The sequence below is a fragment of the Cupressus sempervirens genome, chromosome 2, assembly GCF_028749045.1.
Source record: "Cupressus sempervirens isolate cs-2001-9-10 chromosome 2, ASM2874904v1, whole genome shotgun sequence".
NCBI lineage: Eukaryota > Viridiplantae > Streptophyta > Pinopsida > Cupressales > Cupressaceae > Cupressus > Cupressus sempervirens.
The window spans coordinates 419,386,676-419,458,764 of NC_143119.1; the positions used below are offsets into that span (position 1 = coordinate 419,386,676).

Below are 72,089 nucleotides of genomic sequence, written 5' to 3' on the forward strand. Positions count from 1 at the left end.
CATATAAATCTCTCTCAATTCTAACTTGCAAACCTTATGTTCAATGTTCTTCCCCTTTCTCAGTATTCCTCTTCTATTATTTACTAATATTTTGTACATGTCCAAGAATGGTCGTGATATTCATAAGCATATTAGTTTTGTTTATATTAAAATGTTTGATTAGTATATATATTTATTTATTTTTGTTATAATGTGTCTTTAAGATAAACTAATTAGATTTATTGGTAAATGTACATATCATATATTACATTATAATCCTTATATTAAAAGTATGATTATATTATAATAACATATTTATATAAGAAGGCAGGAGTATACATATAGTCTTATATTAAAAGTATGATTATATTATAATAACATATTTATATAAGAAGGCAAGAGCATATATATAGTCTTATCAATAGAGTTAGTTACATTATACTATTTTCATAATACCGGTATATAGTAATGGAAAAAATATTATATTACATCAATTTGCTAATATATTTAATAATAAATTATGTAATAAATTATGTTATAATATTTTTCTGTTTATTAATTATTTTATTACTTTATTTATTACATTCAACGTAGATATGGGACATTACTAAAAACACTTATTCACGGGTCAAAAGGGTTTGTGGTGACCAAGTTAGATGCAAAGCGGAGTTTACGGGTAACACTACGCCCCACCACAACTCACCTTTGCACTCACTCACTTTTCCCACTCATATTATTGTAGGTGTTGGAGCTTGCACCTCATGAGGAGAAGCGTCATCTAGACCTTGTGCCCCATAATTTGCCATTGGCTAAATTTGATTTTTAATACTTTGTAATTTATCTATATGTTAAACTTCATACAAAGTCACAAACTATATTGTACTTAACATTTTTTTCATCTATCTCCATCGATAATACCATTGTATGTTTAGTGCAATGTAATCAACAATACAAGTAAAAATAAAATAAACTACCTAAAATATCAATGTATGTATGTTTTGTTTTGCACTATATAATCAATGATATGAATATAAACAATTATGATCTATTTTCTAATATTAACAGATTGGACTCTTCATTTTATTTGCTCTCAATATGTCTGCCTTACAATATATTAAAAACATTAGTTTTTCTTATTCTTTTTTTTTTTAATCTGAATTATTTTTTCTTATACTCTGTTTTGCCGATTTATTCCCCAAACAATTTGTAGTACTAAGATTATTACGGTTGAAAAAAATATTTTTTTGGTAAAATGTTTTTTGGTATTAATGATTGATTGATAGTTTTATTTGCATCTAACAATTAGTGAAATTTCAAGACTAAGTACAAAATTTAGTGTCATCTTTCACGTCAATGACAGCTTGATGTTCCACCAAATTGGTAGCAATTCCAATGATAACTCCTCTACTTATCTTGTGATTTGAAAGTAGAAACTCGTGAAAAAATTTAGTTTAAATTGCATTTTGGCAAAATCCAATAACCGAGTTGACAGATAATAAATTGTAACAACTAATCTGGTTGAAGTCCAAAGGTTTTCCAATCACATCTGCGGTCCAACATTATAATATCATCCGCAAAATCTAGCCAAACCCAAAAGCTTCAACACATTAGAAGCCAAGGCCTCGTATGTGCCGACTTCGAAAAACTCTCAGGCTTCCCAGTCTTGGGTATACTTTTCATTTATTTCAACCTTTTCTCTAAAGGAAAGATGGAAATTATATCACAAATACATCATACAATACTTCGTCTCAGCTCTGGTGAGCAGAAGCCATCTTAGTTATCTCTGCTTTCAAAGAAAGGCATTTTAGATACACTTAAATCGGCTAATTAAACGAGGCTAAAGTAATAGGTGCAAGTTAGCTCTTATACCTAGGCAATCACCATTTGTGAAAAGAAATTCAGATCGGGGCTTGGAAAGCTATAGAATTAAATTGACTAGCCTTCAGACCAACCTTACCATAACCAAATGAGTCCCCAATTAAAATTTATACAAAATTGAGTATCCTTAAATTCCTCCGAACCATAGCCAAATGAGGCCTAATAAAATTTACACAAATTATCCTTCAACCCCACCTAACCATACTCAAATGAGACCCCAGTTTGATTGCCGGCATACTGGCATCCTGGAAAAATTCTTTACCAATTTGAATACATCATCTCTAAGTTAAGAGTAGTTCTTAAAGCAGAAAACTTACTTAGACCTAAGGCTGTGGACTCTTATGTCCTGCACTGCTACCAACAATTCTGGACTTGAGACAGATTTCACTTCAGTGAGCGCAATTTAAGTGCCAAGATTCAACCTGCTGCCATGTTTAATTGCTAACAACTTTAGAAGGTCCATGTACTGCAAAAATACACCCCCTTCATGAGAGAGAAATCAACGTGTAACACAAAGATATGTTATGGTTAGTTAATGCAGCAAGAAATTGAGCCATTTCAGAGAGTACCTAATATATCCGTGCTTGTGTTATCAGTGTTTGTTTTCATACGTTTTACAGGCGGGGATGACGATTGATCTTCAGACTCAAGAACTGACTCACAAGGTACCCTTTTGGTGTCATCTTCCAAAACTTTCATATTCGTGTCAATAACTGGAAGTGCTTCGTGCTTCGAACTTGAATCTAGAAGCTTTTTATCACTTTTCTCTTGCTGTACTTTCTCCACATTCCCAGCAGAAACAGTGCCGGTATCAACTGCAACATCAGAAGACTCTAACAAACCTGTAGAAGCAGAGGGGTTTTCGCTCTTAACTGAGTCACTTGTTTTCTGTTGCTCTTCAAACATCTTCTGCAGATATCTTCCATGTTCTTCTATACGCAACTGCAGTGACCTTTGAATCTGCACCAGCATATAAGCCTCGGTTAAGAACTTAATCTGACAAAACTTCTATGAGGCATATGCATTACAATATTTAAACTATTTAAGCCTTCAGTAAGTACCTCAAGCTGCTCATGTAGCTTCTTTTGGACCTCCATCTGTAACCGCAATGCCTCTGTAATTTGCATACCTCTGCCCAAAAAATTAAGAAAAGATCAAAAACTGCTATTAAGACATTTTTGTCTGGAGATAGCCCTACAAGTTAATAAAACACACGGCAGAATATCATGTCTACATACTACTTAAGTATATGGCAATAACTGCACTTCTTATAAACTGCATAATGGAAAAATATTTTTATATGCACAAGATGGTTACGGGCATTATATGTAATTTACAATCCCAACATAAAGCAATAGTCAGAATTTAACTGTACAATATTTATTAATAATTCCCTGATTAAGTACATTTCACAATCAGTAGCTGTCAAAATATTTCACTCGTTCTGAAAATATTAGCACTTCAGCAGATGTCTGCTATTTATCTACAGTTTTAGTATTCACGTCCATAATTATGAGCCAGAGTTTTGTTTGCAGGTTCTCCACCATTATTCAAATGTTATCTAAGAAAGAACAATGCAAAATAAAGGGTATGAGAGTGCCTCCTACTACAGATGTATGGGGATGAGCTCATTTTTTGCTTCGCACACTCTCAAGAGGTTAAATCAAATTCAGTGCATAAAAAATAGAAGTGAAAATTAAGGCCACAAGAGAAACTTTGCTGTGACAGTATCCCCTTCATAGGATTTTCAATGAGAATAGTGAAACTAATCAATCGTGTGGTCAAAAGGCCTCAGGGAGACAACCATGGGGTGCCCTCCTACTTTGGCCAAGCAAATTCGAATAACTAATCAAGATGAGTTTGATGCTTGAACACATGAACCCAAACCACCCTCAATAAGCATGTGTCAACGTGATATCCATCTTCACAAGAAAGAGAACCTCAACACTACTCTTTAGAAAGAAGAGAGAGTTGAAGAACAAATGAAGCAATAAAACCATCATTATAAATAAGAAAAATGTTGGTAATGGCATAGTGTGATGGTCAAACCCCTAATGGGTCGATTTTGTTGAGGATGAGGTCCCCAATATTTGGCCTAAACAGTTCACAGTTCCAGTCAAAGTGTTTAGACCCAATTTTTAAAAACAGAAAAGATAGAAATACCGCTCAAATTTCTAGCAAATAACTGCTGTGCTGCACATACTTATTAGCTGAACTAAACAGCTGACAGTTGCCATTTTTACTGGATATCTATGTCAAATAACTACAAAGATTTTAGCAGTCAAGAGGGCCTCAGGGGAAGGACCATGGAGTGCCCCTCTACAATAGCCAAGCACATTCAAATAACTAATTAAGATGAGGCTGATGCTCCAACACATGAACCCAAGCCATTCCAAACACGCTTATGCCGACATATTTGGTAATTTCTATCTTTGTAATAAAGGAAGAGAACCTCAACCCTGCTCTTTGAAAGAAAAAATTGTTGAAGAAAGCAGCAGTACAACCACTATCAAAATAGAGAAAAAATGTCACACGAATTTGCAGCAAATTATTGCCAGGTTGTAGGTACTTACAAGCTGATCTAAACAGCTGATGATTGCAATTTTTAGCAGTCTGTATGGTAGAAATTTTCTTATTCCACCACATTTGTTATGCTGTCTGTGACTTGAAAATGGCAACAATTCAATGAAATCTTCTCTCGTTTTTTAAGCAGAAATGCATTGTAACAGAAGAAATTCTTTACATGATTTCTTTCAGAGATTCTGTTTCCAATAATTACATAGTGTGGAAGCTTGAGATCTCTAACTTAATAAACCCTTCCATGGCAGATTATCAATCTCTGGGATACTGTTGATATTCTAGTTGTCAGTCCTCTCTTTTTACCACTGTTAAAGCTTAATTGTCTGTCTCAGAGTAAATGTGTAAACAATGCGGTGAATTTTCATTTTTGGAAACCTATGATAGCAGATTTTACACTCAAAAACTAGTTTACCTTTTTTCCTGATCTTTTCATCAGAATTCAACAGCATATTTTTTAAAATCAAATTCATTGTCAATAAATTTACCTGTTTCTGACTTCAAAAAAAGAGTTATCTCCTTTTCAAGCCAGTACCGGTTCAACATAAAATGTAATTAATGCAAATAGGTGACTAAGGAAAAAACTAGATTCAGCAATGACACCAATCTACCTAAAGGCACGATGGAGTCTTAATTAAAGATGTGAATAGTCAGGAACCATTCACATATGTATTATCTATTTCCATGATAATAAAGTTAGTTAGGAAGCAACAAATAAACCAGGTATGATGTAGAGGTCCTATAAAGGCCTGTACACCAACAAAATATATGTTTCACTCAACAGTGCCACCTTATTATACAATCAAACCTTTGAATGATATAGTGGCATGAGATGTTTGTGAAACCTACTAAAACAAACTTTCCTAAGCTCCATTAAGGTCTTTAGATATCGAAACCTAGCAACTTTATCTAAGCAGCATAGTAGAAGCAGATCGATCAAATGTGTGCATATAATAATGTCATTTCTGAGCCACCAACAACAGTGTCACTTTCTTGTGTAATGTCCCCTTTCTGAAATGGAACTTGATGATAAATAACAACGTGAAAAGGAAAAAATGACAATAAACTAAAATAGAGGAAAAAGATAATTAATAAATATAATAACTAAACTTTAATTAAGTTTAATGGATGGTTAAAAATAAAACTATTAGGCATGTAACGAAGAGTTGCAACTCCCTCAAAAATGAAATAACAAAGGGAGATCATTTCATTTGGTAAAGACATACATCAATCAACTAATAATCAATCAAAGAAGGAAGGAAGCAGTGAATCTGGAAATATTTTATTATTCTCAAAAGGCAACAGTTTGCGGGTGGTGACTTTATATGAAGGTGATAACCCTTTCACCAATAAAGGGGAAATCATTCCAAGCACTCAAGGATCACTTTACCAATCATCACTCACTAATACATCAAATCAGCACTTCTTAAATCATCAATTATCAAATCAAGCAAAACAATTGAAAATCCATCAGCAAATCATAATCATCGATTATAAAGGTATTCAATCATCGAACTAACAAACAGAAAATCTTAATCAATTCTTCCATTGATTCAAATTTCATACAGTCTAATATCAATCATTTGAATATCAACTATTCAAGCCTCAACCATTCAAAATCAAATCAGTTGACAATTATTAATCAAGCAAATCAGCACTCATTAAATCATCACCCACGAATCGATCAAAACAATCATCAATTATAAAATCATGCTAACAATCCAGAAGCAAATCATCGTCATAAATTATCAAGTCAATCAATCGTCAAACCAGCGAGCAGCAACGATTAATCAATTCTTCTATCGATTCAAACAGTCTAATATCAATCATTAAAACATCAACCATTCTAAATCAAATCATTCAAGCATCAATTACTCACCAACAATCTATCAATTAGCATTAATCAAGAAAATTCATCAAACAATCAGTTTGAATTTGTGGAAGCATCTTGTAGGGGTTGGAAGGACATAACCCTGTCATGCTCTGCAGCTAGGAGTTGGAAGGTGTGGAACCTTTCATGCTCCAGGCAAGTCAATTTCAAAGTCTCACAATTTGATTGATTTTGAAGATTGCGTTTTGATATGTTGATCTGATCATTACCTTGAAGTTTTTCTGTTTGATAAATTTTATTATCATTTTGAAATTAGAATTACTAGCTAAAGAAATCAGGAAATTCCAAAAGGAGACATTACGTATTGCCAAGTAAAAAACTAAATAAATCTCATTCAAAGGCTCCTTTACCCACTGCCCCTCCATATCAATGCTCTATTCTAAGGAATGGCGAAATAAAGTGCCAAATTTATGAGTTCTATAGAAAAACACATCTTCTCTAATTTAAAATACCTTATGGATAGCACATGGCAACAATGTATATTATTTTAGCTTTATAAAAGATAGCCTGTAAAGAGCTACTATTGTTTTCTTAGGACAGAGACTGATTGGACCAGACCTGCATGTAAACACTAAGGACCCTAACAAATCTCTGCAAGGCTTAGCCAACTACCATGATGTCTAAGAAATTATTCTCAAATATCAGTTCTATGAACAAAGGAAAAAATGTGGCAATAACGTAACAGTTTTTATTCTTTGCATTCTAGAGCCAAACCACAAATCTGAAGGTGGGCATCCCAGCATAGCCGAGGAGTAGCGCCCCTTGCACAATCCCTATGGGTTGAAGAGTGGAGTCCCCACCACCAAGATCAAACTAAGGCATTTGAGGTCCACAATGACCTTCACAGTGCGAGCCACTTTTCATTATTTTATCACTTCTAAATTTATAACCAACCATCAGAAAACCTTCCAATTACCCTATAACAATCAATTGTCATAACTGAGATCCAACTTACAAAAGAAAAGCATGATGACAATCAAGGATTTTATGTAGTCCACATGTTTTTGCAGTCGTTGAATTCTCATGGTAGTCTTCCTGAGCCCACGCGTCAGCAGAGACTTGTCAAATAACTTGTGAAATAACTATTAGCTTGTGCAGCAGTCTCATCTCACAAGTTATGGACAAAGCATTCATCTGCTACAGAAAACAATGAGTTGGGAGCAATTTACTCCTCTTCTGTAGATACTGACGATTCTGAGTGAATTGCTCCCTAAGTTTAAAAAGACTGATATATATCCATACTGGTCATTAACTTATTCAGTTCCTCCACAAACTCAGATTGCAACGCATCAATAATAAATGATCAACATCTCTTGAATATTTTGACCTAAATATCAATGACAGAGGAAAAAGCAATCTAGTATACTACATGAGTAGGCATCGCAAATACTGTCTCTGATATATTAGATTGTGTGCAATTCATTAGATAAGTAGTTAATGTAAGAGTATCAAAACAATTGTTAGTCCAGTTTTTGCAGCTTCTGGTTATACTTAGTTGTTGTGGATATCAAATTTCATCCTGGTTACAACTGCATTAAGTGAATGCAGTTGCTGAAACATAACTTCACAAACCTGGTAAAAAATATTCCTGATTTTACTTGCTAAGCAGCCTAATCTACCACCTTCAAAACCTGTGTACCAAATAGTGAAAACATGTGTTATAAATTGGTTGGGAATACATTTTGATGGTTATCAGAAGTTTGGGAGTAAATTTCACATTGGGCGAACCAAAGAACTATTTCTAAAAGCCACATCTCACGACAGATGTTGCAGGATGCATCTATCTAGTACAAAGTGCATCACAGTCAGGCCTGAAATAAGAAACATGGATTATACACTCCTCAACTTTGCGAAAACTTCAGAACTGATATCTAGAAAATTCCTTTGGCTCACCCATAACTAAGCATAGCAATGATTATGTTCTTGTTGTAGGCAGAATTTCAATGATGGGTATCTTAGCCCTTGTCAAATGTAATTTCAACATAGATGCTACAATAAGGATCCATTTTAGTTTACAAGCTACAATTGCCTGAACCTAATACACCACATGCCACGTTTCCTCCCTTTGAATTGATGACCACATAAAAAATTTAAATTGGTGAGCAAAACGATAGTACTACATCTGATGCTCATAGAATTTAAGCCGACCTCTCATTCAAAACAGACATAACAAAGCTCTGCACTACTCAACATAACACCACAATCATCATTTTCATTTAGAATTTTAATCTCTGAAGCATGTTGGTGTAGCTTAACATTTTTACCAAAAACAGAATCTCAATCAACACAAAAGGAATATCAGAAATCAAGAAACTTCAATAATTAGCAGCTCCAGCATTCAGCAAGTATGTATTTTATAATAGAAAGTCATCAAATCAAGCAGTGCATAATATCAAACATTGCACCAATTCTACGTAGGAGAAGAGTCTGATTCACCTGTGAAAAGTAAAGACTAGGTCCTCACAGGGAAACAGCTCTTTATTGTGTTATATATGCATTGCTATTCAGGTGGCACATATAGCGTTCAGGCTTCTTTTTAGTGATGGTACATCCCTTCTCATGGTCATATGTAATAACTAATATCTGTTGTCTGACTTTATCATTTTAACAATTTATGGTTTATCCACATCAAGTTCACCCCACTTGTTGGCTAGGATCTTTTAATAGTGTTTCTCCTAAAAAATTATCCTGAGGTTTTCCTTGAGTCTTGTTTTCGATCCTCCATGCTGTTTGTGTTGGCTATCCTTTCGAGTCTAATTGATCTACTATGATCATCTGTAAACAGTGAAAATTATAATATATTTTCTCTAATTACATAAAAGTTCACCTTTCGTATTGGACATTTATAGTCATTGCATCAACATTTTTCAGCACATGGTTCTCATCAATGGAAACCTCCTGTGTGTTCGTTAGTTAAAGGTTTCAGTCCACCTGCTACTTCTTTATTTTTCTTTTCAGATCAGTGAATTTGATATATTTTTAATGATAATATTTAATAAAGGAAATACATAACTGCATAGACCAGCAGATTTTGTCCAACTTCCATATCCTACTGCAAACTACTATCCATAGCTTCCATATTATCTGTTACAGTCCCAGGATAAACACTTTAGTATTACAAGCCAAAATGATGCTAAAGTACTATACTCAGACTCAAAATGCATCCCTATAATGGTACACCTAATTCCATAAACAGCACATCCAACTAGAAAATTAAGCGTTTTACAATTGTGACAGACAAAAAAGGGTTTTCTTTTTAAAACAGGGTAGCTTAACCTACCCATATCTTCATTGTCTCTTCTCTGGAAAAATTTGGAATCACCATCCCTCCATGAGTCTCAACCTTGGGTGTCTTTCTTTTCTTCAGCTGCCTCACTGGACCTGTGTCACCATCCTCTGGTTTCAGTTTCATACCAGATTTCTTTAGAGTATGCTTCATCTTTTGTCACCTCTCAGTCTCCAAATTTTCCTGGTCTGATTCAGCTTCCTTCATATACAACAAAAGCTCAAACCAAGCCTTTGTAGCATTCTCAATCTATTTTGGCTTAGACGAGCTCTACACAATAAACAGCTAATGATCTCGACTGGCACCATCCACCATCCGCCATGGACCTGCCCCAGTTTCCAAATCTGCCCTCGGTTCAGCCCTACCAATGACAGGAACCATACCACCGGCCCATGCTGATTTCACACACATCCTTGCCGCTTTCTTTGCTTCTTCACCAAGCTGCAGAGCCCATGCCAAGAACATGGATGAGATGTCTAGGTTAGTTCTTGGCCGAAGATCAGTCTTCAAGTATTCTACATGCAGCAGCTTCACAATGCACCCCTAAAATTTGTCATTGTCGAATTTGAACACGCTCCTCAATCGCCTGATCGTAATCTACTGTAAAACCTGGCAGTTGATTAGGGAAGGTGAAGGATAAGTTGGCTTCCATCTCTAACTTGTTTTCCTTAATGCCAACTCCCAATGTCACTTTCCAATAACAGTCCCCAAAATTTTAGCCTTGTATCACCAACACCTTTCCAGATTATTCCAGAAAAGGCTAGATTGCAGCCACACAATCTGCTCTCGCCTGTGACATCATCACGCTGACGTGGGCGGCATTCATGATTAAAGGTCGTGCTGCCTTACCAAACCCACATCATAATGCTGATGAAATAAAAACTTTGTCTTAGCTTTATAATGCAAGGCAACATTTTTGAAAAAAAAAAACAATCCCCAACATAGCTTAACCCTACTATTCCTTACTCTAAAATATACCCCTAAAATCATCAATAAACTCTTCCCCATCCTGATCACTTAAACACACCCCAAATTTAGATAATTTGTTCGCCACCTCGTTCACTTCTCTCAGCATGTGTTAATAATTTGAACTCCTCAAAATCCTGAAAAAAACATTTTGATTCTACAAATATGTTTATTCAAATGTCATGCTCCCAATTCTCCTTTGATGATAGTGTTGACAATTATTTGCAAACCACCTTCTAAGTGTAGCTTCCTCACCCCAATCTCTTAGCCATTTGGATTCTCTGTAATACAGTCAGTATCTCCATCTGATAGATGCTTGGCCCCAATCATCAATATATTCCCCTTCTCATCGCTGGCCACTTAATCCACTCCTGATCTACCTGGACTGCCTTGAAACACGCCATCAAACTTATTCTAGTCCAACATTTATGTGGAGGTTTCCTCTTAGTAGGCTATAAAGGATTAACCCTCAAAGGCCCACTAACGGGCCACCTGCTACTCCTTTCTTATTTAAATGTTGAGCAATCCATAAATAATATCTAGTATCTCCTCCCTATTTTTATAGAGGTTTCATTTTATTTTTTCTAATACTTAACGCTCACACCATTGTCCACTCACACTACTATCCACTTAAGCTAAGTCACAAGGTTTGAATTCGAATTCAAGTTCATCAATCTTAAAATTGGGATGAGATTCAACAAGGGTAAAAATTCGGAAAAATATTGACATTAAATTTAACTTATATAAATTTCTTTATTTTTAAATATATGTAATATATCCACAAAATTGTCAAAATAGTTTGACATTGCTAAATAATCAAACTAAATAACTCAATTTTATTTTAGAATAAAATAATACTAGCAATCGCATGCTTTTGTACACGCAACGAGTGTGTCGATAGGAGATAAGATTTAAGAAAAAAATGTAGAATGAACATTAAATAATGTAAATATAAGTTTTTTTTAAAATGAAAGTACAAAAATAAAAAAGTTGAAGATTAAAACATAGATATAAAATTTACAATATTTAGGAAATTTGAATATTACTTAAGAATAATTTCAATATTTTACAATTAAATTCAATTTATCAAATATGAAAAAAATAATCATTTAAAAAAAAACATCAAAAAAATGAAAAATAACGACATCTCTAACAAATATTTTATTGACTAAATAAATTATAGAAATTGAAAAATAATATTTAAAGAAAAAACTAAACTAATATAAAAAATAATTTAAAGTAATTTAAAAACTAAAACCTAAATCAATTTAAAAAATCAAAAGTTTAATAAATAGAGATCGCAACACAATCTAATGTGGAGATCAAAAATAATTATTTTTTAAATAAACAAGAAAAGAAAAACAATAGTTAAAAGTGGATATTTAAATTACAATCTTATGTGAACAAATTAGATTATTAATAATTTTTAATTTAAATAACATAATATTTACTAAAATATTTTAAATAGATTAATAAATATTATTTATTTAAATTAAATTTATCAAATATGAAAATAATAATCATTTAAAAAAATCCATCAAAAACTCTATTATGAAAAATTAATACGAGAAATACAAAAAAATAATGTCTAATAAATATTCTATTGACTAAATAAATTATAGAAACTAAAAAATAATATTTAAAGGAAAAAAACTAATATAAACAAATAAATTAAAATAATTTAAAAACTAAAATCTAAATCAATTTTAAAAATCAAAAGTTAAATGAATAGATACAACAATGAGTGGAGTGGAGATCACAACTAATAAATAAAAAAAGAAAAACAATAGTTAAAAGTGGAGATAACAACTAATAAATATCAAAACAAGAGTTGAAAGTGGAGGGAGATAGAAACTGGCCGATAAATAATTAACGGGAAAGATTTTTAATTTTCCGGTCTAACTCTTGCAAATTTTCCGTCAAAAATTTAATTTCTGGAAACAAAATTCCCACAAATAGCCCTATCGGCTAAATTATTATAAAGAACAATATTATATTAAATATCATAAAATTCAGATAAGTTCAAAAAGGATCCAAGTTCGCTCAAATTCGAACCTCATGGATGAAATTCAGCATATCCTCTAACTTAGCACTTAAGTACAAGCTTGAAGCAACTAACCATGTGGCTTTGTGCAATTCACTATGTTCAAACCAAACAGAACTAACAAAATCTACAAAATCTGAAAACTTAACGAAGAAATTGCAAAAGCAAATGTGAAAGTGACTTCAATATAAGAGCGTACAATATAATTTAGCATTCATTTCACACTACAACTTCAAATAAATGAATCAATTCAATTATATAGCACATGGGATAAGGTGAAAGATCAAATAATGAGCAGAACAACTATGCTTACGTTTTCAGGTCCAAAACTGGTAATTTGTCACAAGAATTGCTTTCCTCCTGTCCAACACTGCCAGAACTTTTGACTAGTACCAAAAAATATTGTATAGTTTAGCATCCTCAGTAGAATCAGCAAAGTTGCTATTTCTAAGGTATGTCTTAAAATCTTAAATCAATGAAAGTCAATCAGAATTGAGAAATAAGACAAGTGGTTAAAAATAAATTTAAAATACAAAAGTTTATCTAGCTACTGTAAAACTTAACCAGACACTGAGAAACAACAAAGCTTAATAAATTTAAAAGTAAAACCTAAACAAAAGACAACTGTTTGACATTTATTCTCATATGTAATGGACAATCAAATTAAGTTGCCTTCTACAATCGCTTTCATTGCTCCTAACAATCTCAAAATTAACAAAACAATAACTGTTCATTTCCAGGTCCAAAAATTGGAACATATTGCATAAATAATCAAAAAGTACTATAATTGGATACTGAGAAAACTACTAAATATCAACTGCTCAAAAAGATATAAAATTCTGACAGCTATTTCAAAGCATCTCACAAGTTTGTTCTTGCCAGGAAAAAGGATATACTTGTCGTCAAAATAAACCTAACTAATTATTATAATGATGATATCTCAGTAGATTACTGGGCTTTGACTTCTCAGTTACTAGAATCCTTATTAGTCTGCTAGAGTAATTAGCCAGCTGTCGCCAGCAGATCACAATATTCAAGAATAATTAGTTCATGTCAATCGGCAGTCACATGAAACTGTCAATGGTGTGATGTATCTCAGTCCAATAACTGCTCTACCTGTATAATTGATCAGTAGCATGCATACATGCCAAATTGGTGAAATACAGTTTGCAAAATCAGCTATACCAAATGCCTTGGTTTTTCACAACCCTCCCACACTACTAACATCATCCCCTGCATATTTTTGATAAATTATTTTGTAATTTGATTACAGCAGCAACCCAAAAATGACGAGGCTGGGCCCATTGATTGAATTCACATTTCCATTGTTTCCTAAATTGATTCACATACTTTTGGTCATATACCATTTTCCAGTTAACATTTCTTTTGTTCATAACTGAAAAGAATGAGTGGTGAAATGTTGCTCTTTTCCTCATGGAAGCAACACAAGCCAATGATTTCTCTTGTTAAACTAGTTTGATGTCTTTTCCCTCAAAGTGATGTATCAGAAATTGATCATGGTTGTTCCATCTATAGTAGGTTTGTGAGGAATAACAATGTTAATGGACTACAAATGTTCGTAAAACACAAATTTATCTGCCTTCAATGCCAGGAGAAGGAATTGATGATCATATAATTTAATTTCACTTTAGCTTCCTTTATGATTTGCATTAGGTCCACAACTTTTTGGCCATTTATAGTAAGTTACCACGGTTTGCCCCTGGACCAGCCCAGGTTCGAACTGGTCTGTGTTTTGGGACCAGTTCACTGGGTGATTCGGGCAGGGTCCAATTTTTTCCCTGCTGGTTCAAACTTCTTGCAACCCAGTTTGAACCTGGGAAGACCATGTCGAAAACTGGCAAACCGAGTTCGAACCGTATGAATTTTGGGGCCCCCGGACAGCAAAAAGTGGTTTTTTTGAAAAGTTTTAATAACATTTTGGCATCCACAACCCTAAATGATTGTTATGAAATGCTTTTAATGACCTCTCATTGTCATTTTTTTGTTTCCAAACAGGTTATTTTGTCTTAAGCAAGAGAAAATAAGTGATTGAGCAGGAGTTTGATTGTGCAAGGAGGAGTTTGAAGATTGATTTGTGGGTGTTCTTCAAATGTTTGTGCCTCATTCCTACACATTTGCAAGCTTACAATGGCTGGAAAAGGTAAGTTCTAGTTCTACTTGCTTTTGTTTTTGTTGCACTATTTTTATTTTTCCATTTCTCTTTCATTCTTCATAAGATCTTTCCATCATTTTCAGAATTTTTCATTTTCTTGCATATAAATTTTAAAATGAACATGTATACAAATTCTTGCCATAGGGAAAGGAAACGCAATGGCATCTACCTCTTCATTAGTAGGTAATACCGAACAAAGATTAGAACCTCACTCTGATTCTCCTCTATGGAAGTATGTAGATATTATAAAACCCCTTCCAAGAGGTGGTGCAATCCATTGGAGATGTCGGGGTTGTGGTTTAGAAATAGATATTTCCCATTATCGTGCAGTAGGTCATTTGTGTGGATACACTGGAAGAGGAGTCAAGAAATGCCCTAGCAAAAAAGGTGTCCCTATACCAAATGTCCGTGTTAAAATATATTGAAGACCATGAGGCAGCACAAGAGAGAGGAGAACATAGGGCAACCTAACTCAGTAGCAATAAAAGTAAGAAAAGAGCAAAGGGAATGCACCCCACCCCTAGATGTTATGGTACAAGACCACCCCTTTTTTAGTACCTCAGCAAAACACTAAGGGTGAAATTGTACCCCTTACACAAAGAAAGGGACCACTAGAAACTGCCTTTCAAAATAGGAGTCAGGAAATTGCTGACATTAAGGTTGGAAGATGCTTGTATGCAAATGGGCTGTCATTTAATGTTGTTCGCTCTCCATTTTGGACGGACATGTTGAGGGCTGCCAATAAAGCTCTAAGAGGGTATTGTGGCCCCGGGTTTGAGAGAGTACGCACCACCTTGTTGGATCAAAAGGTCCAGCTGATTGAAGATCAATTCAAGCCCATAAAGGACTCGTGGTTTGAGACAGGGGTGACAATTGTTTCAAATGGGTGGAAGGGTTCCAGGAACCATCCCTTGATCAATGTCCTTGTGGTGTCCCAAAAGGAGCAATGTTTTTGAAAACAATGAATTGTGAGGGGCGAGTAAAAGATGGGTCATTTATTGTTGATATCCTAAGTGAGGCCACTGAACAAGTGAGTGCTAGAAATATTGTTCAAGTCATGACGGACAACACAAAGAATTGTAAAGTTACTGGATTGTTGGTTCAAGAGCGGTGTTAACATATCTTTTGGACACCTTGTACGGTCCATTCACTCAATCTTATACTACAAAAGATTGGGAACCAAATTGAGTGGATCAAAACAGTGTATGAAGAGGGTGAGGATATCCAAATGTTTGTCACAAGCCACCACATGACTCAATCCCTTTTCAGAAACTACTCAAAATTGGAGCTACTAAGGGTAAATGAACTTGAACTCAAGTTAGTAATTTAATTTTTAAAATTCGACAATTTCTGATTTTTCATATTTTGCTTGTGCAATGGATATGCTTTTCTAAAATATGTATCTAACAGATGTTTTTTTTGCTCTAATTTATGTCGTAGGTTGTTGAGGGTCGCTTCGCATCAAATACAATTGTCTTGAGATGACTTGTGTAAGTGAAAGAGGCATTGCAGAGTATGGTAATCAACTGCAATTGGGGTGTATGCAAGCAAAGGAACACTGATAGGGTAAAGAAAATAAAGCAAAGGGTATTGCATAACACATGGTGAGAACGTTTGAAATATCTCCTATTATAAGCATGCTTAGGTACACTGACATGGATAGGCCTTGCGTTGGAGAGCTCTATAAGGGCATAGACTCCATGCTTGAGAAGATAGAGCAAATCATAAATGACAAGGAGCGAGATCTGCAAGAGACATTCTTCAAACAATTGCAAGTAATTATCGTCAAAAGATAGAAAAAAATGACCATTCCACTACCATTTGCTTGCCTATTCCTTGACGCCCAAATATTATAGCTCTCAATATTGTAATCTACCAGGAAGTTTGCCACCCTATACAAATATAGAAGTGCCTAACGGGTTAGAAGACTCTTTTCTGATGACGATATGAGAGATGTAATCACAAACGAGTTCATAGAGTTTGTGAATGTTAGAGGTCTAAGCAACGATGCTCTTCATCATATCGGTTCAAGAAGAATGCTTATAGTTGGTGGTACCCCCATGGCCAAAAATTCCAAACATTGCAGCCCCTTGCAATCAAAGTTATAGCACAAGTTTTATTTTAAAAAAATTAGCTCACTTTTATCTTCAAAACAATCATGATTAGAAAGTAATTTTAAAAATTTTATAAGATTGAATTAATTGTTTACCATGTGTTATCTTCATAGATTGCTACTTCTTCTGCATCAGAAAGAAATTAGAGCACCTATTCTTTCATCCACTTGGTGAAGCACAACAGGTTGCAATCAAAAAAAGAAAAAAATCTGGTATTTGTGCATTACAACTTGCGTCTTCTTTCGCACAAGAGTAAAGAATACAAAGAAGGGGAGACAAAGAAGTGGGATGTAGGTGTAGAAGTTGCGGACTTGGATGCTTCCACTGCTCGGCTTACACTAGATGATTTTGAAGAATTTGATGCCAATACCAATGTTGCTACTGCTGATCCCAATGGCCTTAGCTCTATTACTGAGTCAACTAATGTTAGAGAAGATGAAGATTCAAGAACTTTGAATATTAATAGATTTTTATTCCATTAGCTGAACAATGAACATGAAAAAAATGATACTTGAACTTGATGCTATGAGTTATTTTTAATGTTTTGAATCTTTGATGTTGAACTTGTTACTTGAACTAGATGATGGTATAATCACTATGATTACAAGTTTATGGTGTTTTTGTTGTTTAAATGTGATTATGTTACTATGATACATTCTAATTTTAACTCATGCTTCATAAATATGTATTTATATATTATTTTTACATGTTTTTGTACTAACACACCCAAACAAACCCAAACCCCTTTCCAAAATTTTTACAAACTTCAGAACCAGTTCTCAAACTTCGAAGTTGGAACCGAACTCTAACCAGTAACTTAGACTTTTACCTTTACTATTACTGCTACATTTTGCAGTGCAATAGGGACTCCGAATATCTAGTTTAGCATTCCATGATACTAGCAAGATAATTTGTAGGCATTATTAGATTAAACTAAGTTGCTGACTCAAGAATGAGTATGCGAACGGGTATGTGGGTATGAAACACTAGTAAGACCAAAAATTTTGTAGGGGGGTGATTACGTTTTTGGTACATTCATATGTATATATATATAGTGGCAGCCTAAAAATAGAGTTAGGTTTAGAATGTCATATACCTATACATATGTTAAAAAGTCAATTTTTGAAACATATCATTCTGATTTATATTTGGGTTTTTGTTTCAAAAAAATTAAGCTAGAATCTCATGATAAGGTGCACAGCCCCAGTGGTTTAGGAACATCTATATTTGAGTATTTCTAGTGCATTACAGATTCTATCAAGACTAAATTTCTTGATTTCTGTGTAAGAGAGGTAATTTACAGCTTAATGTATTTGTGAAAGTGTTCCTATCAAATAGCAAGCCTGCAAATTTCAGATTTAGAAATCTTATTTCAGAATCGAAGCGCATAACTTTGTTATTGGGAAACATGTCTCAACATTGCATTCTAATGTTTGTAACTTGTATGTATTTGTTATTTGTCGTCATACGTGAAAAGAGTAAGTTTACGGCCATTGAAGTTGAAGAGACAAAAGATGGGGAATATGCCTCTTAGGATTTAGGCACTATCAAACTTGTAAGACCTTTAACAAATTGTTTCCTAATGTCATTTGTAATTTACCCATAAAAGATTGGTGGTGTAAACAAGTTCTTGCAATGCAAAGGTTTTCCCTCTAGGAAAAGAACAAACTAGCTAGGCATCCCATTTAGAATTTCCTATTTTGAGGTGTTTGGACGCTTGTTAGAAATTGTAAGTGCATGTAATTTTTAATGACAGTCGTTACGGGTTCCTATAACATGCATTTATGATGAAAACTATATATTGATCCAGGGGTGCCCAAATTAGCTAGATGTCATAAAAAGCTATGATGAGATGGTGGTGTGAGTTATTCGATTACTTTGGCTATGCAAAGTAACACAGTGCTGCCAGATTATATAGGGGAGTGCATTGCTGTTGTAATTTTCACTGGACCAATAAGATTCTTGCCTATGTGGAGATTTTTTCAAAAAGTTTCCCCACACAAATCCAGTGTTTCATGTCTTATACTTTACTCCTCTTGCTTTGTTCTGCAATCACTTTACTAAGGGTTAATCTTTACTTCCAGATTTCAACAATATTGCAAGCTTCTTTCACCTTATTTTACAACAGTGCTTATAGACAAAGATCTATGAGTTCTAATATCCAGAACCAAACTCACTACAATGCAATAAGCCAACATGAACATATTTGACAAAAAATGTGAAGGGCCTTATTAGGCTCCAGTAGGGAAATTTTGTGTTATCAAATGTACATGAAGAATATTAAGTAAAGTAATTGGTAAAATATTTGATGTATTGACAAATGAACGAAGAGATCATTATAAAGAGTTTTACAAATGTACAAAATATAAAGTTTCTAATAAGAAACTCAAGAAGATTGTAAAGACTATCTTATCTACAAATAATTAAATATAATACATAAAACAAAATAATAATATTCTAATACCCTCCCTTAATGGTCAATCTGTCCACAACACCAAGTTGTCCACTAAATTGAGCAAACTCATCTAGACCAAGAGGCTCAATGAGAATGTTTGTAGTCTGATCCACTATTGGAACATACTGCAAGTGAACAATCTCGTCTTCAACCAACAGTTGAGTATAATGACAATGAATGTACACATGTTTAGTTCATGGAAGACTGGGTTCTTGGAAAGTTTGAGCACTCCCTAGTTATCAAAGAGCAAGGGAGCCAGACCTACTTGACATAAATGCATATCAGCAAGCGTTCGAAAAATCCAAACCACCTCACAAGCTCCCTTAACAGCTCCTGAATAGTCTGTTTCTGTGGAGGAGAGTGAAAGTGCACATTACTTCTTACTACTCCAAGTGACTGCACGAAATGCCAAACTGAACACATCCAAAAATTGATGTCTTATCATCAACCTAACCTACCCAATCTAAAGTTGTGAATCCATTGAGTTTGGAATCATAACTCCTAGTGTAAAGAAGTCCATAAGAAAAGGTGTCCTTCACATAATGCAGCACACGCTTCACTGCTACCCAATGATCAACCTTGAGGTTGTCATAATGTGTGAAATGTAGCTCATTGCAAAACTAAGACTAAGTCTAGTGGCAGTTCAATTAGATGAGATTGCCCACTAGTTGCTTGTAAGTGGTTTCATCAACAAGAGGAGAATCATTACTTGGCCGTAAACTTTAACCCTTTCTCTGTAGGTGTGGAAGCAAATTTACAATCCTACATATGAATCATGTCAAGCAAGTTCTCGGCATACTTACACTAAGAGATAAAGAGGCTACCATTAGTCTGCCAAACATCAACACCTAAACAATAATAGAGAACCCCAAATCTGTAATATCAGGACACTTGCATAGATCTAGTTTGAATTTTGCAATCAAATGTGTTGACTTGCCAATAATGACCAAGTCATCCACATTATATGACCGTCAGAGCGTTTGATATACAAATTATTGTCAAAAGGGCAACGTTGAAGACCATGAGTCACTAAGTACTGATCAATCTTGATGGACAATGCTTTAGGGGCTTGTTTGAGTCCATAGAGTGCTTTCTTGAGTCTACAAACTTGGTGCTCTTTGTCGGCAACCTTGAAACTAAGATGTTGCATGATGCAGTCTTCTCTTGCAACTCACCTCACCATTGAGGAAGGCACTCTTAACCTCCATTTGATGGACTTTCCATCCAAACTGAGTTGCAATGGCAAGAAGAAAATAAATTGTACTCATCTTGGGAGTAGGAGCAAAGGTCTCCTTAGAATCAATGCTCTCCTGCTAAGTGAATCTTTGAGCAACTAAACTAGCCTTGTATTTATCTAAGGTATCATCGGCATGACACTTGACCTTATAGGACCATTTGCAGCTAAATGGGTTTCTTCCTTGTAGGAAGATCAGAGAAAACCCATGTGTGATCCTTCAAAAGACTCATATTCTACATCAATAGCATGTTCCCACTCTAGAATCCCTTTTGCCACTTTAAATATTTGAGGCTCATAAATACTATGAAGGTTGGCCATGAGAGCAAAGTCAATTGTATCTAGCTACTTGCCCTTATTTATAGAAGATCTACCCTTAATGATCTCGCCAAGACTTGATCACTAATAGTCTTAGCCCACCAATTAGGTCGAAGAGTAGATGTGCCAACATCAGGAGGAGGAAATCCTGGAGTTATGGGTGGAATAGGATCTACAAAAAGTGGAAGATTAGCATCATCCAGAGGAAAGTCAAGTAGTGCATCATCAAATTCAAATTTTGCATCATCCCTCCCATCAAGTGGACCTAACAAATGACAGACACCCAAATCGAAGGCTTTCAGAGGTTAATCCTCAGAATTTCGCTCAAACACATGAGAGAAATGGTCCTCGTTATTCATCAGAGACAACATCATGATTGAAGATAGACGATTAGTGTCTACATCAATCAGTCGGTACACCTTATGGTTGTCACTATATCTTATAACCATAAGCTTATGACTCTTGGTTTCCAACTTGGAATGCTAGGGATTTGGAATCCAAACATATGCCTAAGAGCCAAAAAAATTCAGATGCTTAATCCTAGGTTTGCAACTAGTCTAAGTTTACTCAGGAGTCTTCCCCTTGATAGCACATGTGGGAGACCAATTAAGGAGATAGACAAGAGTAAACATTGCTTTTGACCAATATTTCTTAGGAACATTTATGTGTCCCATCACAGACCTAGCCATTTCTATAATGGTGCGGTTGCAATGCTCTACAACTTTGTTTTGTTGAGGGGTGTATGGTGTGGTTCATTGACATTTTATGCCATGTGTATCACAAAAAGTGGAGAAAGCAATAGAATAAAACTACCCCCCCCGAGCGTATGGTGTGGTTCACTAATGTTTTATGCCATGTGTATCACAAAAAGTGGAGAAAGCAATAGAATAAAACTACACCCCCCCTCCCAATTATCAGACCTAAGAAATATAATAGAACAACTAGACACTTTTTCCACTAAAGCCATAAATTTTTTAAATGCTATAAACACTTCTAATTTTTATTTTTATTTTAATAAAGTACAACCACAATTTTCTACTAAAATCATCAACAAGAAGTAAGAAAGACCTGCACCCAATAACAGGAGGAGTATTCACTGGACCACATACATCAACATGGACCAATTGTAGTACCTTAGAAGCCTGTCATGACTCACCATCCTTGAACGGCGTCTTGTGCTACTTTCCAACCTAACAAGCTCCACAAACTCACTGATTTTGAGTTTGAATTTCAAGTAGGCCAAGTACTAAATCATCTTGAACATGCTAAGAAAGATAGTGAGTGTTCAGGTGATTGTTGATAGCTGCTAATTTTGTTGTAAAAGCATGCTCAAGAGAATCATTAGTATCCACAAATCTATATAGACCATGTTCCTCAATGCCAACAACAATAGTAGTGCATGTTGTGCGATCAACGATCAAGCAATTGTGTGTACTAAATACCACATCAAGTTGAGGAGAATGTCACATGATCTAAGTCACTGAGAGTAGGTTTAATTCCATGCCAGGAACCTAGTATACATTAAGGAAAATGATATTCCTCCCACCAGACTATATCTATGAATTGCCCTTGTCAACATTAATATACTCTTTGACTCCTCCATATAAAATTGAATGAATGAAGGGAGAAACATCTATAAACCAATCACGCCTATGAGTGAAAGACCACGAAGCACCAGAATCTATATGCCAAGCAAAAGATTTCACATGGAAGGCGTAAAAGGCAAACTCTTTCTACTTTGTGTGCTCAGCAACATTGGTTTTAGGTTGAGACCTTCCCTGCTTCTGTTGTTCATAAGCCAACCGATTGTGACAATCCTTAATCAAATGGCCATATTTGTGACAATTGTTACACTGCACCTCCTCCTTTGTAGCATCAAGAGACTGATTAGAGCCCTTCTTTTGAGATGGATGAGAGCATTAAGCTTTGCCTTTATCCTTGTGAAAAGATTTGGCTGAAAAGGCATGCTTTGAGGAGGACAAGGTGGCACTTCTACCAAAATGTTGTTTCCAACAATCCTACTACAGAAGTTTGGTGCACAACTCTAGAAATTTCAAATCAACATTAAAGGAAGTAATGTTTAGAGTCTCTATAGAGTGCTCATGAGATTTTGGTAAACTCTTTAGAGTGATGACTAAAGTATCTTCTTCCTGCATTTTCCAACCAATGGCTTCGAGCTGATCTCAGATGTGCCTAATCTTCATGAGACTCCAATAAGGACATGAATTCATCCAGCATGGTGGAGAACAATTGGTTCTTCAAAAAAAATGCTTGATTTTGTTTGATGTCTCATGCAACTCAAAGGGTTGCTAGGAGTCTGCGGCTGTAAAGTTTCTGCAAAATATCCTTGGACTGAATATAGATTGGAATTTGCCTTCTTTATCTCCTTATATTTTGCTGAGAATAACTTCAGATGATGGCCTTTAATTGAATTAGAGATATAACTCAGAATTTTGTCTTCTATTTCTGCAATTCGAATGAGGTCAGTAATGACTAATGAGCAGACTCGTTATTTTTCTTGTGTGCTCTTAGACTTCATGCTTACGCTCTATAAGTATAGGAGTCAAGAGACATGTCCTTATAAGGGACATGTCTCTTCAACAAATCTCTTGCCTAACCTCTAGAAGTCGGCGACTTTCTAAGGTTAATTAATATTAATTAAAAAACACAAACAAATGTGGTTAGATTAATACTAAATAACCTCTCAAGGATAGACGCCGATCTTGAAGTAGGAATAATGCAAAGACTTGTTCCTCTACTTATCATGTTATATCAGATTTGATCGATCTGTTATCAGATCAGAATGATTAACAAGTTACAGATTTAACACTCCCTCTTAACTTGATAATCATACTAAGAGATCACATCTAGCAACATCAATAAAGATAAACAAGCAAGAATTGATATTCTATATCTATCTGAATCTCCTTAGCATGTGGTATCATACAACACATGATACAATGTCATATTACTAAACCTGTAGTATGACAAATCACTGCTACTAGTGATAATAGTATTGCAAAGAACACAATGTATAGGATAAATCTGAAGAGTAATATAATTTCTTCATTTATCCAAGTTGTGACTCATAGATACTAGTATATCACAACATGATCCTGAGTTTAAGACCTACCAGAATATAGGATAAACCTCGAGAATAATAAAATTCTTCCTTTATCCAAATTGTGATTCATTGACATAGCAATGTCAACATCACAATATGATCTTAAACTCATCTAAATCTTACAGTAGGACTCTATTGTTTAACACATTATCTAAGAAATCGCCATCTCTTATAATGTCTTTTATACAAATTTTCATTATCTCAAAGATCGTCACCTCTTAAATAATGAATACAAATGGTGGAGCCCATAATAGTCAATAGCCTGACAAAATAAAATTATTTTATTAATAATTTAAAGAGTACAAATGGATTACAACTCAACAATACCAAGTCTCCTCCTGAAGTGTTCTATCTTCACTCTAGATAGAGGTTTGGTGAGTATGTCTACTATCTGATCTGCAAAGCAAATGTATTCTAATTTTACAAAATTCCTGTCTACCATATCTCTTATATAATGGTAAGGAATTTCAATATGCTTGGACCTGTCATGAAAAACTGGATTCACTGAAAGCTTGATGGAACTCTGATTATCACAATGAATAATCGTAGGATTCATGGCTTGCCAAATAATCCCACAAGTAACTTCCATAGCCAAATTGTTTCTTGAGAGGCCATCATTGCTGCAATGTATTTGGCTTCTGTGGAGCTCTGAGCTACTGAAGACTGCTTTCTGCATATCCAAAATATCATTGTTGATCCTAAACTGAAACAACATCCTGAAGTACTTTTTCTGTCTTTAACACTTCCACCCCAATCTGAGTCAGTGAATCCATGCAAATCTAGATCAACTTTCTCATATTTGAGTCCAAAATTAAGAGTGCCTTGTAAGTATCTCATAATGTGTTTAATTGCAACTAGGTGAATCTCCTTTGGCTCACACATAAACTGGCTTAAGGAACAGCATAGCAAATATCCGGTCTTGTATTTACTAAGTACATAAGGGATCCAATCATCTGTATGTAGAGAGTAGAATCCATGGAAGGTGATTCTATTGCTGCTTCTTTAAGTTTATATAGATTAGTCTCCATTGGAGAAGACATAGCCTTGCAATTCCACATTCCAAATCTTTTCAAAATGTCTGATGTATACTTCCCTTGATTAAGTATGATATTGTCAGAATTCTGCCGTACTTCCAGTCCTAGGAAGTAATGAAGGAGTCCCAAATCTTTCATCTCGAATTCTCTAGTTAGATCTTTCTTGTACTGATCTATAATATGATCATCACCTGTTATTAGTAAATCATCAACATACAATATCAAAATTACCATATCATCTTTATCTCTTTTATATTATAAATTTGGATCGGCTTCATTCTTGGAGAATCCTAAGCCAGTGAGATACTTATCAATTCTTTCATACCAGGCCCTGGGAGCCTATTTAAGCCTATAGAAAGCTTTCTTGAGCCTACAAACAAAAACGTTAGGATCATTAGTTTCAAATCCTTCAAGTTGCTCCAGATATACTTCTTCTCTAATCTTTCTATTTAGGAATGTTGTTTTTACATCCATCAGATGTACTTTTCATCCCTTCGATGCTACAACTGCTAAGACTGTTCTTATAGAGGTATATCTAACAACAGGAGCAGAGGTTTCTTCATAATCAATCCCTTTCTTCTGAGAAAATCCTCTGCCTACAAATCTAGCTTTATACTCTTCAATGCTGCCGTCAGCAACATGCTTTATTTTAAATATCCACTTGGAAGAAACAACAAATTTTCCTTTAGGTCTTGGAACAATTTCCCAAACATCATTCTTCATAATAGATTGATATTCTTCTGTCATAGCTTCTTTCCAAGCTGTATGTTTAATAGCATCATAAGGATTGGTTGGTTTTGTTTTGGATAAATCACTCATGTTTGCTGTATAACTAGAGAACCTTTTAGGTTTTTTGTTTTCTCTAACTATTCCAGAAGGTGCAACAAAATCTTGTGCTTTTTCTACTGTTTTAATGGCCCAAAGTGGTCTTTTCTTTGAATTTTGAGTTTCTGCAAGATTTAGATTTTGAATTTCATCTTCAATTTCTTCTAAGTTCTCCCTCTGAGACCTAGATTCACTATTTCTTTCAGAACTAGGTAAAGGAGAAGGTTCTTCAGAACTTAGGGCTCTTTTGAATGCTAGATCTTCTTTAAAAATTACATCCCTACTAAGTTGAATACTTTTCTGTCCAGGTATAAAAATCCTATATGCCTTGGATGTTTCGCTATACCCTACAAAAATACCTTTCCTCCCAAAGGGTTCTAACTTGGTTCTCTTTTCTTTTGGAACACTAATATATAGAGGGCACCAAAAAATCCTAAGATGACTTATATTAGGTTTGACCTTAGTAAATACCTCTTCAGGAGTTTTATCTCTGAGCTAAGAATGCAGGCTTCTGTTTTGAATATAAACAGCAATACAAGAGGCTTTTGCCCAAAGGTAATACTCTAGATTTTGATCAAAAATCATAGCTCTAGCAGCTTCTATAATTGTTCTATTCTTTCTTTCTACTACCCCATTTTGTTCTAGATTATAAGGAATGGTGTTCTCCCTCTTAACCCTAATTCTTTGCAAAACCTTTTAAACAAGTCTGAGGTATATTCCCCTCCATTATCAGTTCTAAAGGTTTTAATTTTGTGTCCTAAAAGGTTTTCAGTTAATGTTTTAAATTCTTTAAATCTCTTTAGGATTTCTTCTGATTCTTTGCATTTTAAGAAGTAAATCCATCTTTTCCTAGAGAAGTCATCTATGAACAAAATATAATACCAGAATCCTCCAAGAGAAGGAACAGACATAGGTCCACATAAATCTGAATTAATTAATTCCAAAACATTATTTGTTTTCCTAGTGTTATCATGAAATGGACTTCTAGTGTTCTTACCCAGAGCGCAACCTTTGCATATGCTTGAGTGATCTTTATTTAGTTTAGGTAATCCAGTAACCATCTTCTCCATAATTGATAAAGTTCTGAAATTTAGATGCCCCAATCTTTTGTGCCATATTTCATTTATGTTTGCAGCTTCATGAACTAAGGCTTGAATAGGTCGACTAGATTTTGTATTCAATTCATACAAATATCCTTTTCTCTGACCAATCAACTTCACTTTCTTGATTGAGGAGTTCTTTTCCCAGGTTAATACTTTGCCATCCACGAATGCAACATTATGCCCATCATCTTCAAGCGCTGTAATTGAGATTAGATTTCTTTTAATTCCTGGTACGTAGAGTACACCTTTGAGAAGAAGAGTATTTCCTGATTCTAGTTTCAAGGTGCAATTTCCAATTCCTTCAACAGAGTGTGCTGAATTAATACCAATGGTAACTTCACCGTTAACCTTTTCTAATAAAGAGTCTAGTGTTTCTTTGTATCTCATTATATGTCTAGAAGATCCACTATCGATTACCCATGCTTTATTTGAAATTTCATTTGATAGTGAGGAGTACAATACACGATTCTCAGGATCATAGGTATCTTCTTCCCTAGTAACATTTGTACAGTTTGCTTCTTGTTTAGAATTTTCAAGACAATTAGATCTGTAGTGTCCAAATTTTTCACATTTGAAACATTTTATTTTAGATAGTTCTTTCTTGGGTTTCCCATTCTTTTGATTTCACTTTTTCTTCTCAAAATGCTTCTTTTTGCCCTTATAAGAGTTTGTATTAAGAATTTGAAGTTCTTCATCTTCTATTTTCAATTTCCCTCCTTTCTTTAGATTTTTGGATTCTTCTTGAAGACAATCATTCTTAAGTTTGTTGAAGTCAGGAAGATTATCTCTAGCACTTATTCCTTGTGCAAAAGTCTCTCATGAATCTGGTAATCCATCTATAGCCATTAGTGTTAATTTTGTGTCACTAATAATGGTTTCTATACTTGACAATTCATCTCTAATGTCGGCAACCCTTAGGAAGTAAAAATTCATTGATTCTCCTTTCTTTATCGGAATGTGATTTAGTTGACTTTTCAATGCTAGAACCCTAGTTGCATCGTTGACCTCATATGCATTTTGTAATGCATTCATCATTTAAAATGATGTCTGTCTGATATTTTGTAAGCATGGATACGATATCATTTTTTACTCCATCTAATATGATTTGAATTACTTTCCTATTTCTTTTGCTCCAAATGAATTTATGAGGTTCAACTAGCTGTTGTTTGGATGCTTTATCAACAAATTGTTTTCATCATTCTTTTCAAGAATCATCATGATTCTGAATTTCCAGACATCAGAGTGTTCTTTCCCATCAAACCTGTCCTCGGGTCTGATTGTGTATGCCATTGAAGATAGGAGATAGTTGCTAGATATATATAAAGCCTGATTACTAAATTTTGTAGAGCCTAGGTTCGACTACCAGAGCTCTGATACCATGTGAAGTTTCTACAAAATATCCTTGGACTAAATATCGACTAGAATCTGCCTTCTTTATCTCCTTATATTTTGCTGAGAATAACTTCAGATGATGGCCTTTAATTGAATTAGAGATATAACTCAGAATTTTGTCTTCTATTTCTGCAATTCGAATGAGGGCAGTAATGACTAATGAGCAGACTTGTAATTTTTCTTGTGTGCTCTTAGACTTCATGCTTACCCTCTATAAGTATAGGAGTCAAAGGACAATTCCTTATAAAGGACATGTCTCTTCAACGAATCTTTTGCCTAAACTCTATAAGTCGGCGACTTTCAAAGGTTAATTAATATTAATTAAAAAACACAAGCAAATGTGGTTAGATTAATACTAAATAACCTCTCAAGGATAGACGCCGATCTTGAAGAAGGAATAATGCAAAGACTTGTCCATCTACTTATCATGCTATATTAGATTTGATCGATCTGTTATCAAATCAAAATGATTAACAACTTACAAACTGATCATCTAAGGCAAAAAGCTTGAAAAGCATGCCAACTACTCGATTAAGAGCATCCAACTTTTCTATATCTGCCTATATTGTGGTAGGACGAGTCTCTGTGCCCAAAACAACCATCTCAAAGCGACAATATTCAAAGATTGTCAGCATGTGTTGCTTTCAGGTGTTATAATTCTTGTCGTTGATATTTGATTGCCCTCCAACATAAAATTGATCAATGACACCATCTAGCACATTTCCTAATGCACAGACACAGATTCAAAACCACGAATCCCAATGCAAAAAAATGAAGGCAAATGTAGGCATAGACTTCAAGAAATAATGAACTAGTTGGCATACATTTCAAGAATTTTCCAGTTGACCAAGAAAATTTTGAAGATAACCTCGAACAAAATTGAAGTTGAAATTTAAATCCACTGGCAAAAAAATTGAGGCAGCTAGAAAATTTTGAAATTGACCCAATTGAGATCTTGAAGAACCCACAAGGAATTTGCAGTCAAAATAATTATGACTTGAATTGAAGGGTCAAACCCGAGTCAAAAAAGTAGAAAACCTAGGCAATCATGGATGAACCAGAAAACTTTGTACAGAGAATAAAACAAGCCATCTAAAAAATGGCCAATAGTTTTGCCACAGGCAAAAGAAGAGAGGCATGTGTGCCCTAGACACAAAATGGCGATTGAAGGCTGCAAAAAAACATTTGCACGTTGGCAAAAGAAAAGTTCCAAGAAAGAAATTGCCACCATTTGTAGACCGTAGAGCTTTTTGCAGAGAAATGGCATCGAAAGAAGGAACAAGAGGTTGTCGTATTTGGTAGACATCGTCGACACAAGACATCGTTCGAAAAGAAAAAGAAAAACTATGCTAAAAAAAGACAACCTAGAAAACACATTTTGCAAATAAAAGGATTTTAATTTATATTTTTTTGTGAACAAGAAATTACATCCTAGCTATTACGAAGTAATTGTAAAATACTTGCTTGTTATTAAGAAAGATCAAGAGGTCTATATATACAAAAGAATAAAGCGATGTTTCCTTAGGACATGATTGTAAAGAATAGAAATATTTTATTCTGGCTAAAGGAAAGCTTATAGATAACTACATCTTACTAAATATTAGAAACATTCTAATATTTACAATGGATTACAAACAAATAACCATTAACTAATAATAGAAGCTTGTCTATTATCGTAATACCCTCCCTTAATGGTTAATCTATCCACAACACCAAGTTGTTCTCTGAATTTGACAAACTTATCAAGACCAAGAGGCTTGGTGAGATTTGTTGTCTAATTTGTGATAGGAACATACAAGACTATCGTCCCATCTTTAACTAGCTGTCGTATGTAGTGACAGTAAACATCTGCATGCTTGATTCGTTCATGGAAGACTGGATTTCGTGCTAACTTGATAATGCCTTCTTTATCAACAAAGTAAGTGGTCGGTCCTACTAGTGACATCTACATATCCCCAAGCATCCAACAAAACCAAACAGCTTCACAACCTGCCTTGACTATCCCTTTGTATTCGGCCTCTGTAGAGGAGAGAGACACTGCTTGCTACTTCTTATCGGTCCATGTGATGGCACCTGATCCCAGACTAGACACATTCAGAAGTTGACTTTTTATCGTCAACAAAGCTTGCCCAATCTGAATCTATGAACCCACCGAGTCTAGGATTAGAACTTCGAGAGTAAAAAAGTCCATAATCTTAATACCCTTCACATAACGAAGCACACGCCCTATTGCCATCCAATGATCAGCCTCGGGAGCAATCATAAAGCATAAGATGTAGCTAACTGCGAAGCTGATATCAAGCCTAGTAGTAGAGAGGTAGCTGAGGCTGTAGGTACTAGTTGCCTGTATGTAGTATCATCAACAGGAGGAGAATTAGACTTGGCTAATAAATTGAGACATTTCTCCATGGGTGTAGATGCAAGCTTGCAATCCTGCAAATGGCATTTGTCTAACAGAGCCCTGGCATATTTGGACTGAGAGATATATATATCAGAAGACTATTATTAAACCTCAACACATAGGCAATAATGCATGAGCCCAAGCTCTATCATATCAAAAGACTGGCATAAATTCTATTTGATTTCCTGAATCAAAGATGTCAAATAGCCAGTGATGATCAAATTATCCACATAAATAACCAAAAGGATGATGTCACTGTCAATAGTCTTGATGTACAAATTTGAGTCTGAAAAACTCCTCTTGAAGCCTTCATCACTAAGGTACTTATCTATTTTTATGTACCATGCCTTAGGGGCCTACTTCAAGCCACAGAGAGCTTTCACCAATCAGAGAACTTGATGATCTTTACCGACAACCTTGAAACCGGGAGGTTGCGTCATGTAAACCTCTTCGTGGAGATCACCATTTCAAAAAGCACTCTTGACATCCATCTGATGGACCTTCCAACAAAACTCTGTTGCCATGGCTAGGAATAATCCGATTGTGCTCATCTTTGCAATAGGAGCAAAGGTCTCATAATCAATGCCATGATGCTGAGAAAAGCCCTTCACAACTAAACAAGCTTTGTACTTATCCAAACTACCATCAAATTTGTATTTGACTTTGTCAGCCGATTTGCAGCCAATGGGTTTCTTCCCTGGTAGAAGATCAAAAAGGACCCATGTGTTATTCTTCAATAGGCTTTGATGTTCAAATGTCATGGCTTGTTCCCACTCTAGAATTCCTTTAGCCTCTAAATATGTTTGAGGTAACCTCAAACACACTATGAATGTTGGTCATGAGAGCAAAGTTAGCAGACTCTGTAGGTTTTCTCTTTTTCCGAGCAGTTCTCCCATCAATGAGCTCATCATCATGAAGATCAGCAAGTCTCTTAGCCCACCACTTAGGCCGGAGAGGAGAACGACCAACACTAGTATCAAGAGATGCTTGGTGATCAGGTTCCTCATCAGAAGAATTTGGATCAAACTCAGGTGAAGCATCTACAAATCAAGGTGATTCTACAAGAGAAGTTGGAGGTGTCTGTACAGGGATCATTGGTAGAGTTTGAGCTACAGGAGAAGCTAGAGCCCTCCCATCAGGTGGACCTAATGGAAGCATAACTCCGAAATCATTAACCTTCATACTCTAGTCTATTGGATCAGGAACAAGAAAAACAAGCATGAATGGTCCTCGTTGCTCATCAAAGACTACATCACGACTGTACAGGAGACGAGATGTCTTAGTGTCGATCAAGCGGTAGGCTTTGTGAAGACTACTATATCCAACAAGCATGAGATTTTGACTCTTGGAATCCAACTTGGTGCGTGACACATCAGGGATCCAAACAAAAGCAAGGGAGCCAAAAACCTTCAGATGACTAATTTTGGGCATGCAACCTGACCAGGCCTCTTCCGAAGTCTTACCTTTGACCGCCACTATGGGTGACCAATTCAAAAGATAAGCTACAAGGTTAGCTACTTATGCCCATAACTTCTTTGAAACATGTCTGTGTTCGAGCATGAATTGAGCCATCTCAGTGATTGTTTTGTTTTGACATTCAACGACACTGTTTTGTTGTGGGGTGTGGGCTCTAGTTAACTGGCATTTGATGCCATGAGTATCTAAGAAGCTAGAGAATTCATTAGAACAAAATTCCCCCCATTGTCTAACCTAAGAATAATAATAGATTTCCCAGAATCTTTTTCAACTAAAGGTTTGAACTTCTAAAATACAAGAAATGCATCTGATTTCTTTTTAAGAAAATACACCCAATTTTTTCTACTAAAATCATCAACAAACAACAAAAAATACCTGAACCCACTTACAAAAGGAGTGGCCATAGGACCGCAGATTTCAGCATGAACAAGCTGAAGTACTTGAGAAGCTTGACATGAATCACCATTGAAGAAAGGTGCAATGTTGCTTCCCAGCCTAGCATGCATCACAAAATCCAAGCTGTTGAGTCTGAATCTCTAGCAAACTAAGAACAAGCTCTTTTCGAGCAAGCTGGGAGAGAATGCACATTTAAGTGCCCATACCGTTGATGCCAAAGCGTGCTAACAGAAGACCACCGAACAGCCATAGCTAAGTCCCAAGAATCAAAAGAATCAGTACGGGGGAAAAGACCATGATCCTAAAGACCCACTGCAACAATTGACTGAGTTGACATCCAACTGTGGAGAACGTCGCGGTAACTAACTGAAAGTAGATTTAGTTCCATCCCTGGAACATAGTGCACATTAAGGAAAATGAGATTCCTCCTAGTAGACTAAATCTAAATGTTGCCTTTACCAACAAAGGTGTACTCTTCTCCACCATCAAAAATAACAGAATCTAAGTAAGGCTAGTAGTCAATGAACTAGTCTCTGCGATGGGTGAAATGACGAGAGACACCTGAATCAATGTACCAGACAAACGACTTTACATGATTTGCAAGTCTTTCAGCCATGAACGTGTAAAAGGTAGATTTTGTCCGCTCAGTGTGCTCTACACTGTTCGCTTTAGGCTACAAACCTGATTGCTTAGATTGGGGAGCTAAGCTTTTCTGACATTCAACCTTCATGTGACCAAACCCGTGGCACTAGTTGCATTGAATGTTCTTTTATCGGGAGCCTTCTGAATCTAGAGCTGAAGAATTTCTGCTGAGGAGACTGCTAAGACTTGCCTTTATCCTTCTGAAAGAATTTAGCAGCAAAGGCTTGGTTTGTGGAGGTAGAGCTGGAACTGCTACCAAACTGTTGTTTCCACTAATCTTGCTGAAGCAGAAGTGTGCAGAGATCAGTAATGTTGAGAGTCTCAATTAAATGCCCGTAGGACTTTGGTAAACTCCAGAGAGTGATAACCACAATGTCCTCTTCCTCCATCTTGTGACCAATGGAAAGCAACTCATCACAAATTTCCTGAATCCTATTCAAGTGAGCCTAGGGCGAGCATTCTCTCATCCATGATAATAAAAAACAAAGTGTTCTTCAAGAAGAAAGCTCTACTTTTGTTAAAGTCTCATGAAGATTTTTGAGATGTGCCCATATTTCGGCACTTGTCTTGCCAGATGGAATCTGAAAGATTTGATCATCAACTACGGATAATTTGAGAAGCATCACCACCCCCCGATTATTCAGATCCTGTGTATCCTGATCAATACCAAGGGCAGCCGAGCGTTGTATAACACCTAGAACAATCTGATCAGTATTCCGATATTCAAAAATTGCTATTATTAACTGCTTCAAAGTGTTATAATTTCGACCATTGAATTTTGAATTGCTCTAGAGCAGAATATTAGTCAATGATGTCATAGCACGTTTTCCAATAAAAAATCATGAAAATTTGTAAAGGCACATTCTTCGAGGCAAAAAAACAAGACTTCGAAAATTTGAAGGGGTACCCAGAAAGAAAGCTTGAAAAACTCAAAAAAAATATGTTGTCAATTTTTAGATCCATTGGCTCGAAAATTGAGGCACAAAAATCGAGACACCCAAAATCAGACAACCACCTAGTTGAGCTCTCGAAAAACCCACCAAAAATTAGCCTTTTGAACAAAAATGGCTTTGCTGCAAAAAAAAACCACAAAAAATGGCAGAAGTGTGTAGAAAAACAAACGGCAATTGCAGAAAAAATGGTCGTAAGAAGCAGATTTCACAAAAAATAATTTCAAAAAATATTGCTCTAATAATTTCGAACAAGAATTTATAATATTTTTCAAAATAATTCGAAGAAGTGGCTCTGATACCGTATTACGAAGTAAATGGTAAAATACTTGCTTGTTATTAACAAAGACCGAGAGGTTTATATATACAAAAGAATAAAACGATGTTTCCTTAAGAAACAATTGTAAAGATTAGAAATATTCTATTCTAGCTAAAAGAAAGTTAAAGATTAGAAATATATATAGTTAATAGATAACTATGACTAACTAAATATTAGAAACATTCTAATATTTACAATAGATTACAAACACATAACCATTAACTAAAAATAGAAGCTTATCTATTATTGTAATACTTATAGCATCAATCTTGACACAAAGAACCCTAGCCAAGCTCTTAAAAATCTTGCAAACAAATCTCATAACTATTTTCAAAAAAAAATTAGACAAAAAATTCATTTAAGAGTTTATAAATTTTTCAAAAAAAGAGAAGCTCTAATACCATTTTATGCAAAAATATTGGTCCGTAAAATATTTGATGTATTAACAAATATTGAAGAGATCATTAAAAGAAATTTACAAATGTTAAAAATAGAAAGTTTCTAATAAGAAACTTAAGAAGATCATAAAGATGATCTTATCTACAAATAATAAAATATAATACATAATTGAACATTAAAGTAATAAAATAATAATATTCTAATAAAGAAGCCACTGCATGAGACCATTGAAAGTTTGAAAACTTTTAAAAGGTGCATAGTCAACTAGAAGACCAACAGAGTTGAACCAGTTACACAAAGCAATTTTTTCACGCTAAGGTTGTCAAAATCAACAAAGGTATTCAAGACCGTGACACCTCAACAAAGTGCATTGAAGGGAGTCATAACCATTTGAGGAAATGTGTGGCTTTCACAAAAGCCTGATGATAGAGGCAGTATGTTCACAACCCCATTGCCATGAAATGGTTATGAAAAAGGTCGAGCATTCCTCCTCTTTAATTCTCAAAAACAGAAAGGTGGCTGCAATGGAAAAGGGAAAAGTTTATGGTAATTTGACACTCATAGCGATACAAATGAGACTTATTAGAAGTTAGATTCAAATTTCCATCGTCACAAGAACAAGAACAAAATGACACCAAGGAAAATGTGACTTATTTTAAAGAAGCATTTTATGATGTAGCTTCTATTTAGATGAGAAGATTGCATGAACTCCTGTGCATGGTGAGTAGAATAAACAAAATGGAAGTTTTTGAAAATGGTTTCTAGTATTGTAACATTAATGGTGATACAATGAGCTTGTTCAATGTTAGCCTCAAAACGCAATTGTATTTCATTGTTAGTTTCAAAATTGTATTCATACAAGAACAAAAACAACATGACAAGGAAAAAAACTGGTTTACTTTAATGAGAGAATGATGTAGCTTCAATTTGGATGAGAATATTGCAAGAACTTTTATGCATAGTAAACAAAATGAGACTGTTTCCTAGAAAAGTTTCTAGCATTCTAACATTGTACAAATGAGACTTGTTAGAAGTTAGATTTAAAAATGTAGCCATATAAAAGCAAACAAAATGAAACCAGGAAAAAAATTATTTTGGAGGAAAATATGATGTAGCTTTGAATGAGAAGATTTCATCAACTTTTCTTCATAAAAAGGTACAAAGGTACACCTTCGAAGCGATGTGGTTTATCATTAAAGTGAATTTTCTTATTTCTTCACAGTAAGATTAAAATTAAGAAGAAAGTGAATGTTCTTCATTGACCACCTCAAGGGCGCTCTTTGGGTCGTTCCCTTTACAAAGTTGTCACGTGCTTCCACCATGTTTGACCTCATCTACATGGCGATTAGGGAGTCCATTGTCCTCTTTTTCTCGCATTTCTTTGCCCCCCTCGTAGCCCATCCCTCCCCACCCCAATTCATGTCCCCAAAATTGTTGGTTTGATCACGATTGCAAGTCCTTCCACTGCCTTATTCACTCCACCTTCACCGATCAGGATCCCTTCTTCCCCCGGATCAGCTCCCCTACCGTAGCTTCCTTCGTTGGAAGAAGTGTCTCTTTTACCTTGAGCAATGCAAGTCCCTCAACTCTTTCCTTCGAGCTTGCCCCTAGCACTTTTGGCGCATACTCTTTCCCCACCGACCTGGATTTCAACTCCCTCATCTCCTACATCGTCACCCTTTATGACATTCTTGGTCAGCCTCCCCTTTGCATTCTTGGGTCAACCTCTATATGGGAAACTATAGGACCATTATGATACAATATACCTTTGCCAAACTCTATGCCACAGTTTTGTACATTATTCTCACGAGACAAATGGACGGATTAGGTTGCAAGGCCAGATGCCAGGTTGGTTTCAAAAGTGGATTTTCAAACTATAGATCATATTCTCACCCTTAAAGCCATCATTCAAGAGGCTTGGCATCGCTCAGTGAAAGTCTACTGCTGCTTTGTAGACTTTAGCAAAACCTTTGATTATGTGCCCTGCTCGACGTTATTTCATTTTAGAGACTCGGGGATGTTGGGGTTTCCAAGGTTCTACTTGTCACCATCATGAGACTTTACGAGAGGGTTGTTGGTCATTTCAAGACTCCTTTAGGCTTCTTCAATTTCATTCAAAGTTCAATTGGAGTCAAGCAAGGCTGCCCACTTCTCCTACACTATTTGGTATTTACATTAATGAGCTTGAGACCTATCTGAGGAGTTTCTCGCTTCCTATGGATGAGTGTTATCTTCATCAGATCTTGATTTCCATCCTTCTCTTTGCTAACGACGTGGTGCTTTTGTCTTCCTCCCCTAATGGAATACAGCATCTTTTGGATAGTTTGGCCTCCTTTTGTGATTCTCGGCAACTAGTGGTTAACTTGGGCAAGACCCAAGTTATGGTTTTCAACTACTTGAAAACCTCTCATCTCCGCTTCTTTTTTAGAGGGACCGAGATCGAGATGACCTCCAACTACACCTATTTGGGCATTAGGTTTCCTAGGCAGTGTTTCAATCTAAGACCAGCCATGATGTCGTAGGTCGGTAAGAGGTCGGGTTCACTTGCTTTACTTGAGAGGTAGTGCTTCAGACATCATTTCCAGGATACCACGTCTAAGATGTGTATCTTAAACTCGCTAGTTAGACCTATTGTCCTTTATGGCTCGACCGTCTGGGGGCCCTCCTTGTTGGTCATTGACTGGGCTTCAGTGGAGAGGCTTCAAACTCTTCTTCTTCGATGCCTCATTTGCTATCAGCCGATTACTCCTACCAGTATTATCTTGGTCGAGTTCGGTGCTCATCCCTTCGAACTTTGCAAGATCTTTGATCTGGTCTAGTTAATTCACAGACTCAGGGGCTTTGCAGACTCTGTTGATGGCAGATACTGTTATTGCTACTTGGCCTACTATTCCTCAGCTTCGATTGTAGCTTCAGACCCTACTGGTCATGCTTGATGTTGGTATGCTCAAGCCTCTAGTCTCCTCAACTCCATGGGTATCGATATTGACTGCCTTTCTCCCTTTCAATATTTCCTGGATGCTCCCGCTCATCTCCTCCCCTCAGTCGAAGTTGAATGAGATTACCAAGATGGAAAACTACAAGAAGTTTATTCATGCGAATTGGGTCGACTCGTCGAGGAGCCTCTACCCGTGTACGACCTTCTATGCGAAGCACTATATTGACATTCAAGATAATATTACTATTTGACCTTGCTACTCTTCCTAATGGTGGCCTCATGCCTTACGTATCCAACTAAGCTCTTTCAGAGTTGGCTCTCACCGGCTCCGTATCCAGACAGATCACTAGACCAACAAAGATGAGCAATTTTGTCAATGTTGTGACATGGGTGTGGCTAAGACTAAGATCCATTTCCTATTCTATTGTTAATTCTACTATAAGATTTGCGGGAGGTCCCATTGATTATTCAGAAAGTGCAAGTCCCTATCCTCCTTCAAGTATGATGATCAACAATACCTTGCACTCTATCTCCAGGAGGCCTTCCTTCTTCGAGAGTCTTTCCCCTCTAAATTTGCATCCCTTAATCATCTTATCACTTCCTTCTTCACCTTGGTTACCTCTCCAAAAGGAACTAAGAGGTGTGGGAGCCCGTCCACTACTACTCACATCAAATCAATGAGACCGCACAAAGATCACACACACATGCACCATTAATGACGATGGCCCTTCTCTCTCTGGTGACGGGTTCGGACTTCTTCGCACACGAATAGTTATCCTTCGATTTTGAGCTACTTTTTGACGACTATGAACCGCAAGTTGTTTCGTGATTTCATAGTCTCTCTTGTATTGTGTTGTTTCTCTTTAATTTCTTCTTTCTTTGTTAGTTTCACTTTTCTTGAAAACTGTTTGGTGGTCATGTTGCATTCTGGCCTTTGTTTGTACTATCAGTCCCTTAGGCCCGTTTGTGGTCTCTTGAACATTTATTTATCTTATCTCACAAGAAAATTTAGTTTCTAAATAATTGGTACACAATTTAAATTTGGTTTATATAATCATCATAATCCTTGTTCTTTTGATTAAGCAAAACATAGAATTAAGATCGATGTTCCAAACAACATCAGGGTAAATTACATGGTATAATACAACATTTCTGCAAATAAAGGTTAATCTAAATTTCCTTGATATAAAATAATCAAGAAAAAAGGACCAACTAGTGCTAGTGAACTTTAGACTGATTCAATTACAAGATGAGCAAGATGATGTGGTGGTTGTACACAGTTTATTCTAGCATATCTCCTAAGAAATGGCAGAAATTGGTAGAAGAGGTTATTGTTGCATTTAAGAAACATTGTCCAAGAGCCCAAGGGTATACCATCAAATAAGTGATTGGATGTGTGCTTGTGCTTGGTAAGAGTTGTTTCAATCAACGTAAATCAAATGAGGTCAAACAACGACTTCAATCTTGGTTGGTTTTACATGTAAAACATCCTAATATTTATTTATGTTGTTCATGTGCTGGCTAAAAATTCCAAGTTACTAAGACTACCCATTCTAAGACTACTTATACAAAATGAAAATTTTAGGGAACGGTGTAGTGAGATAAATCTCTCCTTAGGGAGGCTCCCTTCTTACCGTAGGTGGCTACAACAAAAACTTGATTGAACTTGACAAATGAGTTGTTCTCTGAATCAATTCCTCTTTTTTAGGAATGATTTTATGGTAGCAACTACTACTTGAAGAGAGCCCACCCGAGGTCTAGTGCCCTCCATATAGGTGTTAAGTTCCACTATCACCTATATATGTGGCCTAGCCCACTTTGTACTCGAAAAGAAAAAAAAACTACTTACAAATTTAGCAGAAGGAATCTACTGCTAGAAGAATACCAGTGGCTTAGTAGTTGATGTAAGAACAACTTTAAGACAACAGTTATAACTTAATTTGTGTGATTGATAATAAGAACCCAAAGTCTCTTACGATCAATCCTTTTTCAATAAAAAGCTAATAGCTAACAAGGTGTAAACTCTCTTGCCAATTACCTAAATTGAAATGATATACTACAAATTATAGCACAAAGTCTTTAATCCTTAGTATTTATAACTACTACTAAGCTATGGCAATCTCGTTTCAAGAAGCTCAAAGTCTTCAAGAAACAAAAACGAATGCTCAAATGGTTCACAAAAATTATTATAAAATGGAACAAAGATAAATTGATCAATTCAACTTAAGAAAACAATAATCAATTCCAAGCCTCACAACACAAAGTTTGGAAAAACCTGCTTCTTTATTCAATTCAGAAATTTGCATCTAGAGACACAAAGTTTTCAAGTTACAAGTATAGTCTTCTTGTATAAAGAAAAAGATGATTATTTACTATGAGCTCTCTCCTTTATAAAGGAAAAGACGAGAGAAAAAGATGGAGAAGAAAGGGGAAACCCTTAACCACCATAACTTACTCTTCTAACAAACTCCTAACTAACTTTGACTTATTCTAAGTTGCATGCCTAATGTTGTTGCAACTTGATTACATGAAGCAGGTATATAGGTGCATGTTTACCACACAAGATTGTTTACCAAGTTCAATGGTGGTGAACTTGTAATCACTGGTTTGCATCAATTGTGTTGACTTTTCAACAAGGGGCTCAATTACTTCTGCATACTTGGTGTTATCAGCACTTACCACAATCCTTAATACCACCTTAGCCTTCTTCATCTTGGGAACCTTGGCCTTTGCAACCACAATGGAATCATGGTCTTCAGGTGGGAGTTCCTTCCTCCTCCTTCCTCTTCTGAGTAATTCCAATGAGCCAAGGAGGAAAAGTGAAGGAAGAGGATCCCATAGGAGGAGGAGTAACTAGAGTGGACACGGGATCAACCTATGCAGTTGTAGCTACAATAGATGAAGCCTCAAAGATAATTGCAATTGGAGTTGGACTACTATGTGTGACCTCTAAGATGAACTGCTCAAATAATGTTTATGAAGTATTCATCAATGCCATGTAGGGAACCACAACATTTGGGATATAAATGGTATATGCATCAAACACACTCTCAGAGTTGTGATATTGCTCCATTGTTAGGATTACAGGAGCAACTGAAGAGATAGGCTTGACCCATGTGATTGGAATTGGATCTTCATGGAATGGTGCTTGCTCAGAAGGAGAAGTGTCCATAGCAACATGCAAGGGTGAATCTACCGACTCATTCAAAGCTGGTGGAGAGTCACGAATGACAATTGCAACCAAGACTTCTGGGGGAGATTTCTTTGGCAAGCACTTTCTCAATGGAGGAGGAAGCTCGTCATTTCTAAGGATAATGTGAAATTTCTAAGGTTCAGTGGACTTCACCTCAAGTGCATGTCCCTTGCCTTTGTCACCCTTGATGCTGAGCTTTGGAATAGTTGTTGCCGAGGGACTTTGCAGCATCTTTTTGTTTACCCCTCATCTCAACCGTAAGACAAATTGGACCAACTTAATCAAAGTCTTCCCCCACTTCACCTTGATGGCTTTCAACCCCCTTTTCTTCAACCAAATGTTACTGTTGGCAAGAATAGGCTCAAAACAGTCCCAAACAAAGACAATTTCCTTGGATGAATAAGATTAGAGGCAAAATGCACAGCCTATGAAGGTGTTGATCAGTATATTATGGATCCAAGATTTGACCATCATCTTCAACCTCTATAGGAAAAAACAAGGTTTAAAGTCCATAATCTGCCTTAGGGTCAACCGGCAATAATCCATCTTGCAAATATCAGCTCTACACAAATCAACCCAAATATCTTCAAGGCGATGAACATGAATGTATGATTTTCTGATTTTATCATTCACTCCTCGCCAATCAAAGCAAGCATGTGCTATGAACTTCTTCAAAGTGATCCTTTCAAGTTCAAATTTCAGGTTCTTGGCCTTCGATAGTGTGTTCGATGAATAGCCACCAATACTTAGAGGATTCTTTAACAAGATATCAATGTCTGGCCTATCCAATGAAGATTGATATGATTGCACCGCCATCAACAATCTTGCCAACTCCATGAGAATGATCTTGTCACTGGGATACCGTGGAAGAGTATGTCTCATCTCTAAAATATCCAACTCTCATGTATGTAAAGATGGAAAATTGGAGAAAAAGACAATCATAATCATTCACCTTTGCCCATGCTTCTTCCAATACCCACTTCTTCAGCACTCCTTGTCAAATAAGCACATATAATGCCCCAAGGAGGCATCATGTACCCTCCCATAATGCATGCGACTGGATCTCAATGTGAGCTGGTTGAAGTACAACTATATAGGCACTGTGATGCAATCACCCTTAGTCGAAAGACTTGAGAAAGATCCTAGAGAAGCAATGATGTATACCAAGGAGTTCATATAGAAGGTACTAGTAGAAAAAAATTGAGATAGCTGCTCCAATATCCTATCACTTATCCTCACCCCAAAAGATCTTCTTTTGCTTTGAACAAACAATGAGAGAGATGTACTTATACATCCATGGCTCAAAGCCATTAGACTTCATGACTCTGGCAATGCGACTACACAAAAGTAATGAGATCATTGATCCCTTCCTTGAAGTCAAAACTATGCACGCCCTTTGACCCTCTAACAAGATTTGGCCTTTTGTTGATCAGTCAGTTGGCATTTACATACCTACTACGTTCAGCCATATCAATGTTCCATCTTCCCAATGCCTTTTGTTTGGTGATGTTAGTCACCAATGGAGCAGGTGGAATTTGAAAGATTCGGTCAATGGTCTCTAGATCCAAGCTGAAGATGGTCTTCCCATCTTGATCTCTGATTGTTTTTTATGGAACATCAAGGTTCTTGGCACATGTAAAAATGAACTTGGGTTCATGAGCCACTAAAGGGAAAGTTGATATTAGAAGGATATAACTTTGTCTGATCTACAACATATCACCTACGGATGCATCATCTACCCTTTTCAAAAAATCTTTGATATCCAAATGTGAGATATCGGTGTCCTTGATGCCTTCACAATAAGAGAAAACTTGTGGAGGAATGGAGTTATGATATTTATCATACTGACACTTCATTTTCTATCTTTCTTTACCTTTACCTGGAACAATGTCCTCTGTCATAACAAGTTGGTATGCACAAACAATTGTGACATGGAAATTCTAAAATGTAAGTGCATCTTCAAAAGGAGGATCCATCATGAATTTTTGAGTATTCAAGCGAGGAATATGTTATGTTACCCGAGGACACGGCCCCAAGTTTCTAAAAGCGTACCCGTTTTGGGATGGCCAGTACCATTTCCAAGTCGTCCCCACCTAGGCAAAAAAAGGGAAACGCATCCCCAAAACTTCGAAAAATGGTTGAGACATTTCCAGCTTGCATTGACCGTCTCGGAGACTGCAATGGCATTTCTTGTCTATCCCAAGGACTGCAAAAAAGTTTCAAATTTTAAAATAATAAATAAAACAAAAAAACATTTTTTAAATGTTGTTTTTTCCCATGTAGGCCCCACATGTTGGAACACATGAAATAGTAATAATAACATATAATATGTTATTTTAAGTTTAACATATGTTAGGAACTTAATTTTTGTCCTACCGTACGCGGTGGGACAATGGCAGGGTTATTTCTCAAGTTGTAGGCAGCATTGTTTTCCGAGTGGCAAGGTTTATTCAAAAGCATGGGCAGCGTTATTTCAACTACAGGGGCAACGTTGGGCTTATTTTGCCCCTATTTAGGGAATTATTATAAATGTTTTTAAGTCTCTTTTCTGCACAGTTTACTTAGGTTTTTTCAGCAGCAGAGGCAACATTATTTCAACTGCAAGGACAGCCTTAGGCTTATTTTGCCCCTATTTATAAATTATTATAAATGCTTTCAAGTCTGTTTTTTTCACAATTTACTTGGTAATCATACTATTAGTTCATACTTTAAAAGTTTTAAGTCTTTTAACTTTTTCAATGTTTTCATTTTGTTAAATATTTGAAACTTGAAAATTGCAACCTTATGATATGAATCTATGATGTTTTTTTTCATTCTCTTATTTGATTCATTTGATTTCATACTATGTTCCTATTCTTAGACTCTACTATTCTTAGATAATTCATTTGTGTTATGTCTATGATGGTTCAATTTGATGCTTATTGCTATGTTCTATGATTTTTGATGACAAGGATTGACAATATTAAATTATGTTGCTATGATGAATGTGATATTCAGGGATATACTTGAAAATTCAGTTACAATATATAGAGTCGTCCCTTGTTCTGGCCAAAAAAAAAAGTCTCGGAAACCCATTTCCCTATTCCTCCATCCCGAAAACTTGGGGTAACATAGCGAATGAGACTTTTTCATGGAAGGTATGGTTGTAAGTACAGCGAATGCAAATGATAATTTTAGCTCAAAAACAAGCATTTATGGTAAAATATCTAAAAAATGAGTTTTTGAAACACAAAAGCCCATACAGACAGCGAGGGCATTCTTATGGAAAAAGCACAAAACATGAATGGAAGAATGTTTATGATGAGACTTTGTATTTTCATCATAAGCAAACGTGTATGTGCATACAAAGATTCACCATTATGGATTTTTTGAAATATATGAGTGATATGCAAGATGTGAAAGGAGCATATGCAAACATGGAATGGGGCTCTTTTGCAAGCAAAGCATATGGTAAAAGCGCTTACTTGATGAGGATTGTTTTCAAGAACGTGGTTTTTAATCCCGACTACACGTACAAGCAAGATGAAGTGCTTGCACATGGAACTTGAAGAACATAGATGGAAAATACAAGGAGCACATCATATATATATGCAAATCTGAAAATATAAATGAAGAGACTTGCATAAACAAGACAACAAAAAGCCCTATAAAATTCAATACAATACAAGGTTTCGGACATTTACTGATCAAAAAAAAAAAAAAAAAAAAAAACTATAAAAAATGACAAGGAATCATACTATTTCCTCAAGATGCAAGAGAAGAAATCTTTTAAACACTTACGAAAAATCTGAAAATGCAATCAAAGAGATTTCTTCGATTTAAAAAGATTGCAAGATGAAGTGTTGAATAGACTTCGAATCTTGACTCAATCCTTGCAAGAAATGAGTTGCTTGTCAAGTGTAGAAAGTTGCAGATTAAAATTGCATCATTTTAGCAACCAGTTTGACTAAGCAATGTGTAACATGCAAAGAATTTGGAAAATGGCACCCAAAGCATAGCAAGTGATTTATAAGACTTGAATATAAGCTAAGAAGGATACGAAATGCTTTGGAACTTACCTTGAACCAAACACTCGTTATTTTGATGGTGCAAATTGCTTAAAACTAAGGAACTTTTGAGCAAAACTATATAATAGATGGGTTGAAAAATGAGCAAAAACCTCAACAAACACCTTTTTTGAATAGCCCAATGTGTTCCTTGGACGATTTTGGGCAAAAAAAAACCTATAGATCTTTGAAAACCAGCAAGCAATGCTCAAGAAATGAGCATTGGAAGGCTACAAAACCCGTTTTTTGGAGACAAACACTCAAGAAAGTGGAGTTTTCAAAGCCATAAACATGTGTTTTTGGGCTAAAAATCACCACTTACAAGTATTATACCAAAATGTCTTATGTTTTTTAGTAAAGATGCACTTTTAGGTTGCAAAAGCATGTGCTTTATGTTGAAGAGAGTAGCTGCGATAGAGATCTTTATCTCTGGAAATATGAATGTTATTAACGTTATTGTCATCTTCAGCTGAAAAGGACACTTACAGTATAATTTGTAATATTATAAATGTAAATGACATGTGTCATTCACATGGATTGAGGCATGAATATTCGAATAGTCATATTTAATTATAGGAGTTATGAGAAACTCAAGAGACCTTGGGTTAGAATTTGAAGAGTCTCTTCTATTGTTATATATTCACATCATGCGATAAGCATTGTACACTTAAAAATTTCATTATCAATAAAGATATTTTGTGTTGTGTGGCTAGGTTTTTCCCTTCATTCTCGAAGAGTTTTCCCAGGATATTTCTGGTGTTCTTTGTTTTAGTTTTGTCTTCTACTTATTGCTGGTTATCTTCATGCATTTCTGGGCTATAGTTTCAACATGGTATGAGAGCCTAGTTCTTTTGATAATCAGCATCAGGGAATCTTGGTCATGATCTATTTTTTATTGGTTCTGTGTGTGATCCTATCAAGATAAGGGAATAGGTCGAAAGTTTTATAGAAGCATTCAAATGATGGGGACATGTCAGAGTCACCGTTTTTCTTGCCGTTGTGTTTAATATTATGACACAACTGTCAATTAATATAGTTGTGTGTGTCGCAATATATGTAATATTGCTTTTGTGTTAGAGTATTTGATTCCACAGTGAAGTCAAAATCGGATGTGATATTATTATGATGGGAGGACCTACTCCTCGTCAATGGGTTACGATTTAATATTTTGGAACGTCATAGCATAGACGATGCAGAGTTGTGATGCTTCCTTTATTGTCGGGCATTGAGCCAGTATGATATAGTTTTTTATTTTATTTTTGCATATAAATTTATTGTGAATCTAACGTGAGCCCTAGTCTAGCACTCTGATGTTGCTTGGTAGTATAGCAATTTGCTATGGCGATGATAATGCAGAAGAAATCTAAGATGTCGCAGAGGTATGATAGCCGGACAACAATCTTCTCACCTGAGGGGAGGCTTTATCAGGTTGTATATGCAATGGAAGCCATCAGAAATGCGGGGGCTGCAGTGGGGATCCTCACAAAGGATGGGTTAGTTCTCGCAGGAAAGCAGCACATGACGTCAAAGCTCCTTCAAACCTCCAAAGTCCACCGAGAAAATGTACAAGATTGACGATCATGTGGCGTGCGCTGTGACAAAGATTATGGTTGATGCCAACATCCTCATCAACACGCCAAGGGTTCATGCCCAGCGTTACACTTTTGCTTACCAAGAACCCATTCCTATTGAGCAGCAGGTTCAATCTCTTTGCATTATTTTTATATAGTGATTATGTGTGGTTCACGTTTTTTGTTAATGCTATTTTGGTTATGATGAAGCAATAGATCAAGAGGTTAACTTGGCTTTTTTTTTTGGATGAAGCTTTATCAAACTATTCTCTGTCTCCCAGAATTTGAAAATTGTCATATTTGAACAGGAAGAACTGGAAGTAGAGGTTTGTTTGCGGTTTTTGTTGTATATCAAGATTTGAGTGTATACGGTGGTGACAGCTAGGCCCCTGATGCTTATTACAGGAAGTGGAAGTTGTTTGTTAGGTATTGTATAGGAATTGCAAGATAGCTAAGCCACAAAGGCTATTCATCTCCAGCTCGTCATTTTAATGCCATGGGTGTAACGGCAGTAGGTTTGTCTCCAGTTGTCCTACAGATTTTAGGCCGACAGTTGTTTTTTAAGTTTGTTTTAAAGGTTTCAATTTCTTTATCTTTACCTCTTGATATCGTCTGCCATTTTTTTTAGAGAAGAAGACAATTAATCAGTTCTGTGGTAAAAATATTGGCCTGACTCCTGAATATTTAGAATCTCTTCAAAGTTATTTTCATCTTTAGTATTGAAAGAGATTCTCAAGACGAATGAATGTATAGCATTTATTGCTTGCTAGGTAGTGGAGTGCCAAGGAAAAGGCTCAATAACAAAACTGAGAACAATGTTGTTCAAAGAATCAAAGCTATTTTGCATGTCACTAGTCTTCTGAAATGTAACAGTAATTTGGCAATCTTCTTGCAACATACATATGGAATCAATGAAGGGAAGAGACAAACCTTTGCAAGCATCTCAGAGCGGCTATTCAGCTCACAGTTGTGAACATGGTGGTAAACAAGTAGCTCAAACAATGTCAGCCTTCCTGAAAAGGAGAGCACCGTGGTTATCTTCTATTGGCATCTACTCTGTTTTTAGATATAACGTAGCTGCATGATTCTGCGACGGTGCTGGTTTGCATTATTTATGTATTTTGCATACTGAGATTCTTCTCGAGGAAGATTAGCAAAAGATATAAGTAACTCATTTTGAATATAGTCATAAACTGGAATATGCATTTTTAATGGGTTTATCTCTCTTGATTGTAGGACTAGGATGTAACAACAAAGGCTATAGACCTTGCTTAGTTAAGAGAAAGATCTTAGCTTCAGACGGAGGCTTCATAATTAAGAGGGAAATGTTTTTAGCTTCAGAGGGACGCTATATAATTAAGAGGGAGTACTAATGAAATCTCCACCACTCTCATACATACTTGTATATGCATTTTTAATGGGTTTATCTCTCTTGATTGCAGGACTAGGATGTAACAACAAAGGCTATAGACCTTGCTTAGTTAAGAGAAAGATCTTAGCTTCAGAGGGAGGCTTCATAATTAAGAGGGAAATGTTTTTAGCTTCAGAGGGAGGCTATATAATTAAGAGGGAGTACTAATGAAATCTCCACCACTCTCATACATACTTGTGATGTTTATAGGATTTGTAAAATTTGAGACTTAAATGGAACTAAGTTTTGTTTTGTTATGTCTATTCATGTGAAATCAACAATGAAATTGTAAGATCAGCTATGATAACTCTTTCACTATGCAATAGTGAACATCATGTTGAGAGAGTCCATGATGTCATCACGTTGAGAGATTCCGTAATGGGAGTTGATGTCATGTTGAGAGATTCCATGACAGTTCACGTTGAGAGAGTCCATGAACAAAAGCTTAGCTGTGACTCTTGCAAATTTTTCATGTTGAGTTATTCCATAAATATGATTGGTTGTTACAAATTTTTCACATTGAGTTATTCTATGAATATGATTGGTTGTTATAGGTTTTCATGTTGAGTGATTCCATAAATGTGATTAATTGTTACAAGGTTTCATGTTGAGTGATTCCATGAATGTAATTGATTCCATGAATGTGATTGTTACAAGTTTTCATGAATCCTATAGAATATATTGTAAGATTTTATCATGAACATTTTGGTTGCAATTTTGTGTGCTAAAGATCTCTATCTGGCTAAGAGGGAGTGTTGAAGATAGTAGCTGCCTAAGTTATCTTGAAATGAGTGCGATTGCAAGGGCTACTAACATAAGACAAAAACAATACACAAAATTATTTACAAAAAGAAAAGAAAAAGGCCCAAAAGTTAATCAAAAATCAAGTGTCTACAATTAGAGAAGAAAAACTCTTTCTTGCAAATATTGGGGATTAAACTTGGCGGTAACTTCCAAAAGAGACACACTAACAAAGCTACATAGAATACAATTCATGGATAACAAATTGCCTTGATGATGCCTTATCGATTAAAATGAAGAGGCTATACCTATGAAATGACGAGAAAATAGCGTAGGGTTCCCTCAATTTTGTGATGTCCAAAATTAAGGACAACATCATGTAGAATGTATACTGATTTAAGATAGTTTTCAGTATATGAAGTACAATTGATTTGAAATTCAGGCATCCTTGGGTGAAAGTTAGGAGAGGATGTCTAGAAAATGGCATTCAAGAGAAGAAAAGGTATATAAAAATGGTTTGTACATCCTTCTGGGTTGTGTTATTCTCTGGCTATTTTTATAAGGTTGATGAATTAAGTGTCTTGAGTCATTTTACTTGAATGACTACTTGGTCTCTACCAAAATTTATGATGACCATCCGATGCATTTGAAACATGTTTGAAGATTTTGGAAGAATATAGGTTGTTGTTAAATTAGAAGAATGTGACTTTGACAAAAATTCACAAATCTATTTGGAGAATGTTGTTGGAGATGGAAAGTTGAGGGTTGGGCCAACAAAAGTGAAAGCTAATTTGATATGGTCCAAGCCTTCAAAACTGACGAGGGCAAGGACTTTAGTAGAGGAAATTGAGTACTTGATAAAGTTCATTACATATTTCCCAGCAATTACAGCACAACTGTCCTCTTTAATAAAAAAGGTAGGTCCTCTAATTGGGGCAAAATCAAGAAAATCACATTTGTTGAGTTCAAAGACAATATTACTAAGACACCAGCTTTGGCATCTTAATTTGAAGTTACCATTTGCATTGTAAATGGATGCTAATGACTATACTATGACATTGTTCTGTTGCAAGTAGTCAAGCCCGCATGTTTTCAACCCACATTGCTTGGTCGAACCATTTATCTATACCTCAATTTGAGTCATCTATTCTGAGACTTATGGAAACAAGTACAAAGAGGATGCAGATTTTCCAGATATTATTGAACATTTACTAGAATCTAACCGTGTGACTTTTGAGCCCAAGGAAGATTAAAATTTACAACTAGGCTTTCTCTACAAATTTGGAAAGTTGTATACTTAAAGAGTCTAGAGTTCAGTCATAAGGAAAGGATGCACTTTGAGAAATACAAAAGTTTGGAAAGGTATGTGTATTGGCCGAATACAAAAATTGGTATTGTTAAGTTCATAACGAATGTGTTTTGTGTAGCAAAAATAAGTACAGCATAATAAGTTGGGTTTCTGTATGCCATAACCCGTCGCTTAGGAACCACAGGAACACATGCAAAGATTTTGTATGAGATTTCTGTTATCAAAAAAGAGGCATGATTATGTGTTTGTTCTTCTGCATAGTTGGACAAGTTGTGCATTCTCATTCCAAGTAAAAAGTCACTTAAGGGCAATGATGCAGTTGAGTTATTTTCACTGATGTGTGGGTACACTTTGGCATTTCTAACTCTACTAATTTAGATAGGAATTCCAAGTTAACACAAAGAAATGACCACATTGAGGGAGAAGATGGATAACAAGTTGGAGAAATCACATGCCTTTCATCCACAAGTAGGTGATCAAACAAAAAAAGGTTATTACAATTTTATTGCAGCACTTAAAAGGGTATAACAAGGAGCATCCTTAAGCTTTGAATGAGAATTTGGCATATATACCAAACATTCTTATAACAAGGCAATTTAGTCTTCTACTAATTGATCTCTTTTGAAGACTTGTTCTGAATGCTTAACTCCTTACACATTTGATGCAATACTACAGATGCCACAGACTCAATAAAAAAAGATGAATTGAGAAATCTGCAAAGCTGATATTTTCATTATGAATAAAGCAAATTTAACTATGAGCACAGAAGGGGTTGAAGTAGTTTGAAGGCAACTACAAAACAAAGCCTGAGCAGCATAGGGTTGAGCACAAGTTCCAAATTGGGTATACTGTATGATTGTAACTGCGCAAAAACAGACCCATAAAATTGAAACTGTTTGGAGTATATTCCTTACACGGAGATGGAATCAATAAAGTATTTTGCAAAACAATTATATGGATTTATTAGTAGACCGTATATGTTTCAATCCTTCAAGGTGTTAACTAGAGCAAAATTTTCCACATTCTTTTGCATAAACATATTTTACATTGTTTCAACTTCTTGTTTTCCTTTTTCTTTCCATACATGGCTACTAATATTATAGATCATATGAATCTTCCATTGTGGCTGGTAATAGAGGAGAGGACCCAGTACTTGACCACCCTAACTTGCATTTCTCAAAATCTTACGTCAAAATTTCAAATCACTCCCAATTTTCTACAGCAGCTTATTTAGCAAGTCCCTTGCTTATCCCTAAGGCTTCAGGGTCAGATCATCAAATACGATGGCACATCAGAATGTCTTTCACCAAGGTGTCAAAAACAAAGCAAAAAAAGTGAGACAGATGGTCATGCGAATGGGAGACTCATACTTGTGCAGTTGATGTGGCATCACATGATTGGGTGCTTTTTAGATTTAAAGGATGCATTTCATTTAATGATGGCTGGTCATCATCAACAATAACAACTTCAAAGATACAACTATTGCTACAAAGTTGTCAAAGATTTTGCACATTAAATCAACAACTGCTATAACAGCCACTGCATTGTGCTCAAGTGCTGGGTCCTTCCCCCTGATTTACATGAATAATAGACAATCGTGGTTATAACAATCTGAACGGAAAATTTGCTCAAATTTCAGAAATTATATTTTTCTTTTTTTAATTCAACTGCTAAGTTTGAGCTTTCTACAATAAATCAAAAACTGGATCTTCATTCCCAGGAATAATAAAAAGGTAAAGACTAACATCCATTCACTATAAGCCAACACTTCAAAGTAACATCTTGGTTTTTAATAAATGAAGAATCAGTTTTAGCTGACCCACCCTACACAAAGAAGATGATGTGAGTAGATGGATCACTAAAAATACAACTACAATTCCAAGGGTTCCCATTGTCTCTTACAGTAAACAAAGTAAAATGAAGCAAGATTTTAATCGAGTGAAATGATGACATGCCAAGTAAAGAAAGGACAATATACATCTAGAAACACTCCCTGGCTTAAGAGGCAGAAGTTAGAACCCTTGATTCCAGGGAGCTAAAAATCTCAATTTGGAGTTATAGGGTTTGGAATTCAGAAGAATAATAGATTCATTTTTTCGTCTTAATGGGACTTTTCGCATGTAACCATTAGACATAACATGGAGCCTCTATTTAGTTTATACTTTCCAGTACTCTCTTATTTTTAAGTTGTAAAATAATTCATATTAATTCTATCACAATATACTAAGAACAATTATGCTTCTGAATTATGACGGTTGAGATAAACTTGTACATTTTCAAAAAACGGACAACTTTTTTGGCCAAGAATTTGTCATTGCTAACTCTCTCAAATAAATAAAAGTTCTGAAGAAAGTCTAAAGCAGGCATTATGATACAGAAAACTTGAAGGATAGAGGACAAACTTAACACGACATGATTATATATATTTTTACCTTCTGTTTGATCTGGCATATATTTGGCAATCCGATATTTCTGCAAATTTAATACAGCAAACTTTATGTTCCTTGAAAATGAATCCTGTAGTAAACAAACTTACGCATGAATGGAAATCACCATTTCAAACAACAAACCTGTAAGTGGCTTTTCACGTGATATATTGTCAAGCCCTCCACATTCATAATTTTCAAAACACCTTTTGGGGTCGCTTCTGCATGACAGATATGATTCATCAGACTAACTTTTCAACTTTATTGCTGACAAATGTATAACAAGTGGTGTCATTCGCTCCTTAGTAAGATGCCAATTACTCACTGTCAGCACCACCAAGCTTCTTAACAGCTTCCACAAATCCTTCATGTAGTTCTGGAGTCCATCTCAACCGTGGCTTGTTAGAATTTCCAGTTCCCGACAATGTAGAGCTTGCAGCCAATTGATTATCTCCCCTGGGGGCTTGAAACTCTTCAGAAAGCTGCCTCTGGGATAAAACAGAATCCGTGTTTGGCAAATTTTGAGTCTCGTATATTGTCTGTTAAGAAAACGAAATTTTACCATGAAAAATCAGTTTATCAAGCTCAAAAAAATTGAATCACCAAGTAATTGATTCGATTAAGGGAAATATGATAGTGTACAAGCATTCAGACCACCAAAACGTGAAGCATGATGTAGATTATAGAGAAGGGATACCTACATTCAAGCCCGGGTCTCCATCACCTTCCGCGACGAGGAAGTTGTTCCAAGAGGCGGCCAAAGAGTCCTCCTCGGGAGCTAGTTGATGTGCCCAATCTGACCAGTCTTCAGGCTTGGAATGATCACCAACCAGTCCACAATTAGCAGCACTTTGATCAAATTGACTACATTCAGATGCAGCCTCGGGGAACTGTAAAAAATCTTCCAAAGAATTCCCTGAATGTATAGCACCGTAGCTCTGTTGCATATAATCCCCAGAAAAGATTGACTGAGAAAATGCAGACTGAGAGGGCGGCCTCACAGAAGACCTCAGTGAAGACTCTGCTGGAGGGGGGAGGAATGGGAGGGAAGCAGTTGGATGTCGATTCTGTGAAATTGACGAGGGAGAGAAATGCAAATTAGTACAAAACGTTGAAGATGTCGAAGAGACGTTCTCGACGTCAACGACATTCGTCAGAGCAGAGTGACTCGAGGCCGCAGGTGCGGGATTCAGTTTCTTTCCTGATGAGGCTAATGAAAATGGAGGAACGGATATTGTTCCGTGAATATCCCCTGCTCCGGAAGAATTGGATGGCTGTTGAACAGAAATCGGATAATTAGACTTACCAGCATTTGACGTTTGATGAGCAAGAAGGGTAGGAACATTTTGGACAGCGTTTCTGGGTCCTATAATGGACCCTTCATGCTGCACATTATTCACTTTCTGAGTGCTCATCATTTCTGAGAAAATAAAACAGTGTGTCAGCAGTCTAGCTCTATCGCCGTGCTTCAATCAAAAATATACTTCTCCACGACATCAAACAACCAGCCCAAACTTTTCTGCACTTAAAGCCCTGTATTTCAGAAAATCGTTGAATTTTAGAAAGTGTTGCATCAACAACAGAATCTCAGCAACTGAAGACCAGTCACAAGACACCTTTGGCAGCAATATTTTTTTCTTCTGAGTTCAACGAATCCCGAAGCTTCAAAACTACAACTAACGAATCTTCAAACCTGCAACAGAGAAGCTTCCCATAAGTCTGCCCAATTTATCCTTAATATGCTTTGCTATCTCCTAGCAATCATAAATTGATTTGTGGAGACTAAGCATCCTCCGAAAAGTTTATTCGGCGGCCTGGAAAACGAGAAAAAATAAAAATAAAAGACTGCGCTTCTTATTGCTTCAATTACGATGACGGAGTGGGCAACAGTGAAAACAAAACCCCAAACTGATAGGTTAAGCGGAAACCGTATCACAATTCCTTCCAGCAAATAACCATAGAGCCCTCACCTACCACGAATGCCTGATAACTGCGGGATAAAACTTGCCAGCAGGAAAACCTTGGGGATTTCTAATCGATTCTCTGCGCTCAAATTACCCAGAGAAAATCTGCAGCTGCGGATCAACAACAAGATAACACATGCATAAACCACGTGAAACATTTAACTAAACGAAGACTCCGAAAAGCACTTCTGCACGTGAAATTCTGACCAGCCCTTAACTGCTACTACTTGTATCCACACGACTATTCAAGAATCCAATCCCTTCCAATACAGCGCAACTTCAGCTAACAATTTTCCGATTTACAAAATCAACTAACAATTTTTTTCCTAAAAATAGATTGCGTGTAAAATAGAACTCGTTCTTTTCCCCGAAAAACCTACAGATCACGGCATGCCCGAATTTAAAGCCGAGCTAAAGATGAAATAAAAGAATTGTTCAAACCTAATTCAACTGCGAACTTCCATTTCTCCCCGTAATTCAAATCCAACACTGAACACAGCACATTTGGGCATCGATTCTGGGCAGATAGTTTTCACATAACCCAATTTTCTGGGGACGAAAAGCAGAGTAATAAATGGATTGAAATTTAAAGAATGATTTCATCTAATAAATCCGGGGTGAAAAAATTAAAAAAGATGCAGATAAAAAGGAAAAGATTCCCTGGCCTTTGAACACCTGGGAAGCCGTCCGCACACGTCCTGCTTCATATTCCCGGCGTTTCCATCCGACCATTCACGACCACCCCTGCTAGAGTGCACGATTTTTTTAATGCTTCATGGATGTGGGTCACTAGAGTAAATGTGAGGTTGGGTGGGTTAAAATTAATTTTGACGGGGCTTTTAATTGGATGTGTTGCACGGAATTAAATTGGTAATATTCTTGTAATAGAAACAAAGAATTTGATTGAAGGAACAAATGATGAAGTAGATGTCCACATTACATTGCTTACAATTGATTTGGTGGTCAAGTTATGTGTGTTATTGTACTTGGAGGGGAACTTGCAGGGGAACTTGTAGGTGATAGTAAATGTGATCACCAATTCAAAAGTCCAAGTATGGAAACTTGATAAAACTATCATCATCATATTTTCAGAAATTCCAAACTATCCCACATATATAGAGAGAGGGTCATGCGCTAGCAGATTCACTATCCAAATTAGTAGTAACTTTTGCAAATGGGGTTGCATCAAATTTGGCAATTTGCGAGTCTGATATGAGGTGGCAAGGCTGACATCGGTGACATTATGATTACAAGGTTGGTGCAGTGTTGAGGTTTGTTGGCTGACATTGCACATGAACTAGGAATCTACATTGAATGTTGGGGGCTTTTTTTTTTACATTTCATCCTTTAATCAAGCTTGAGAGTATACATTTTGTTGTCTTAGGGTCCTATTTGGGAGGAGCATTTGAAGATTGTTTTCGCCAAGAGTGACCCTTTCTTTCTCATTCAGGTCTAGGTATTGTTAAGGATTGATTTTTTTATGTCAATATTTCATTTTTGTGCAAACACAAATATCTCTTCCTTGTTTTGTGCATTAGCCCTGCACTTGAGCACAGAGGTGGAGGTGAAAAGGGTGGTGAATAGGTGTGTTCAACCAGAGTGTGTGAGTGGGCTTGGAGAAGATTTTGGCTTATGTCTTGTTGGGGCAAGGATTTGTTGTTGCCCATTTGACTGGATTGGATTCCTCATTATTACTCACCACATGCATCTTTTTATTGCTTCATAGGGCACTTGACCACATTCTAGAGTGGGAGGGAGAGGCCTAAAAAAACTACACTTACATTGTGGACTATGTCCATGATTAGGATTTGGCTATAGCCAATGGTATACCCAAGGATCAAATGAGCCAAAACATGTTCAAAATTCAAATTGGATGGGGTATGGACAAAAATACAAATGTGGGGTAGGGCCAGTGGTTGTGGGTATTGAGGGCATGGGTGAGAGAATGGCTCGTGGTTGTAAAAGAGGGTGTGGACACAAGCAAATGCTCTAAATAAGGGTGGTTCAACACCCATGTTACTCTCTTTTTCCACTTTTCTCCCAAGTTATGGATGTCACCTTTTTTGGCTATTGATTTGTATGGTACATAGTTTTTTGTTGGACACTAGCAATGAGAATGTATGTATGTTTTTTTAGGGCATGTATGTCACACAAGCAGTCTTCTCTATATGTATTTAGAGTTTGGTTTGTTGATAGTTGGTGGCTCTACAATTTTGGTATCTGCATGTGGATGATGTCAACGACACATTGATACTATTATATTTTAATTATTGTAAAATATTACATTGCATCAATATTAATACAAACATGTATTACCGACCAAAAATAAATAAAAGAAGACATTAATCTGTTGGAGTGGATTGATGTGTTATAGTTTCTTCATGCTCTCCCAATTTCTTAATTACTAAAATTAAAAGAACTAAAAAAACATTAATAAGTATATCATGTACCACTAGTTGTTTGGAATATTTTTACATGAGTATTGGCAAATTTTAATGACTACTAGGACATTTGTGCACATAGAAGAGTAAATGGGATATTTATGCTTCCCCCAACACTAATTTTTTTTGTGTAGCTTGCACTCCAAAACAGAGTCATAACGTGGGATGTGCTACAAAAAAAGAAGTTGGCTAGGTCATAGACATTTCCCTTTAAGTTTGATGGAGGTTCAAGATTTATCAATCGCATTTTATTCCCTTGGCTCGTACCCAATCAAAGCTTGGTTTGATAAGGAAAGATTAGTTGGCCACAAGAATGTATGAGATAGAGACACATTATTTCATTCCTTTGAGAAAGTATCATAAGTGGCACTAGATAACTAATATAGGACTCTACCTCTTCTTGTTGCTTGGGGCAATTGTTGGCTAGAATAGTTGTCATTTTTCAAAATAATATGACCCCTTCCTTCTAATGCCTCTCTCAAGTTTTGTCTACTTTTTCCCTTTTAAAGATTATCCTAAAGGTGAAAATATAAAGTCTCATGACCCATTTTTTTGATGGGCTTTATCAAGAGACAAATATTATTGCAAGTATTACCTTACAACCCCTGCCATTATATCTCCTTCAACTCCACTACAAATACTTTTGTAAATATTATGGCATTAGATCTAGTGCTTTGGTTATGGATGAAAATTTATAAAATATTTAAGTGTTTGGAGATTTTGAAGTAATCATAAAATGGATAAATGGGATCCATCAGGTGAAAATTTTGATTCTCTCACTTATTAAAGATTTGATTGATATGTTGGGATTTTCTTTTGTCCACATCTCTTTTGTTCATATTTTTAAAGAGCAAAATTTTGAGGTGGATACCCTTTCAAAGGAAGGTTTACAATTGGTTGTGGATAGATGTGAAATTAAGGAACCCATGGAGAATCCTCATATAAGAGTCAAAACACTCATTTCTCTCTCTTATTTTCTTCTTTATATTTGTATTTGGATCTCTTTCCCTTTCTTGGTGGATTTCTCTCCCTGTGATGGTTTGATCTCTATTATATCTTCTATTTATGGCTACGTTGTTGCTTTTCTTAGTACCATTTTCTTGTGATTTTCTTCTATTTCTTGTTGTTTTTCCTCCTGCAAAGCTAATTTAGCTTATACAAAATGTAATCTCATATTTTTTTCAAATTTTCAATTTTTTACTAGGGGAAAAGGTATTGACAAATTTTAAGGTGGTTGTACAATGCACCCTTACTAGGGCATCTTTAAGTAGGTATTGAGGGATGCTCTAAAATAACCACTTTTTGACCCTTACATACGCAATTAGGATCCACAATTTTTGTCATTTCTACCTAGAAGTTAGAACAATAGATTTAAGTAGTCAAGTTGCGTTTGGAGACAACAATAAAAAATGTCAAAATCCAATTCATCATTTAAGATCAATGGGTATGTAAAGTTAACTATAACAAATACTAGTATACTTCCTCTAGTAACTATTACTATAGAAGATAGAACTTTTTAATGCCCACAAGATTCCAATGCAGTATATGGACTACCAACCTTGTAATTTTGGTCTCCTATGTTTGAATATTATTTTTATTGAAGGTGAAGCTAAGCATCTTCATGTCCTCAGTCATCTTCTTGATGAATACACTATTGGTATGGTGTTATGGTTAAATTGTAATGTTATGGTCCATGACACCAAGACTCAAACTTGTTATTGTTGAGTGTTTATCTTGAAGACGAGGTCCCTTTTGTAACCTTGTTAGTTTATAACTCAAGGTAAAAAAATGGTTACCCATTCAAAGAAAAAAACACTAATTCATCGATTGGTAATGGAAAATGCATAGGTGAAGAACTAAATTATGTGTGGTCAATGAACTATTTTAATCAATTTGGATTTTAAGACTTTTTGAATTAGATTTAGAATTAGAATAAAATAATTTAAATAAATGTGGTTTCTGAGTTTGGAGAGGGGGGGATTAATTTGAGAATGAATTTAGGAATAGTTTATTGTAATGAATGTATTTGTGAATCTAAAATTATTCAAGGACTTGAATCAAGGTTGTACAAATGAACTAAAATTCTTTAAAGACCATTTAACTCGAAAATGGTAGTCTTGAACTTTTTGGGTGACTTAAACTTTCTAGGCAACCTTAAATTTTAACAAATTAGAGTTTTAATATTTTATGAGATTTGTTCGTCTTGTTCTATGTCTACAATTAGAAAACATGATATTTCAACTTGGTATGCAAATTGAGGATCCTTTATAGTTCCTAGATTGTAGTTCTCTTCACACAATTTCAATAGTGAATATATAATACATTTGAAGACACACCAAACAACGCATATTATGGGTACACAATAGATAATATAAATATGATATAATGATATAGTGATTATATGAGATTTGATGCAATGAATGCAGTGGAACAAATGCAAAAGTAGTAGACATGGTCATCTCTCTTTATATAACATTTACTTCCCAACACTCTAAAGTAACTCACATAGGGAGATATATCATACCACAATTCATAGGGTACCTTTATCTAGTTGTACTCGATTCAATGTGTAGACTATTGTACTCAGTGCTTCCCTCCAAAATGTTGGAGCAACACCCCAACATCAATGTTCTTGTACAGTCGTTGATTAACTTGTTTCTCCTTTCAACATTTCCATTATGTTGAGGTGTCCTGGGAGGCAACATTTGCTTTATGATTCTTTGTTTCTCATACAATTATGAAAAATAGGTTTTTGATAGTGTTGATGCAAGAGCTAATGAGAATAAATGGTTAATGCAAAGATACGATTATGAACTAGGTGGTGGTGATTTTGTTAATGTTTGTAGATGAGAGATGATGATCTCATAATAATTAATGAAGAAATGAAGGAGGAGTGGTATCTTTTTTATACAAACTCTTACACATGCAGTCTAGTTTTTTTGCACACAAGTCAATGGGCAATGGTTGAGCCATTCTAGATCATAATATAAATAAAATTGTTTTAAGAGGATCCATGTCACTTGTGGCTCCTAACCTAGGAAAAGAAAGTGATGACTTCACCAAGAATAAAATGATACTTTTGTAATGTGAAATTAAGTGGTTGATCAATGAGTATCAAATTACACAAAAAATTATGTTAGGATTATGTGGTAGGACACTTGTGTAAAGTGGCATAAAACAAGTACAAGTGCGAGGAGATGCTTTTTACCCTACATTTTTTCCCCACTGTGGGAAGCTTGCATAGCTAACGAATAATAGTTGAGTGAGAAAAATTCAACTCATGGACTTCATAAAAAATTAAAGTAGAATAAGAAATATTGTACTCTTTGGTATTTTGTATTTTACAAAATGGTGCGTCCTAATAATGGAAAGACAAAGTGTGATGACTATAACACGATAAGATATGAGAATTGATTATAAAGCATGATAAGAAGGAAATTGAATGAAAAGTAAATATCCGTATCTCACATACTTATATTTGTGATACTAGATGTGATGTGTAAATGAAAGATGCTCCTTGAACTAGAGCAATCATGAATAGATGTAATCTAAAAAGAAAAGAAAACGACTTTATCTTAGTGGTATATATTTGACAATATACTCTCATTTCAAACATTAATAGAAGTCTTTATCATATAAATTATATAAAAAAAAATTATTAAAAAATTAATCATTTGCTCAAGACTTTTTAGATACATTTTCTTAAAAATCTGATTCTATTCTATAAAATATCTATTAAAAAATATTCAACCGTGATCAAATTCAAATCTCAATGAATGTCTTCAAATGAAAAGTACTTAAAAGAGCATCCAATTGAATTTTAGTAAGAAATAGGAAAAAAGGAATGGCTTACCTTGAAAATGGTAGTGCAACATTAAAATATTTAATCAAATTCCGACACCCATAGCAAGGGAAGTACAATTCAATTTGACTTTGTTGAATAAATGAAATTAAATAAAACAAATGAATGGTTCTCATTATCATTAACATGAAAGGGACTTGGCCTCAATTATTAGGACGCCACACACATGGGCCCCATTGAGTTTGGTGAATGGTCTCTTGTGGAATATGTTGAAAGCTAAGGTAACAATAACAATAACAAAAAAATAATTTTTTTTTTTTAAAGACATTGCTTGGCAGATTTGAATTTTTGTATTCCTCTAATATTGTTTTATGTGTATGTATGATTAGGACATTCATTTTATTTTATTTTAATAATTGACTACTATTTTTATTAAAATAATAATACATTAAATTCATAGTTATAATATGTTGTAACAATTTTAATGGGTAAAAGTATAAAATTAAATTGATAAAAATAAGATTTAAAAAAAAAAAACAACTAAAATTTTCTATTTGTATGTAATAGGCTATTAAAAATCAACATTTCAAAGATTAAATAATTATGCTATATTTTTTATTTAAACAAGAATATATTAAATTCATATTATAATTTGTGGTTACAATTTTTTAATAAATATATAAAATTAAATTGATAAAAAATAAGAAATTTTTTTTATAAAATTTAAAAATTAAAATATTCTATTTATATATAATAGATTATTAAAAATGAACATTTCAAAGATTAAACAATTAAATAATATGAAAATAATAAAATTAAAAAGCCAAGAAATTATACAAAATCTACAACAAAATTAGAATATCATTTTATAATAATTACTACTATTATTATTCCATCACATATTAAAAAGGGAAAAAATTATTCCAATATAATATTAAAGAGAGATTCCACATGTGGTTGAACATTGAATATTCATAAGAAGTCGTGTAAGGCATAGAATTTCATCCAATAATCCAAGGCCTTAAAGAAAGTTACGCTAGCTTTTCAAACAAGAATTTTTATTTTCATTGTTATTATTATTTATTATTTATCCGTATTTGCTCTTTGTAAATTTGTACGCCTCAAACTTAATAAAATATTGTATCAACTACGTATATCATCTAATACTTGTTAATTAGGCCTAGCACCTATCATGGAAGTAAGTAATGGTTCTCACCGAAGCATGCCTTCAAATCAACTTTTGTTATAAAATTTGATATTCTTTGGTTACAATTTGAAATGATATGCATGCAAATATATATATATATAATAGAAACACTTTAATTTTTATAAAAATATAGAAAGTTTGCATAAGTCTAGTTTTTTTATTTTTTGGATTTAAATTGAGTGGATTCATTTTAGAAAATTGAAAAAATAATTTTATATAATTTAAAATTTTGAAATGATTTATAATATTTATTTCAATTTTTTATATTTAGTATTTTTATTTTTTTTAGGTAAATGGCTGAAGCCTAAGTTATTTATTATTATTATTAAGATTAATTATTATTATGTGTTAATCATGAGTAGATTCGAACCCAAGACCTCTTTGATGAGAGGCTCGCAATTTACTAATGTGTTGTAGGCTCTTGCCTTATATTTAGTAACTATTAAGATAATAATAAAATGCATAAAAAAATGTAGTTTACATATCTTGCATACATATAGAAAGATTTCATTTTTATCTATATTTTAGTTTTAAATTTATAGTTTTTATCATTTATTTATTTTTACATACAAATGATTTAAAATTTAGTTTTTTTAAAAAAATATATATATATATAGATTAATTTCTACCATCTACCATGTTATTTATAGTAAAAATATGGAAAGGTTATTGTCATATCAATTACAATTTGAAATCATGCAAAAATATGAAATAAAATAAAATTTACAAAAAATATTGAAAGTTAAAACTTAAATCTAGATTTTAGTTTTTTAGTTTTCAATTTATGTTGATTCGATTTGAAAAATTAGAAATAAAATTTTGTAACATTTTAAAATTTAAATTTAAAGAAAGATTTTATTTGTATCTAGATTTCAGTTTTAAATTTATAGTTTAATTTTATAAAAAAAAATTACATAAAAAAAAATTTAAAATTTTGAAATGTTTGTCATATATGTAAATTAATTTCTACCTCTTTTTATTTTCATAATTATAACAATTGTTTATTCGTTTAAAAATTTAAATTATTGTAATGCCAACATACTACAAAATATAAGTATTTATTTACCTATATTATAATAATATATTTTAGGACCAGTATATTCTCACAACTCTTAGAGCTATCCAAAATCTAAATCCTAACTATAACCATAATCTGAATTCTAACCGTAATCATTTTCTCCTTAACTCTGGGCTAAACCCTAACCCAAACTTTAATCATAATATAACCACAACGCGACCTTAACTATGACTTAAGCCTTAAACATAATGTGAATCCGAACTTAATTCAATGTTGTAAATGGATTGAAATTTGTATTCACCTACTAAAACTATAAATGTATCTATCTAAATAAATTAGCTATTAACCTAACATTAAGCTTTATCAAATCATAAGTAGAAATTGAACCCTTACCCTAAAAAAATTGAGTTTTCAATACCTTCCAAAATCTTCTCCAATAAATTAAACTTTGAGCCTCACTCTAATACTTACACAAAACTAAATTGAATCCTAATCTAAATTTAAAATCTAAATAAGTTAACCCTAATCCTACACCATATAATTAATTTTAAGAAATATTATTTTTTGTATTATGACCCTAATCTAAATGATATTTAAAATTAAAGATATATTTGAATCATAATCCTTACTTCAATCTTATCCAACTTCAAACCTAACCTCAAACTTAATTCTAATCCTAAATGAACATTATGTTAAATTAAAAACCTAATCTAATTATAATCCTAAAATTAACCATAATACTTCTTATTTTCTTTTTATTCAATAAAACAAATCGTTCCTATAGGCTAATTGTTGTACATACATAATGTGCAACAACTAGTTTTAAGTTTGTAAGAAATTGTCTAAGAGAGTAAATCAAGATCTACATTAATTAATATGACAAATAATAGTTGTAATGGAGCTTGATTCCTATTCTTCTGTAAAAAAAAAATGGAATAGATTTGTGTGATAGTTAAATCATATTTTGAAAAGTACATCTTACTATTAAGTTATGTAATGTTTACACATAATACAAAAAAAATGTAGGTGGTCACAAGGTCATTCCACTTAGCTCATAGCACATGAAAGCTACTAAAGAGAAACAACAATAAATTAAAAATTAACAAATATAAAGACTTCAAATAGTTGATTTCCATTAGATGCAATCTTTTTGCTCTGCCATTTTCTCACCCTACAATTTTTTTATTTCCCCTCCCTTCCACGACGTTCGTGGTGGGCACCCCTCCATTTGATCTAGGACCCTTGGATTTTTTTTTAGTGCTTAATTCTAAGGAGTGGACTCTATGGAGGTTTTGGATTGTGATGTTTTGGTATTTCCAAAGGAATCCTCTAGGGCCATTAACATTCTGTCTGTCCAGACCTCTTGTTTTGATGTAAGTGAACCTGATGATGATCTGGCCCTTATGGGTTTCTCACTCCCAAGGTGGATGAAAGTCAACATGTGTGGTTGCCAACTTTGTCTAATGGTTTGAGCAGAGGTCGGAAGGATGTAGTGGTGGGCCTCTGTATTGGACCCTCATTGTTAACGCAACCTAAGGCAACCCAAATGGGCCTGAAATCTCTTTCCTTGACTCTGTAGTTAAGAGCATTTCTTCCTCATTTTAGCTTTTCCTTATTAGTATGTTCCTTGTCTTCCAACCAATGATTGACATGGTTTAGAGATGGTGCACTTATCCCTCAAAACTTCAAGGTAGTGTCACTCTCTCTACTATCTCCACCTTGTCTGGTGGTTTATTTCTGGTCAAGTTTTTGATGGAGGTGGATATCAACTTTGTGTTGTCAAGTTCATGGACCTACGAAAATCATAGTTTGGTCGTTGCTAAATGGAAACCTAGTTTTGATCCCTCTATGGACTTACATTATTTGACCCCTATCTGGATGAGAGGGTGTTTATGTGGATTGAGTTCTTGGATGAGAGGGTGTTTAAGTGGATTGAATTATCTAGTCTCCCCCTTGAATTCTTGGATGAGAGGGTGTTTAAGTGGTTTTACAATTCCATTAGGCAATTTATCTTAGTTGAGGGGTAACACATTCCAAACTGAGACTAGTTTACGCTAGACATTGTGTTAATGTGGTTTTCAATCACCCCCTACCATCTTTATCTCACTATATTCCTTAATGGAGAAAGAAGGCTCAAGCTATTATCTATGATAATGTTTCTCTTTATCATTAGTTTTGCTCAAAATTTGGACATATTGTCTTAGACTGCAAGGTTAACCCTCCCAAAGAGAAGAAAAATATTTGTCCCCAGGGATTGTTGTCAGTGGTGTCTTTGAAGTTGGGTCTACCTCAAAGGTTCTCCCATTGACTAAGGCAAATTTGGTTCGGTCCACCTTGAAGGAGTTGGAGAAGGTTCAAACAACTATGATAGAGGATTACCCCTTCCTGGAAGGCATCAATGATCTCTTAAGCACTCTAAAGGATTCAACTTCATTTTCTCTTACTTTAGCGACTTAGAAGAAGGTGAAATCCTTAATCACCCTTCAACAAATGAAATAGATTTGGTTGTGAAAGATGCTTTCCTCACTACCAAATCCCCTATGATTTTGGTCACATTCCCTACCTTCAATGTTGCAGTTAAATAGTTATGAGGGGACTCTACCCCTCTAGCTTCCCCTATATCATCCTCCTTGATGGTCACTACATTGCCTTTAGGAAAGTTTGAGTGTGGTTCCATTAAGGATGTTTAGTCTTAACCTTCCTCCCCTTTAGTGGACATGGGTGATTGGGAGGTGCCAAAAAAAAAACTTGAGGCAAAAAGAAAATGGACATGGGTATTAAGGTTAAAGTTGGTCAACCTTTAGGAAGAAGTGTTAGAACAAAGGCTATTACAAGTGAAGTTTTCAATGGAAGACAATTGATGTTGGAAGACTCCTAGAACAGTAAAAAATGAAGTTCCTCTCTTGGAACATAAGGGGACTGAATAGCCCCCAAAAGCAATATGATGTTAGGCAATTGATATTCAATTAGAAGATTGATATTTTGTTAATCCAAGAAGTTAAGATGACGTATAATATTTTTGCAAAAAATGTGGATAGACTATGTCTAGGATCTAAGTTCCACTATAGTGAGGCTGATAGGGCTTCTAGTGTTATTGTTGTTGTTGAATCTCGATAAGTTGTCTAGCAATGTTATTTCCTTTTCTCACAACTACTTGGTTGTTTTGTTTAAATGCAATGAATTGTCCTGGTTCCTTTTTAATATATATGCTCCTAATACTAGAGTCAGGAGAATGTTGGTCTAGGAGGAAATCCCAAACTTTATGACTGCTAATGTGAATGCCAAGTTTCCTTGTATGGGAGACTTCAACACCCCCATTATTCATTAGAGAAGATGGGTGTTATGTTGATTATAATGAGCACATGCATTGATTTCCTTAGAAATAATGACCTCCTAGATATGGACCTTATGGGGATCTATTTTACCTAGTGTAATAATAGAAAATGACAAGATCTTATGCAAGTTAAGTTGGATATGCTCCTTTTCTCCACTAGTTGGGATATTTATTCCTCCTCTAACTTTTAAGTCCTCCCTCATATTGCTTTTGACCATTCTCCTTTTTGGTTGGATTTGAAGGACATACGCTAGACCATGCCAAGATCATTTCTCTATGAGATTATATGGCACCCTCACCATGACTTCAAGACATGTTGGGGTGGTGGTGGATTAAGGTAGAGGGAACTACTATATACAAACTGACCAAGAAATTGGAAAATGTCAAAAGGGAGGTCACCAACTAGAGCAATACTTCATTTGGGAATATTTTCAACCAAAAGCAGGTCATCGAGGACAAGTTGAAACAATTGTAGGAGAGTATGGCCAATGGTGTTTCTTTTGTTGAAGATCACCTAGAAGAGGAATCCTAGAGGAAGAAACAGAAGGAGAATATGGCTTGGGAGGAAATCTATTGGAAGTAGAGATTAAGAATTCAATGGCTCTTAGAAGGAGACATAAATACTTCTTCCTTCCACATATCTACTTCCAAACATAAGAAGATCAATAACATTACCTCTCTCCTCGATGGTAGCAATATGGAGTTTATAGATCCGAAGACAATTGGGAGTAGATTACTCGATTCTTCAAAGAGACCCTCACTAATCCTAACATGTTTGTTGATATGAAAGTTCGAGATAGACTAATCAATTCACTTCCCTTAGTTCTATGTAATAAGTGTAAGGAAACTTGCAACAAATAATATAACTATTCTCACATAACCCATAAAAGATTTGAAATAAAAATGCAACTAAAATCCACATGCAAGATAATAGACAACATACCCACAAAAATGTGACACGGGATATACCCTAGGAAACCCTCATTGAGGGAAAAAAACTTAGCCTCCAAAAGCATACATCTCCATGTATTATTCAACAAAAACACCATTGCAATACAACCATGGAATCCTTTAATGCCATAGCCACAACCAAGAAATCAATGTGAACAAGCATGAATCCACACATCCCATGCCATGCTTCCAACCTTCACAAATGCTCCCTTGGCTAACCTATCAAGCCTTGTCCCACTTGACTCTTGCCTTTATTCCTTCTATCTTGTCTCTGCAACTACCCTTGTGCCTACTTATATGGTAGCAAGTCCCACCAAATCATCAAGTGGTATTACATAAACCATATGCTACCTAACCCATTGACCCCACATTTAATATTGGACATTGATTTCTTTTCCCCAATATTAAATAATTACATAAAATATTATCATAATGTTACAATACAACTCATCAAGTATATCCCATGGGAATCTTTACATGTTGCACATACATCTAGGCAGTCCTAGGTGCACCATTACATAATAAAATAAAATAATACAATATAAATAATATTATGCAATGTGTGCAACACCTGTAATCTCAACAATCTCCCATTTGTTGTATACATTGCATAGGGTCAATTCGTAGCCACATAAATGAACAAGGAAATAATCCCTCCCAACACATCCACCATCATAGATCAAAGTACAACATGTGCTCCATCCTAGTACCCACAACAAAATCAAAGTATCCAACATCTCAAACATGAATGAAGCCACCTTCTATTATGCCACTACCACCATACATACACAAAAGCCACCCAACCTGTTGCATTAGAAGATCATAAAATCCTGTACCAATTGAAATGCCAAGCACAAAAACCTGATCCAAAGGTAATCACATGTATTAATAGTTGTCAAAATATCCATAGCTGAAACAACACCCACAACAAGTGCCAAACCCATCCAACTAGGCCTAGAATTTGATGGTCGTAATGACTGTTTTCACACTTTTTAACCATACATGACAGTCTAAAATTTATTTACACCATATAGGTTGACATGCCATATTCTTCTAAAATCGTCAATATGACACTTTAAGTTTTTAATAAACTGTAAAAAAATATTATAAATAATATAGTAATTTACTTTATAATATAAATATATGTTATTAGTTTGTTTATGTATTTTAAGGTGATAGATATGAATATTCTATTTTAATATGAATCTAGAAACTTACTAATTACTAATTATTATATTATTATACAACATATACATATTTTATGTTTGCATATAGTATGTAATCTAATGTTTCTATATTATTTATTATATATTTATATAAACTTAGAATCTTTCTAAAATAAAATATACAAACTTAAAATTTGTCTATTTAATTTGAGATTTTTGCATGTATTATTAATGTACAGTTATTTTTTAGTTTTATTTTTTTCTTAAGAAATAGAAAGTTTGTATATAATTTATTATATAATATTATTAATTTATAATTTTTTGAACTAAGAAATTTGATATTTGATTATTCAAAAATGAAAAAATGACAATGAATTTTTTTCATAGAACATAAAATGAAAGGCATCAAAATGATCAAACCATCGTAGAAAAATCATCTAATAGGTGGGGATGATCGTCAAATTCTAGGCCTGCATCCAACTATCCATACCTCCAAAGGTATACCAAGTGAATCTCACATCATCAACATATCCAATCTGTAACCTGCAATCACAAGCCTCAAGAGCAATACCTGCCACATATATACCAAGAAGTTCCCATTGCAAAAGATAATGCCATCTGTAACCAATCCACTCACAACATCTCAAAGAAGTGAATCCATGTAGTATCAAGGACATCTAAGATACATAAACCAATAACTTGCAAGTACAACTCTCATAAAAATCTCCAATAGTATCCCAAGCTCTCCACAACCAACAGAGGAAAGTGATAGAGAAATAACCATGTCATCTCTCACATGACATACATGACCACAAACCAGTGATCATAATCTCTAACCAATCTCAAATCCAATGTAAGCAAAACCAAACATCTAGGAAGATAACCAAGACCATAGAGAAACCATGCAAATCATAACCTGGATCATGTCCTTCTCTACACACCTCTAGCTGTAAACTGTGCAAGTATGATCTCCTCCATAAAACCCCAACCAAGAAGCCTCAACAACACCCAAAACATAACATATAACTAATCATGGATGTAAACCTCTCACAAGAAGATAAAACTCATAAACCATTCCTAAACCAAGGATTAACCATTCCCAATCCAAGGAATATGCCCAATATTAAACCATCTCCCAAAATCAACCAACATAACAACATATGCACAAGGAGATAACCAATGCCAAACCATATCTCAAATGAACCCTCCAGAACTAACTCATGTACCATAGCTCAAGATCCATATCTATGAAAAATAAGCATAAATATAATACACCTGATAGAAACACTGGGCTATACCTCTCAAGTAGTAAACTGTTGAGTAGACCAAGAGTGGGGAATGAGAATGCTCATCAAGATATCCTAGTCTCCAACCAAGACTCATTTAAGAACAATCTCCTCTCAAGTCCATGTCAAGTGAATGCCCCTCGGTCTTCCTGCTGAAACCATCAACCATCCCAACAATTACTTCTCTAATATAAAAGAAATCAACATCACGACCATCTCTAAGTATCCATGAGCACCTATAACCAATCAGTCTATGCCAACTCCAAATGCAACATATAAATATCATGAAGTATCCATCAAATGATCAATGTACTCAATACCAAGAAAATAAAATAAGATCAATATCAAAGTTTTGACTATGGCCTCAAGAAGATAAACATGACAACATGATCTAAACATATCAACCAAAGAGATAATGTGCTCCATATGAACATACCATAACATGTCAAAACTCTAAATGGGTATCAAGAGTAGACCATGACATAATAATAAAATAATCCTCACACCAAGGATAACATATCAAATAAAAACATAAACCATACCTTTATCAAGAACTCCATAAGTCATGCCAATAGTGGCATGTTGTGATGGTTAAGTTGTTGCATTGTTATTCTTGCCATCAAGGTTCAAATCTCATGGGGATGAGGTCCCTCGTTTGTGGCCTCATTGGTTCATAGCTCCAGGTCAAAGTGTTTACCCCTTAAAAAAAAAAAAACTCCATAAGTCCTCAAGATGCAACCATCTCCACACACCATGAAAAAAACCCATCTCCAAATAACATGAAGAACCATCTCCACACACCATGAAGATAACCAAGTGCACCATGCAAATGTCAAAGATGCTTCTGCAACAATAGGATCTAAGACAAACCTCAAACATCTGCAAACACTCAATAAATATATCAATGCCAACAACTCTCACTCAACCATGGTATCGAGTCACCTATGGCATCATAAAATCCATCTCCTACATGAAGATCCTCCAAGTCTACACTCGCACAACCAAAGTGTTAGTACCAAGTGAAACCAAGATCTCCAAACCTAAGAATATACAAACCAAACTAGGAACTAATCCTACACTGTCACCCCATCACTGCCACAAGCTCCCACTAATTATGTATCCAAGCTATCCATGACATCATGATAAAAAAACCATTTTCTAACCATGAGAATCAATCAATGCATCAAATTATCAAAGAACTCATCATGAGCTCCTCAAAAGAAACTAAATAACCATGATCCCCAACCAAGAAGATATACCACCATAACTAAATAAGGAATCCAAACCCATTAACATCAATGATGTACCTATATATCTAGTCATGTCATGCCAAAATCCATGACACCATGATCACATCCATGAACTGAGCATCTAACTCTCAAATTGTCCAACCTATCAGCATAAAATAGTCAACCACAATTCTCCATCACGACTATACTTGGTAACAACATCTCATCCCTTCTACATGAAGAAAAAACAACAAATTGTGTGACTTAGATCATAAACAACCCAAATACAAGCCACCAATCTGAATATGCACCAATAATGAAAAATTAATAAGCAAAGACAACCCATATCCAAGCCATAAATGCAACTTGTAAGTATAGACTGCTTACAACACTACCCAACTTGCAGACCCAACAAGTCATCATACATATCCAAACCAAATAATGATAACCATATCATCATGAGACCAATCTAAAATATGAACTAAGTATACAATATAAAATCTTAAATCTCCAAAATATACAATGCCATAAACTCACAATGTTACCATAGTCAATATATATCATAAACTATCTAGATCAATATATCGCTAAATAAATCATGCCAAATCTACTCTATATCTGAACCAATATGGAGATCTTTCCAAGAGCTTTTCGTTGACTACTCAAAGTCCAAAATCTGACTCAATATGCCCAAGTTATGCCCTAATCTGTGCTCAAAATAAACAATAGGGGTCAGCATCTGCCAATGAATATGAATCTTGCGACAAAAACTCCCTTTCGCCCTTCCCCTACAATTTTGTCAAGGGCAGAATTCTCTCTGATCAGAAGAGAAGGGGAATGCCATTCATTCCCAGAGCCTGCCCTTAAAATAGATTATTCACTTTGCAAGTGCAATTATAGAAAGAAAGGGCTAAGTAAATAAGTAAGCTTTTTATTATTCTGGCATTGAGCTATTTTTCTATCAGACTCAGAACCAAAAAGAAAAATAGTTCACTGCCCCTCGCAGTCGGGCCGAAAAAATTGTGGCACCACTGCAATTTATAAGCCCAGGGAACTCATGGTTGCTGGGAGCTAAGCGTA

The 72,089-nt window shown here is 35.0% G+C and overlaps 1 protein-coding gene and 1 pseudogene across 18 annotated transcripts; one reads left to right on the forward strand and one right to left on the reverse strand.

The window, feature by feature from the left end:
- Positions 1-1,902: 1,902 nt before the first annotated feature.
- LOC149572879 (protein PHOSPHATE STARVATION RESPONSE 3-like) lies at positions 1,903-55,387 on the reverse strand. Of its 18 annotated transcripts, none has more exons than XM_089813967.1 (11): positions 55,251-55,387; positions 55,017-55,124; positions 54,586-54,686; positions 53,313-54,425; positions 52,937-53,150; positions 52,756-52,832; positions 52,618-52,657; positions 12,935-13,007; positions 2,919-2,988; positions 2,427-2,817; positions 1,903-2,323 (listed from the first exon to the last, which is right to left on the reverse strand). In XM_089813967.1, exons 4-11 carry the CDS (start codon positions 54,027-54,029, stop codon positions 2,292-2,294), a joined length of 1,614 nt encoding a protein of 537 aa, XP_089670093.1. In that variant the 5' UTR covers positions 54,030-54,425; positions 54,586-54,686; positions 55,017-55,124; positions 55,251-55,387; the 3' UTR covers positions 1,903-2,291. The 18 variants fall into 18 exon arrangements, with proteins under 18 accessions (XP_089670093.1, XP_089670097.1, XP_089670096.1 ...); XM_089813971.1 differs by having other exon boundaries at positions 53,313-54,304; positions 55,251-55,375; XM_089813970.1 differs by having other exon boundaries at positions 53,313-54,304; positions 54,582-54,686; positions 55,251-55,375.
- On the forward strand, positions 46,470-46,996 carry LOC149572880 (proteasome subunit alpha type-4-like; annotated as a pseudogene).
- Positions 55,388-72,089: the final 16,702 nt, after the last annotated feature.

What these genes read in the sequence shown, in the direction of transcription:
- LOC149572879 (XM_089813958.1), bottom strand. Translation starts at nt 54,029, where the DNA reads ATGATGAGCACTCAGAAAGTGAATAATGTGCAGCATGAAGGGTCCATT. An exon ending in GAAGCTTGGTGGTGCTGACA is followed by an intron (nt 52,833 to 52,936) that starts GTGAGTAATTGG and finishes TCTGTCATGCAG; the next exon opens with AAGCGACCCCAAAAGGTGTT. An exon ending in ACGTGAAAAGCCACTTACAG is followed by an intron (nt 52,658 to 52,755) that starts GTTTGTTGTTTG and finishes TTAAATTTGCAG; the next exon opens with AAATATCGGATTGCCAAATA.